Source organism: Pisolithus orientalis (genome assembly GCF_024613125.1).
Source record: "Pisolithus orientalis strain OTSU chromosome Unknown F5J12scaffold_74, whole genome shotgun sequence".
Classification (NCBI taxonomy): Eukaryota; Fungi; Basidiomycota; class Agaricomycetes; order Boletales; family Pisolithaceae; genus Pisolithus; species Pisolithus orientalis.
Window position 1 is genome coordinate 1 of NW_026260855.1, and position 72,089 is coordinate 72,089.

Genomic DNA, 72,089 nt, shown 5'->3' on the forward strand with positions numbered 1-72,089 from the left:
CGAAGATGAGGTATCGTTGGAGTCAGTGCCCACTCAGAGTAAAAATCCTACGTATACCCTTGAATATGCCCTAACAAACCTCGTCACAGCTTCGAGGTCGGAGTTTTCATCGAAGCATTTAGAATCCCGAACTAAAATGTCATTCAGTGTTTCACCATCTTATGGCAAGAATCCGATATTCAGGCTCTTCAACTACTGAACTCCGAGAAGCAATGGGTAATGGCACCACCGATCCCCAGAACGCTTGTTATCAAGTGCGTTGAGGATTGAATGACATCTGAATGATCTGACTGATTGCAACTAGTATCGGTGACCAGCTTGCACGATGGACGAGTGAGTGTCAATCCGGGGATACACTCTGATTCCTGTCTCATGTGCTCCCCTGGAAGACGACGTGTGTAGGTCGATCGTGCATAGAGCGATCAACAGGGAGTGGCGTTCGCCGATATTCCATTCCTTTGTTCTTCGGCACGGATTACCACGTCCAGATCAAGGTAAGTTAGCCTTGATTGTCGCTACGGCACCCAGATCAATGACCCCGCCCAGCCCATGCCGAGTTGTGTATCCCCTGAGAGGCCGCCCAAGTACGAACCCGTCGCTGCAGGGGACTACGTCCACCAGCGCCTGCAGGAGGAACCTGTCATGGTCGATAGGTCAAATTGAAATTGTATGTATGTTTTTTAATACACATGGTCGACGGCGGTGATAGAACGCATGGAGCAAAATTGGAGAAGTAAAGCGAGGCTGATGTTGCGATATGAGAGTACAGCCGCAGGACATCAAGACCCTATAAAATTGGAGAGTTTGAATTAGTAGCAACGTTGCAAGAGGTGTTGGGAAGGGCGACGAATCTGGCAGAAGGGTGGCGAATCTAAGGAGAGCGTCCGCCGGTTCTAGCAGAGTTGAAGCGTCCGAGCGAGAGGCAGATGCTAGGATGATGAGGAGCCACAATGCCATAGGGCCACGAAGGGCAGAATCTTGACAAGTGGATAGGTCATTATATAGTCCGCTAGCTCGTTCGACTTCCGGGCGGAATTGATATATGGATTGCAGTAATTGTTCAGGTTGGGTGAGGAGATGACATCAGGAGCGAGGCGGAGCCCGATAACCTTCATGTCAGCGGTATGGTCATCCCATATGACTACTGGGCATCCCTAAACCACCTCCATTGTTCATTGATGGCAGCAACCATTCGCTCACGGAGTTCAAACGTCCATCCTCCTTTCCAACGGCTCTGCAATCTTGTCTAGGGATCAGTCACTATCCTTGACTTGTGCACCCAGTCGGTGGGTGACAGCTGTCCCAGCTCAACCGCCCTCCCCCCCCCCGACATATCACGTGACATGCCGGCGTTTGCCCAAATTAGGAATGCTGGAATTGCAAGTGTGGACGAGGCAGTAAAAAAACTAGTAATACCGGTGATGCACTCCATTATGACGCTGCATCTGTAACATTCAACAAACAAAAATAAAACAGCTGAATGCGTGACTTTTGCAGCACTGCTCCTGTGCAACTTTTTATACTACCCCTGCATAATTTTTAACACAGCCACCTTGTACCACTTTGCACTAGCTAGGAGGGCAGATAAAATAGATAAATGTAGGCAGGATGTGAACACAGTTCGTTGGCACCCTCCCCAGTCATCCTGCCCAATCCACGAGGCCGTGATGCCCCACAGGGCCCACTGAACACTCGACCCCCTCCCCTGCCCCTCCCACCTGGTGGCAGGATTGCTCCTTCAGGAAATTCCCATGGCATGCCACCTGCAAATTCATGTGACTGCACTCCATGCCACAAGTCATCACTGGCCTAGTGAATTTGGGCCCATTTCTTGGCAAAATACCCATTATTACATGGGTTATGTACAGTAGCATGAAACGAGTCCCGAGGAACGGGCAAGGAGGAGTGTGTGTAGCCCTGACTCACTCTCCCCCATGCATGTGCCCTGCTTAGTCAGTAGCTGTGGGCACAGCCACCTGCAAATTCTCTGCACATTACTGCAAAAGTCACAATCAGCTGTTTTATTTTTGTTTGTTTAATGTTACAGATGCAGCGTCATACTCCATATGTGTGCCATAAATATAATAGATGTAAGGTGCCATGTCTCTGCTTTTTTGCAGGATGGTAGTATTACAGATATATCTATCTGAAACAATCTCAGTGTGTGCAAGTAGCAACAACATCTAATAGATTTACCTATAAAATAATCTCAGTTGCACACAAGTAGCAACAACATCTGAGGTGAAAGGTACAGTAAAGCTATATATCTCTAAGTGTAACAATGCTGAAATGCTTGGGTGTTGAACCTGGAGTTTTACATGACAAGGGTGGTCTTTGTGAGATGTGCTACATTCTTTGTAAGTAACGAGAAATGTGTACATAAGTGCAAGACACAATGAATCAATAAGCACAAGGGCATGAAAGTTAATTGCACAGTTAACAGTATGTAAAGTGTGAAAGCCTTAAAATGGAAAGTAATTCTCATGTCTTGGAGTGGATGCGTTCAGAAGGACTATGTACAACTTGCCAAATCTAACATAGTACTCAACGATAGCTTCCTGTTGATCATAGGATCTTCCTCATGTGTTAAGCAGTTCCAGAGTTATTTGCATTTTTATGGGAAGGTCCACCCTGAGGTCTCGTCATTGTATCTCACATGTTGCTGTGCTGTTTCTCTTGCTTCTTGGGTTGTTCATTTCCCTGCTTGTCCCTCCCCAGGGATGCCTCATTCATCCAATTGCAGGTGGTTGTTACAGCATCAGAGAAGTGGGGAATGACAGAATCACAGTCATGACCAGTCAGTGATGGGTTTAAACAGGTTTAAACCATTTTTTCACTTCCTGATGAGAGATATGTCTGTTTTTGTGTTTTGAGTGCTGTGTGATGCTTTTGTGCATACCTGTGACTGGGTGGTCAAGCCACTGCAGTTTCCTTTTCTCTGCATCATCTAGATGTTCCCAACCATCTCCAGTGTCTTGTGTTGATCTCCCCAACCATTGTCATTCAGGCAACTCTCCTCTCCCCACCTTTGAGGGCTTGAGATCATATCACATGTTTCTCTGCAGTCCTTTTGCTTTTTGGGCAGTTCGTCCTCCTCGCTTAACCCTTCCTGGGGATGCCTTGGTCATCCAGTTTTGTGCAGCAATTATCGAGATATGCCTGCTTTGTACCCAGAGGGTGGTGAGGCAACTTTGGGTATAGCTCTGGATTGGGTGTTCTAAATGGTGTGGTTCATTTTTCTCCATGTACGTATATGGTTCCCTACCATCTCCCATAGTTTGGTGTTGATCCCCCCAGCTGTTATTGTTCGAGGGTCTCCCCTCTCCCTCCCACAGGTGCATGCACAGTAGCTCACCCATTTTGCCATCCTACTTCTTGCTTTTTCAGAATATGGTACTATTCAATGAAACTCAGAAGACATCAAAAAGATGCTGCTGGTATATCATGTGACACATCAGGGGAGCAGTTGGAAGCTGGTGGGTGACCTTCATAAGGAACAGTACAGTCATCCACTGCCACTTGCACCAAACACTGGTAACACAACAACTCTGGCCTTGTCAGTCAAAAGAACTGTGTAGGAAGTAGCATACTGCATGTACACATCTGGTACCATATTTCTAAGCTGTTCCAGAAGGCATGATCAGTAGTATAACTGTATTATATCTTGGGAATTCTAGAGTCTGGCATCTCAAGGACTTGATTGACTGCATCTGAAACTGCTACTTAGCAGAAAACATATAGAAAGGTCCTGGCTTCATTTCTGTAGCTTACAAGAGTAAGATGAGATGTCCTGACTTTGCCAGGAATGCCAGTTGTGTATGTCCAGGATACTAATAATCTACAATCTACATGCAGAGATATACCAAAAGAAGGAAGGAGAGTGTTGTTATGTCATGCAAATTTGCCTGTGGAGGAGGGTCTGATTTCATTGTCTAAACTTGCCATAGTATGGCTGGCCATTCAAAGTCCAAGGCTCAGAGACAACAGGCAGGATAGTGATGGTGGGAGTGAGGAGTAAATATTATCAATGTCATCAGATAATCGAGATCCCATGATATACCTTTTTTGGTGCTGGTGCAAGTGCTGGTGCATACATGATAAGGTGCAAAAGTACTCCACAGCACATAACAGAAATCTGTGGATTATAATACAATATACATTGGTGTACTACATGGGTTGATTATAGTACTAACAGATCCTCACATTTGATCAAACAAAAAGGCCATTGTTATGATTTTGGCAGACAGTACAAATTCAGTGGTGCAAGTGGCAGTGGATGACTGTAGATTGCGAGAGAAGAAAGATATCATCAGCCATGTAACCTGCCCAAATATTTTCTGCATGTGTAGTCCAAGGTGGGATGGAAATGTCTCTGAGAATTGGCATACCATTACTGCAGTTTGGGAAAATGTTGTCAATACAGTACACTTGCTCATAATGTATGAGGTTTGGGCAGTTCCCATTGTGGTACACAGGGAATATACAGTTTTTTTCCCATATTGTATCAGTATGAGATAGATTTTTGGCCTGGATGAAACACAAGTTGTGGCAGTGATGACTGTAGAAATATCTGTAGGCTATGTCACATACATGACTCTCAGACTCAAGCCCAATCCAGTCTGGACCTAGTCTGACCTAGAAAACCCAACTCCAGCCCTGAATAATCCAACTCTGGCCTAGATAACTCAAGTCCAGTGTTTTACCCCTATCTCTGGTCCACTCTGGCCTCTTGGCCTCATGCTGCTCCACCCCAGTCCTCCCACATCCATGTCCAGGTCACTCAGACATAACTCTGGTCTGTTCTCTGATGTTTGTGCTATATTTAGTTTAGTCCTCTTGCCTGATCTCTGCTTACTGTACAAATCCTGTGTCCAACTCCAGTTATGCTGGTCACCCACACTTTGGCTATTAGTCTTGGCACAGCTTCTGTGGCTGTCCACCCCTTGCTAATCATCTTGCTAATAGCTTATTAACAAGTCTGGCTTCATGTTCATTACTCTGGACCAGCCTCATGTGTTTAACCCCTGCATACTTTGTAGCACCTCAGTCAGAATATCAACTAAGTATTGCCCTCAACTCTGTACTACCCTCTGAGTTGACTCAATTGCTAAGGCCAAGCCTTATTCTATCCCCAACCCCTGTCCCAGACCTCTCCCTGGCTTGCATAAGGGTACAGCACATAAGCTGAGACCAAGGGAGGTACAGTGGCTCAAAAAACTGTCTGCATGTTTGCATGTTTTACACTAGCTATGACTAAACATAATAACCTCTAACTCTAGCCCTAAACCATGAGTGTATGAATAAAGTACTTACTCTTGGCTTTCTATGAGTCCAAGAATTAAGTAATTTAAATAGGAATTGATAGAATACAACCATTTGAATATGACATGCCATGCAGACAGTTTTTTGACTTTATAAAAATCCAACTATCTAGTACTTGGTATGAGCTCCTTTGGCCTTGATAACTGCTTCAACCCTTCTAGGCATGCTTTATATCCATTTTTGACACTCTTCCACAGAAATCTTCCCCCACTCCACTACCACCCTTTCCCATAATTGATGAACTCCTGTAGGAGCACTCTCATAACCTGAGAGAGATCTTTTGAGGTGATCCCAAGTGTGTTCAAGGTTGAGGTCTGGAGATTGTGCAGGCCAGTCTAGAAGCTTGATATCCTGCTCTTCAACCATTTCTGGGCTCTTCTGGAGGTATGCTTGGGGTCATTATCTTGTTGAAAGATAATGTCATCTTCTGGAATTCCAGATTCCTTCATGCTGTCAAGTTGTGACATCTGGGTTGAGGCCAGACTGGAGACTGAAGTGGGTGCGAGGCCAAGAGGGGTTGGGGTCAGAGGTGTAGTGGAGATACAGAAGGGTGGACTGATTGGACTTAGTGACTGAGGTTACAGTGCTATTCCCTTGCATGGGTCTCAGTCTGAGTCCAAGCCAGGGTGGGATTATCAGAGTAACTTAGTTGATTTCAGACTGAGGGATACAGGCCAAGTATCTATGGGTTTATATACTAGAGAAACTATAGTATGGAGACTGGTAATGCCAGTCTCACAAGGATTGCTAAGACAATTGGTAAGAATAGCATTAGTAAGGTATGACAAAGATGACTGGAGACTGGGACAGAGACAGGGCAGGCCAGGGACAAGACAAGGCAGGCTCAACTGAGATGACACTTAGTAATAACACTGCAAAGCAGTGCTAACCATGCTAGGCCAACTGGGCATAGAGTTTGGAAAGGCAAGGCTGGACTGAATGAGTGTGAGGCCAAGTCCAGCTGGGGTTGAGGCATGGCTATGACACATGCTTTGAAGCAACCCTTCCTGCAAAATGGCCACATACTGTGCAGCATCCATCCATCCCTCAACCTCACTCAAGACCCCAACACCATTCCACCCTATACATCCCCAAACCATGTATGAACCTCCTCCAAACTTGGCTATACCTTTGACCTCTCTGGAAATAAGCCCTTCTCCCTCTTTTTCCACACATACTCTTGTCCATCTGACCCAATCCTTGATTTTGGTCTTATCTGACCATATAACTCTCTTCCAGTCCTCCACAGTCCAATGCTGATACTTAAGAGCAAAGGCTAACCTCTTCTTCTTGTGACCAGTAGAAAGCAATGGCTTATTCTTCTTCACCACAGCCTTCAATGAGGGTTCAATGAGGGTATTTCTCACTGTCTGAGAAGAAACAGGACTATCAACAATAGAGTGATGAAATGAGTGGCTTGAACAGCATTTTTGGCCTTGCCAGTAAGGATTTGCTGAACAATCACTTCAGTCACCCCCCCCCCAGGGGACCTATTAGGTTCATATATTCTTATAGATGTATCCACCTAATAGGTGTTGACCACCTGGGTATTCCCAGTGACTGCTGGAGATTCACCAGGCCCTGGAGATTCTCCAGAGCAAGGTGTCTGACATGGATTATACATCTATAACAGAGTGCCTGGGGCCCAAATGGGGCTTTCCCAGTGGGTTAATAGACCTATTTCCTGGGCATCCTGGGGGATTCTCCAGCCTACATGGACCTGTTCCAGTGCATCCTGGGGGATTCCCCAGCCTAAATGGACCTGTCTCTGAGCATCCTGGGATATTCCCCAGCCAAATGGACCTGTCCCTGGGCATCCTGGGGATTCCCCACCTAAATGGACCTGTTCTCTGGGCATCCTGGGAGATTCTCCAGCCTAAATGGACCTGTTCCCTGGACATCCTGGGGGATTCTCCAGCATAAATGAACCTGTTCCCAGTGGAAATGCTAAGGCAACATCAAACCCATCTGGGGGTGACTCAGGATATAGCAGAGCAGAATCAAGTGACTGAGGGGGTGACTGTGAAGTTGATGGGGGTGGAGTGAAGACTATGGGTGAAACATGATGAGGGGTACCAACTGCTACATCTCTCATGAGTTCATTGGCATCTTGCTGAGGATGGGCAGGCTCTACAGTTGCCATAAGTGTATCTGCAACAGACCCAAGCTGACCTTCAGTAACACACACCTCCAGGGGGCAATCTGAATCAGCTCCAAAGACAACATAAGTTCCAGACTCTCTTTCAACAATGCTAACTGAGTTTCCAAGAGCCCAAGGATGACCAAGGAGAAGATCAAAGCCTGCATTAGTGTCTGGGGCAATGAATAGATTGGTCCAAGTCTTGGCAGCACCACAGAAAAGAGGGACATCTTGTACCAGGCCTTTCAGTGTTGAGATACCTCCTTTTGCATCTGCATATTGATGGTCTGTGACATATCAATGGGCATATGAATGACTGACTGGGCTATGCCAGCACAAACAACATTGAGGGTGGATCCAGAGTTGATGACACCTGTTACATGTCAACCATTGCAAGTCAGATTGATGGTGATCAGGGGCTAGATGTCAATGCCAAGTAGGAAGCTACAGGTGGAGTTCCTTCAACAGCTGTAACAGACTTGACAGGCTGAGCCAGTGGCTGTCTCTTGAATCGCATAAGCTCCTGAAGGTGCTGGGAAACATCTCTAGATGAACCAATGACCTCCCCAACAGATACAGTCAAGGGGGTAGAAAGAATGCACTCTACAATGGCTTTGGAATTGGCAGACTGGGAAAGTGATGAAGACAGGGAAGTGGTAGGAGGGGGCTTGGACTTCTTAGTCTTGTCTGCAGAATCAGTGGCCTGTCCAGATGGCTTTGGGACAGAGGCATCTTCCATGATAGCATCATCTCTAGTTCCATCAAAGGCAGGGGGATGAACATCAACTGGCACAAAGGTGGGAGCAAGTGGTGCTTTCTGGGGAACAGGGACAGATGAGAATGAGGCTTTGGCTCTTGACTCTCTTTCTCCTTGCCATGTGAATGAGGTGGGATAAGGACACTGTCAAAGATGGCCTTTCTCTTCTCTTTGGTAATCTTGTTGGAATGATCCACAGTAGCTACAAGGGGTTCTTCTTCCAACTCATAGATCTTGGCACCAGAATCTTTCTTTGGCTTTTTCATGGATAACAAAGCAAACTGCATTGGCAGGCTGAGCAGCAGCTAGAGTGCTCATAGGCTTGAAGGATAGTCTCTTCTCCATTGCAGTAAATGCACTGCCCATTAGGGTAGATGACCCAATGGTTTTCATCATGTGCCAAGGAACCCTTCTGGATGAGATATTGATTGCTTGACAGCTCTCAACACCATGACCTTCAACACCACAGCCATAACAAGTGATGGTCCTACTAGCAGGACAAGTCTGGGATGATGAATTGGCAGGAGGGGCAGTAGATGCAGGAGCAGGACAAAGGGAAGGAGCACAAAGCACCTTTGCAGCATCAGGATCCATCATAATGGCTTGATAGTGGAGGAGGGAGTAGTCTGGGTCATTGAGAACATGTGAGAGAGGGACTTGATCAGGGTCTCAATTTCATCTTGCTTGCAAGCAGTAGGACCTTCTTTCTCCAAAGTTTCAAGATTTCTTCTAGCTTCATGGGAAGGGAGCAGAGGGTGAACACTGTCATCTCTTCCATCTGAGTGATGAGAAGTGCCAGGCTGGGCCTGAGGAGCAGGGGCAGTACAAGGGCCAAGGAAGTCAAGATCATCTGCATCAAAGCAATCATGGTGAAGGACCTCTTCAGCAGACTGGCATACATCATCATAGGGGAAGGGCTTGCTGATATCAAGGTTTGGATCTTTTGACCTGAGACAGCTTTCAACCAAGCCACAAAAGACTGGAGACAAACCAGCCCAAAAGTAGCAATTATATTGATTGACCAATATCCTTCCTGTGTTCTTCAGCCAACCTCCAATGCAAATGAAGCCATGGTTGTAAGCCCTAAGGTCTTGAAGTGTCATGATAGGCTGTAACCTAGACTCCAAAGCAAAGCTCTTGAGATGCCTTTCAAAGAACCTTTCATCTGATAGATCAGCATCAAAGTACTTGAGGAGATCAGCCTTCAAGTTAGCCCAGTTAGGAGTGTAGTAATGAGCCATTCCTTCAATAATCTCCCTGACATGAGCATTGCAGTACTGGAGGATTGACTTGACCATTTCCTGGTCAGAAGTGACATTGTGGTAGGCACAGAGGTGTTCATAGTGGTCCAAGAAGGAGTGAACATGAGTATGGTCTCCTTGGAAGAGTTCAGGAGCAGACTTCATGCCAAGCAAGGGCATAGTGAGGACAGAGTGAGCAGGGGGAGCAGCCATAGCTACTGGAGCTGCTGATGATGCAGGAGGATAGATGGTGGGAAGGGTGGATGACATAGTAGCAAGTTATCAGATGGACTTTAGACACAAGATTCAATGGGATGAGTGAGCAGGATTCTTCTTGATCCAGGAATAACCATCCCTCACAGTGGGCTCTAGATGTGAGTCAAAGTGTGGAAAGCTGGTGTAAACCAAACAAATCCAACACCAAAGACAAATAAGAGTGAGTGGTGGGTTACCTCCATGGAACCTGGAGGGCAGAAAAATCTAATGTGGGGGGGGAGTTTCAATGGCAGGTGCTCCTAGTGCAAGTCATTGATGAGTTATGCAGGAGAAGATGAAAGAGTAACGATTGTGAGGGGGATGCCAGCTAGAGTAAGGATCTTCAATGAGACATGCTCCTGGCACAAGTCAACATCAAGTTACACAGGAGTAGACAAGCAAAGAGGATTGGTAAGTATTGTCAACAAATGAGTCAAGGATGGTCAAAATATCACAGTATGAGTCAAAACCTGAGTAAGCACACTGGTATCACATAGGGGGTGGCAATGCATGTCAGATCTTGGCAGAGACATCACTAGATCCAAAGATGGGATGACAGATGGACAGTTTCCAGATAGGGAAGTATTAATTCCAGGAAAGGATGGCATGAGTCAGGTGTCAAAGGGCTAGGGCATTGGGGGTCTGTGGGGCAACAGGAGCATAGGCAATTGGGTCTCCCACCCATTTGTCCTCTCAGCAAAGTTAATAAAAGCTTCATGGATGGGGCTCTGATGGAGGAAAGGGAGAAGGGGGGATGTCTTCTGCTGGGTCTTGCAGTAAAAAGGCAAGATGCATGTCATACTCATCATGGATGTGAGCAGGGAGGCTGAGAACAGTAGATTATACTGCAGCTGTCACAATGTGGGGAGAGTGATGGACAAGATTGGAATAAAGACATTGCAGGGAGCAGGGAGGAAGGATCTGTATGCTTCATCAAGTGGGGAGACCAAAACAACCACATGAGACCTTTGTAACTGAGTGACAGACCTGAGGCAACTGAAGAACATCCTTATGGAGTCATACTGACAAGGAGAACATGCTGACCAAGCTGCATGGGATGGGACAGGGCTGATGACAATGGAATGAACCAGGGGGCTTCAGGATGGAAGCTGGTGGGAACACCTGGCAGATATACATAGCCACTGTCACTGGCAAAAGAGACAAGTGAGATGATTGATGAAGAGGCAGCCATATCTGATGGACTTACAAAATGAGTGTCTGATGGATGGAGTGCTGTAGAAATGCATAGGGTGCAAGGATCCTTTCCAAACTCAGAAGGCAGAATCACATGGCTGAGCACTTTAAGCAAGTGTGAGAATGGAGTTGATATCTTTGGAAATGGTTGCCATGGTCATGCATTCATCCTAAGTCCTCACTCACTCTGCACCCCTTTCTGCTGGTCATTCACTCACTCCACAACAACTCTGCCCAACTTCTGTTGGTTACAAGCCATCTCCACTCCAGCTGCTGTTGGACTTGTACTGCTCTCCTACCAGACCAAACAGACCATTCTCTGAGGAGTCATGTGACTACCTTTGGACTCCTCCCTGACAGCTCACAGTCAGGTACTCTGCAGCACACACACCACATGGTCCAGTGCCTGGACTGTTTCCTTTTCTGGATGTTCTATGTTACCCATTCGTATGTCCTGTGTCTACCCTTCATTTGTTGTCTAGGAAGTTTTACTTGAAAATTGCTGGGTCTCCATATGTCAGTTCTGATTCTGGTTACTGTACCTCCATGGTAGTATAAAAGCATGTATCATACTCTGTCATTCCTCAGTACGAACATTGACGTAGTTCCTACTCCCTCTGCCTCTGTCTTCTGCCTGTCAGAGTTACCTCCAACTGTCCATCTGTACTCCCCCTCTGAAATATGAGGGCTGAGATCATGCAAGGGGGTAGCACATGAGCTAAACCTGACACCCTTACCTTGGCAGATTTCGTTCCTACCAACACTCTGCCAGTCAGAGTTCTGCTCTTTCCCATTGGACTTGCTTCTGAACCTCTCCCTGGACCTCATCCAGCATCAGGGTTGGTCAGAGTAGGCCCAGACTTGACAATGGTGGAGATATGACAAAAACCAGAATGCCATACTTGAGCACTAAAAACCTTTGATGGGCACTTGAGTTGCTTCCTCTTTTCTCTTTAGCACTGATGACTCATTCTTGTGCAAAGGATGATTGCTCACATCCAGCAGTCTTTCTATGCATGAGGGCTTTAGTCTTCATCTGCATGGCATGGTGCACAACTTGTCAATGAGTTAGGCAGAGTCAGCTGTAACCATGTCCACAACACCTTTGGTGTGGGACACCAAGTGGAATTGGGATATGAGAGGAGACCACTCAGCAAAGTAATTGCCAAAGTGGTGGAATTCTTTACAGGGGTAGCTGTACATGGGCAGCAATACTTCATTGGCTTTTCTGCTGACCCGTTGAATCAGACATGGTGGCATTTCTCTACTACTTCTGATCAATTCCCACCATCATCCCACTGCAGAACAAGCTGCACTACATGCCATGTGCACTGAAGGCTCGAAGGATATCGATCAGGAGCTCTCATATCTCGTCCAAGCTAATCTTGCAGTCACAGGAGAGGATGACTATCATTGGAAGCCATAACCAGATTCAAGGCTTGCATTAGAGGTTGCATGAGTGGAGTCAGTGTCTAAGGTGTGGGAATGAGCATACACCATTTGTAGACCTGTATGCACCCTCTGTCATTGGTTTCATTTGGAACCAGTAATGGCATGAGATCAGTACCATTCAGGTAGCTAGTCTATTATACATGGCCCAATGCCAATCCTTTGACCACCTCTAGTAGGGGCCTGGGGTGGAAACATGGCATGGCAGATCTACTGCCCTTTCCCACAGGTGTCCATCCATTGCTGCCTCCAGTAACATAGGCTGGTCACTAATCAAGAGCTGAATGTTGCTGGTGGTGCTGGGAATTGTTAAGACCTCCATCCAGAATGAGTGAACATGGGCAACCATCTTCTGTACTGTATTCCTAAACCCACAATACAACAACATTCTCATTTGTGATCTAGCCAGTGTCACACACCAAAGGTGTTGTGGACATGGTTACAGCTGACTCTGCCTAACTTGTTGACAAGTTGCATGCCATGCCAAGCAGATGAAGACTAAAGCCCTCATGCATAAAAGGACTGCTGGATGTTAGCAGTCATCCTTTTCACAAGAATGAGTTGTCAGTGCTAGAGAGAAAAGAGGAAGTGAGTCAAGTGCCCATCAAAAGTTTTTAGCACTCATGTACAGCATTCCAGTTTTTCATCATATCTCCACCATTTCCAAAGATATTGACTCTGTTCTCATACTCCCTTAAAGTGCTCAGCCATGTGATTCTGCCTTCTGAGTTTGGAAAGGATCCCCACACCCTACACATTTCTACAGCACTCACACTGTCAGATGCTCATTTTCACTAAGTCCATCAGATATGGCTGCCACTTCATCAATCATCTCACTTGTCTCCTTTGCCAAAGACAGTGGCTATGTATATCTGCCAGGTGTTCCCACCAGCTTCCATCCTGAAGCCCCCTGGTGCATTCTATTGTCATCAGCCCCATCCCATCCCATGCAGCTTGGTCAGCAAGTTCTCCTTGTTAGTATGACCTCCAGAAGGACATTCTTTGGTTGCCTCAGGTCAGTCACTCAGTTACAAAGGTCTTATGTGGTTGTTTTGGTCTCCCCACTTGATGAAGCATATGGATCCTTCCTCCCTGCTCCCTGCAATGTCTTTATTCCAATCTTGTCCATCACTCTCCCCACATTGCAACAGCTGCAGTATAGTCTACTGTTCTCCAGCCTCCCTGATCACATCCATGACATGTATGACATGCATCTTGCCTTTTTACTGCAAGACCCAGCAGAAGATGTCCCCCCTTTTCCCTCTCCTCCATCAGAGCCCTGTTCATGAAGCTTTTATTAACTTTGCTGAGAGGATGAATGGGTGGGAGACCTGATCACCTATGCTCCTGTTTCCCCAAAGACCCCCAATGCCCTAGCCCTTTGACACCTGACTCATGCCATCCTTCTCTGGAATTAATACTTCCCTATCTGGAAACACTGTCCATCTGTCATCCCATCTTTGGATCTAGTGATGTCTCTGCTGAGATCTAACATGCATTGCCACCCCCTATGTGATACCAGTGTGCTTACTCATGTTTTGACTCATACTGTGATGTTTTGACTGTCCTTGACTCATTTGTTGACAATACTTACCAATCCTCTTTGCTTGCTTACTTTTCATTTCTTGCTTACTCATCATGATTACTCATTGCTTACAGTCCTTATTCATTACTTACCAAGCATTTGTGCCTCATTTGTCATAAGCTGCACTCCCCCCACAGTATATAAACCCCCTGTACTCAGTAATCAGTTCTGTTATGCCTGTGTCAGGGGTCTTTCCTTTTTTGACTTCTCATGGTCATGTGTGTCACATGCCTCATCATGTCCCTAATAACTGTTGTCATCTTGGGCATGTCTATGCTCAAAGGACAGCTTGGATCTCCAGTGGTCATGGTATTTCCAATACCCTTTAATGCTGCACACCTGTAGGTGATCCAGTGATCCACCTCCATCTCTGATGAATGGTCAATTTCATACTTTGCCTCTGACTCATATTTATTGCTCTGATCATTTGCTTCTTGCTCTGGTGTCAGGCCCCTCACTGCACCTTGATTGCACAGCTGGTATGGCCCTTTTTCCCTGTACTGCCCTTACCATATGACACCATATGACTCTTTCTTATTTCATTGTTTACTGCTGTGGATACTTACTGTCACCTTGGTGTGACTTGTACGGTACTCTTGTCCTGAGTTATTTATACAGCTGTACCATACTTTGTATCCTCAGTTTTTTGATAGCTTGCAACTCAGCTTCATCCCTCTGCTTTCATCCTTGTTCCCTTCCCCATCGTGATCTCAGAAGAACTCACCAGTGGAAGCAAACCTTTGTCAGACCTTCACAGTAACTGAGCCATAGGGATTATGACAAGTTTGGCCCATAGACTCCCCCTTGCACCATTTGTGAGTAGTCCATTTGACAAAGTCACTTGGCTCAGGCATAACAAGTTCAGTCCATCTCAGTCATAACTCATCATTGACAGTTGAGGCTCATTTGGAAGGGTCTATCTGTCATCATCTATATCCTTGGTAGTTGAGGCTCATTCAGAAGGGTCTATCTACCACCATTCATCTGAGGTGTCACCTGTGCTTAGTCAGCACATTTGATTAGTCATTGCTCCACTCTTGCATAACTCAACATCAACTTGCACCAGAACTCCTTTCAGCTGAATACCTTTGCTCTATCCAGCACCCCCTATCAAGTCCATATTCATTCATCTACTCCTGTGTAACTCAATGTTGACTTGTGCCAGGAGCATGTCTCATTGAGGATCCTTACTCTAGCCAGCATCCCCCTCACAATCATTACTCTTTCATCTTCTCCTGCATAACTTGTCGATGACTTGCACTAGGAGCACCTGCCATTGAAACTCCCCCCCACATTAGATTTTTCTGCCCTCCAGGTTCCATGGAGGTAAACCACCACTCACTCTTATTTGTCATTGGTGTTGGATTTGTTTGGTTTACACCAGCTTTCCACACTTTGACTCACACTGGCCCATCCTGCCCTGGCACTATTGGGATGTTGCTTAGTACTCATCCAGTGTGGGACACAACTTCTGGGAAGTGTGTGACTAGAGGAAAGCTGAAGGGAGAATTCCCTAGGATTGACCTGAGGGGTGCTGCATGGAAGGAGAAGTCAAGGATTACCCTAGAAGGGGTGGGGTAATACATGCAAGGGTTACAGAATTTAATCCTGGAGGGATGTGGGCATGAAAGGAACAGTGAGATGGGTTATGAAATTCCAAGAAGCCGATTTGCAATGAGAAGAGTGTATTCAAGGTGAGAGGGATACAGGGTAAGGAGTGCAGGATTGGGAGACACAAGAGACATGAAGACCACTGGAGACACTGTAGATGCTGTAGACTCAATATATGCACTTAGACTCTGAGAACTCTCAAACTTGTGGAACACACACAGATAGCAACTCTAAAGGTGGGTGGTTTATTTCCAACATTATGACAGAATTATATAGTACAAGGGAAGTAGGTATGAGTCAGAGTAAGGTGGGGCAGAAAAACTAAAAATCTGGAAAATACAGGAAAGGACAACAGATGTCAGCAAATTACAGATGCACATGAAATAGTCTGGCAAGTAGTAGATGAGAGAAAAAATGGGTCAACAGTAAGGGGTATCTTCCAACAGAACTAGGGTATGTGTACAAGTGAGAGGGGGAAGCACAGGAGGGCAGAGTGTACTGGCACAAGGTCCAGCTTGTGGAATTTAGGGAAATAGGGATAACCGGAGTTTTTTAGAGGCAACTGGCATGAATGAGTGGTGACATGGGTGGGCAGTGGTGCAGCTACTGAATTCCAGATGACTCTGGGTGAATGCAGAATTTCTGGATCAGCTTTATTGATAACTGGGCAACATGCTGAAGGTTGGGAGAAATTCTGAAGGCAACAGGGGTTGGGAGGAAACACAAGGTCACAAGTGGGAAAAATCCCAAAATGGGTTTGTCACAGAGGCTTGCAGAATTTAGTGACAGATTTGTGTTCCAGCCTCAGGGAGTATACAACTCCCTACACTGCCAGTCATTCCTGATAATGGTGCCAGAATGCCTGACCTTGCACCTACCACAATAGTTCAGGAGGTCGCCATCAATCCTGATATCCTCCACAATCTCCCAGGTGAGTTGCTTTCTCTGGCTGTTAACAGCCTGCTGGCCACCAGCCTTATTGCAGGACCATCTGTTGATGTCAGGGTGACTGGCCAGATGCCAATATATTTGTCTTTAGGGACAGCTGCCAATGATGCAAATGAGGATGATGCTGATGATGAAGGTGTTGCTACATGGATGGATGTTGATTAACATTTCCTTTTTGTCTATTATACCATACCCCTGTTTGGCTATCCCTGTACCTTTGAATGAGCATTCCTGCCTATCCTTCCTTTAAATAATGCCAGTCAATGTGAATCCAGTCCCCCAGAATGTGTTACGCCTCCATCAGGGGTCTTACCTTTTTTGACTTCTCACAGTCACATGCATCACATGCCTCGTCACATCCCTCATAACTGTTGCCATCCTAGGGGCTTGAATGCTCCAGGGATCATTTGGATCTCCTGCTGTCACAGTATTTCCAATACCTGTCAAAACTGCACCTTTGGGATGATCTGGTATTCCACCACCCTCTCTGATGGACAACATGTTTCTTTCTTGTTCTGCTCAACTCGTTCTGACTTGTTTATATTGCTTACTTGTTGTACTATAGCTCTGGTGTCAGGCTCCTTGCTGCACATTGATTGCACAGCTGGTACAGCCTTCATCTCCCTGCCTACCCCCATCATATGACACTGTATGACTCCCTTTGATTTATCTATTTGTCTGATTGTTCTGTTGATTACTGTGGATATGCATCACCTCACGACTGGTATGGTACTTGTACTTAGGGGTATATAAACCCACATACTTTACCTTGTATCCTCAGTTTTTTGATAGCTGGCAACTCAGCTAAGTTCCTTCTCTTTCATCCTTGTTCTCTCTCTGTGTGAACCACCCCAGAGGACTCGCCAGTAGACTGAACCTCTGTCGGACTTCAGAGATAACTGAGCCATAGGGGTCACAATATGTTTGGCCCATAGACTCCCCCTCGTGTGCTTCATGCCTATTCCATTTGAAGAAGTCAGCACACTTGGGCATAACAAAATCAAAAAACTCTATGCAGCTTTTGGGACCCATTGACCTCTTTGCAAAAGTCTACTTGTCCCTGGTTACTGAACTTCAACAAACCAACCCTTTCAAGCACAAGGCTTGTCACTCTCCCTATGCATAAAGACTGACTTGCCTTCGTCCCACTTCTTGGGCAAACAATATCGAGAAGCATCCCTCTACCCTCAATCAAATCCATTGCTCTACAGGCAGCCACTAGGCTTTAATAGATCGCCTCCCTAGAGTCAGTGCTCGTGTCTCCCTACATGTAAAGTCACCTGTGCACAACCCCTCTATGCTGACAGGTTTCTTTTGAGAAATAATTCCTCCCTCAGCCTTTGTTATCACTTTCTGTTAAAGTGTCTAACCTGCAGAAATCGAGACCTCCAGTCCCTCCTCAACCTAACCCCCTTGGACTTGGAAGGAATCCACCCTTACCTCCAATTCCTTTAGGACGACTCAGTCCCTTGGTCACTGCAACAAATCCCCAGTTATCTTATCTATCCCAGTTTAGGGATTTGGAAGTCATGCTTAGTTCAGAAGAAGATGATCAGAAGTCTGAGACTTCTTTTGGATCAGTCCTCAAAGAAGACCAAGAAGCTCGCAATCAAGATATGTCCATGACAATTGGTCATGGAGATTCAGTTCCTGAGATGCCCTCAAGGACCTTCTTGGAAGAGGAACTGAGAAACAGGTTGGAAGAACAAAGAGTTGCTATGGCAGAGGAGCTCTGCTGGGCTATGCATGCAAGTACTAGCGACCTGTTCCCAACAGGTATGCCTACAGACTCAGCACTGCAAGAATGGTATCATCAGAACTTCAGAAAGGTAATTCCCCCAGAGGGCCCCATTGGTGGGTCCAGTAAGGGTAAGGCCCCAGCCAATGACAATGACTTGTATGCAAGCTGCCCACCCAACAGAGGTTGGGAGTTTAATGTCAGGCATCCCAGTGAATATGATGGAAGCCACAATGGTCTCCAGACCTGGCTCACACAGGTCGAAGGATATTTGAACCTGAACAAGCATGTTTACAATTCAGAGTCACTCAAGATTTCATTCATGCTCACTTACATGACCAAAGGCGCAGCTGTGTCATTCGCCAAGAACTACCAAAATGAAAACAAGATGCTCAACAGGACAATCTACTTCACCAACACCTTTCAAAGGTTCATTGAAAGGCTGAAGGCAACCTTCAAGTCAGGTGATCAAACTGCCCTTGCCATCTTGCATCTCTCAGATATCCAACAAGGCAAATGAGAACTTGAGGCCCATATTGCTGAATTTATGGGGCTTGTTAACAAGGCTCAACTCAAAGAAGAATCACATGAAGCAGGGATTTTCTTTGGGAAAGGATTGCAAAAAGAATATCACGATTGGGTTCTCAATTCTGGATGTGCCCCTTCCATGGTCATAGAGTGGATACAGTGCGCAGGAGAAGCTCGAACTGTGATTGCCACAAAGCATATCCTAGAAGGGAAGGAATCTTGATATGAAAGAAAATTCATTCATTTCCACAGAGGTTCCCAAGATCCTGATGCGATGGATGTCAACAAATGCAAACAGAGTGTTAGACACTCTGGTTTGGAAATTAAGTGCTTCAATTGTGGAGCTGAACATCACTACAAATGTGACTGTAAACTCAAGGTGAAAACTCAACTGTCCAATGTCCGCATTGTCCTCTTGGAGGATGGCACGAAGACCACATATGTCAGAGATTGTGAAGCAAATGTGGAGGAGTGGAAGTTGTTGTGTTTTTAAAGGGGACTGATGAATCTCCTGCATCAGTCAGTCCCATTGCTATTTTGTCCACTAAATGTACTCCTATAGATGATGAATCAAATATGCAAATTCGTTCTCCTCTCGGACTCGTCATTTTACCAGACTAAAAAGCAGGAATATGGGCCTGTATCAACTCAGGCACAGAAGTCTCCCTCATCTCAGAATGAATGGTCCAGAAACTTGGGATCCCAACTTATCGGGTCAAGAGCAAGTTCAAGACCACCTCATTCACCAGAAAGGATGTGGAATGGGTCACCCACAAGGTAACCCTGAAAATGGAGATCAAGGAGCGCATTGTTTGGGTCAAGTGTTATGTGAGGCCTCTCATCAGAAAAGAACATGTCCTTCTCAGGATGCCATTCCTCAAAGAGTTCAAACCAAGAATGAACTGGGAAACTGGCAAAATAATATGCTGGGATGATGGGTATGTGTATCCTGAAGGATCTGACTATTTTGTAAAACAGGTGGTGTCTTCAGACACAGACAGTACGAAGGAATCTTCTGGCCTGTCCCCAGAAGTGGTAAAACAGGGTTCAGGTGAAACCCCCAAAGTAAAAATCAATAAAACTACTCTATCCACAGAACTCGAGGCTGCCTTGGCAAGTGGCAAAGAGGAAGTCAAACCTCCAGAAATATACAAGGAATTTGCCAAGGTGTTTGTGGAAGATGATATCCTGCTTCCTCAGCATAGGCCAGGATTAGATCACAAGATTTGACTCCATGAAGACTTCAAGCCAAAGAAAGTGATGGTATATCCGATGTCTCCTGACAAACTTAAAGTTTTAGATGAGTTCTTGGACAAGAACTTAAAATGCAAGAAGATTCGACTGTCAACTTTGCCACAGGCAGCACTGGTGTTCTTTGTAGCAAAGAAGGATGGAAAGAAGCAGTTAATTCAAGATTACCACTACCTCAATTCATTCACCATCCTGGATGTACACCTGCTGCCAAATGTGCAAGCTTTGTTCGATGAGCTTGTCAAATCCAAGTTCTAAGCCAAATTCAACATTTGTTGGGGTTTTACTAACCTCCAAGTTAAAGAAGGAGATGAGTGGAAAGGCGCCTTTATTACACCCAGAGGGCTGTTCAAGCCCACAGTAATGTTCTTTGGGCACTGCAACTCACCTCCCTCTTTTCAGAGGTATATGGACAGAACTTTTGAATCCCAATGAGGAAAACAAGTTGGATACATGGATGACATCACAATCCATGCCAAGACAAGAGAAGAACTTTGAACTTGGGTTCATGAGTTCTTGAAAATTTGTGAAAAAGAAAGTCTTTGCCTCAAGATCAGCAAATGTGTCTTCAAGGCTGAAGAAATTGAATTCCTTGGAATGATAATAGGAAAGGGGTGTATGGAAACTTTGCTGATGAAGACCAATGCCATTAGTACTTGGGAAGCCCCTGATAACCTTACTGGGCTTCGCAGGTTCCTCAGATTCTGCAACTTCTACTGCAAATTTATCCCATCCTTCTCAAGCATCACCTGACCCTTCCATGATCTAACCAAGAAAGGGGTATTGTACCAGTGGACTCTGGAACATGATGCCATGTTTGAAAAGTTAAAATCTTTGTTATGCTCCTCTCCAGTCCTCACTATCCCTGACTTCTCAAAGCCATTTTCTCTCTTCACTGATGCTTCAAAGCTCAGAACTGGGGCTGTTCTTGCCCAGAAAGGAGTTGACAATGAGTGGCATCTGTGTTCCTACCTCTCACAGTCACTGGTCAGTGCCAAACAACACTATCAGGTCTATGACCTCAAAATGTTTGTGGTTGTTTGTGCTCTCAAAGCCTTCCACTGTGAGTCAAAGTGTGGTTCAGTGGTGAAAACCAACCAAAACCAACACAAAAGACAAAAAGAATGAGTGGTGGTGTGCCTATGCAGTACCTAGATGGTAGAACCTGTTCTTTGGGAGGGTTTTTGCAAGCTACAGCACTCAAAGATGAGTGCTGAGGGTTGGGGGTGCTCCTGATGAAGAAGAAGCAGGAATGTGAGAGAATGTGATAGGGTAGACTGCTGTCAGCCTACAGAAGGATGGATGATGACTTAATTCAATGTCCTAAGCTGCGCTGAGCTCAGGGAGGGCTTGGAGCAAAGTATATTGATGATAGACAAGGATAAGCGAAGTAGACAATAGTTAGACCCTTAATAAAGTCTCAACTATCAAAGCTGCTGAATGAATTACTGAGTGATGATAAAATGCAAGCAAGAGGGGCTCTCTGATGTCTTCTTTTTTGCTATCTAAGTACAGTGATTTATATACAGTACAGGGGTGTTGCCCATGGAAAACAAGGTGCAAACACTTGGTAAGTGATTGGTAACTGATGAGTAAGGAATGTAAGTGATGGGTAATCATCCTGGAAAGCATTGGTAAGCATTGGTAAGGATTAGCAAGCCAAAAAGCAAAGAATCAGTAAGCAAAGTCAAAAGATTGGTAAGTATTGGCAATAGGTGAGTCAAAGACAGTCAGAATGTCAAAGTATGAGTCAAGTAGTGTCAGGAACTGGGAAAGCACACTGGAATTGCATTAGGGGGAGGCTGTGCATGTCACATCTCAAAGAGATCACTTCTAGGCCAAGGTGAGATGACAGAGAGGCAGCACTGATCTGATGCTGATATAGTACATCCAAAAGTGGACAGGGTGAGTCAGATGTCAACAGGGGTCAAGCTTTGGGGGTCTGTGGGGTGACAGGAGCATAGGGGATCCCAACTTTCCCCCCCCAAACCATCCTCTCAGTGAAGCAAATAAAAACTTCATGAATGAGGCTCTGTTGGAAGAGAGGATGAATGGGGAGTGTCTTCTGCTGTATCTTGCAACAAGGAGGCAAGATGTGCATCATACTTGTCATGGATGTGATCAGGGAGAGTGGAGAACAGTAGATTATACTGTAGCTGTTGCAATCTTGGAAGAATGATGGATGAGACCAGTGTGAAGACATTGCAGGGAGCAGGGAGGAAGGATCCATATGCTTCTTGGACCAGAGAGACTGAAATGACCACATAAGACCTTTCCAAGCAAATGACAGACCTGTGGCAACCAAAGAATGTCCTCCTAGAGGTCATACTGACAAAAAGAACATGCTGTCCAAGCTGGATGGGCTGAGAGGGCACAGATGAGGGTGGGATGTACCAGGATGCTTCAGGATGGAATCTGGTAGGAACTCCTGGTAGATATATGTAGCCATGGTCCCTAGCAAAGGGGACAAGCGAAATGATTGATGTAGAGGCAGCCATATCAGAAGAATTTAGTGAAATGAGTGTCTTTTGGAGGGAGTGCTGTAGAAATGTGTGGAGTGTGCAAATCCTTTCCAATTTTGGAAGGTAAGATCGTGTGGCTGAGCACTACAAGTGAGTGTGGGAATGGTCTCGGTATCTGCAGAAACAGCAGAGATATGTCAAAAACTGGAATGCCATACACAGGTGCTTAAGAATTTTAGCCAGCACTTAACTCGCTCCCTTTCTTTTTCTCTGGCACTGATGACCTGTTCTTGTGTGAGGGATGACTGCCAACATTCCTGGCTGTCCTTCTTTGCATGAGGGCTATGGTCTTCATCTCCATTCATCAGCTGTATCCATGTCCACCTCACCAAACACCTTTGGTGTGTGACACTGCCCCTATCTTCTCTCCCCAGTTGAACCCATGGTTATCTTTACAGATCACAAGAACTAGGAATATTACCACGAGCCTCAAATGCTCACACCTTGCCAAGCCCATTGGGCTGCTTTGGTCCAGTCTTACCCCATTTGGTTCTCCTGGCAGGCTGGTTGCCTACAGGTCCTGGCTGACACTCTTTCTCACAAAAGCACATTGGAGGAACCTGCCCCTGTTGCCATGGCCCTTCCCCTGGACCTTTGGCTTTTGGAGGGGGTGGATCCCCAAATTTGTCTTGTTTCACCCTCTTTTTCAGTCACAAAAATACAAAAACAACTAAAAATTAACCACCTCTGCTGCATAGGATGTCTGCCCGCTTGGATACAACATTCAAAATCTGCTCCCAAGCTGTATTCCCACCCATCTGAGGAAAAAGTCAAAGAGGATTGGCTGCCTGATGCTCGCCCTTTGAGGAAACTAGACAAAGGAGTATGGGGAGTATATGCAATATCCACACACTTGTACAAGCACATTAAAAACGACATGCCAAAGGACTCTACAGGTTTGGAGCCTAAGGACAATGTCACTGTCATGGAAGATGGAACAAAAAGGTTTGGGACTACTCAGTTGTACATTCCCCCAGAAGATTGCTGCCATTGTATGTGCTCGTACCACGATCACGAGTTGGCTGGCCATCCAGGACAGAAGGCAATGTTCGCAAAGATGTGAAAAGAAGTCTGGTGGGAAGGTATGAATAAGGATATACAAGCTTATGTGACAGGTTGCCCTACATGTCAGACCACCAAGGTCGTGACTCACCTGCCAACACTGCCCATCGTCCCTCATGACACACCAAAAACCACATTCCCTTTCCAACAAATCTCTATGGATCTCATTACTGATCTCCCAGTCTCGGGAGAACAAAAATACAACTCTATTCTCACGGTTGTCAATCAGGGGCTTACAAAGGCCATCCTGTTTGTTCCGTGCCATAAAACCATTGATTCCATCAGGATTGCCTGACTCTTCCATCAATTCATCTATTCCCAGTTTGGTGTCCCTGAATCAGTGATCTCGGACTGAGGACCACAGTTCACATCTTCCTTCACCAAGGAACTTTATAAAGCGATAGGGGTCACCCCTAAACTCTTGATGGGATATCACCCACAGACCAATGGAGAAAGCGAACAAGTGAATCAAGAAGTGGAAGGATACCTCTGACTGTACTGCGCAGAGGTGCCAAACTCTTGGGCTGCCAAACTCCCATCCACTGAGTTCATGCACAATTCCCAGGTCCACTCTGTACATCAAATGACCCTGTTCTCCCTTCTCCTAGGCTACAATCTGTCCCCCTATCCAGAAGTTCAGCTAACCACAGTCCCCTCGGTCAACAAAAGATTAGAAAGGCTGGCCTCAAACCGTGATGTTGCCATTCTTGCTCACAAGAAAGCACAGGACTTGATGTGTTCACACTCAAAAGGGTCTTATGTGCTGCCCACAGTAGGAGACAAGGTCCTCCTGGATACTGGGCATCTCTGCATCAAAAACCAGTGTGACAAGATTGTGCCCCAATGTCTTGGGCCCTTCGAGGTGACTCAGGTTGTGTCCTCTGTAGCCTTCTGACTGGCTCTCCCACCTACTTGGAAGGTTCATCCTGTGTTCCATGCCTCTTGAATCTACCCTTATCAGGAAAATGACATGTATGGAAAAGCTCTGCCAGCACCGCTACCGGAGCTTGTCAATGATGAAATTGAATGGGAGTTCAAGTCGATCATCAATCACAAGATGGATGGGCACAGAGGTAAATGAAAGTATTTGGTCAAGTGGAAAGGGTTCCCTCATTCATCAAATACTTGGGAACCCAAAGAACATATAAAAGACCACACTTCGGAGGCCCTCTCCCAGTACAAACTTGCCTGTCACCTTTGAAATTAATGGACTCCCCTCGATCTGTCAACACCAAGAATGACTATGCCGACCTCCCCCTTGCAGAATCCCTTTACAACCCCAACAGTGTCTTCATACCCCCCATCACTGTCTATGCCCCAGCCTCACCTCCAATGACCACCTCTGGGATTCCTGACTTGTACCCCTCATCCCCCATCTTGCAACCTCATTTGACATCACCCCCTGTCACCTGCTCTCTCCAACCATGCCCACTCCCAGGCTTCTCAGTCAAGATGGTCCCCATCCCCAAGGCCAGAGTCTCCCCAGGTGGGGACAGTAACCAACAGGGAAAGGGAAAGGGTAAAGTGAGAGTTGACAATGACCCCAGTAGTGGAACAGCCAGGATCAGTGGTGCCAATGCTACCAAATCTACTGACCTTCACACCGCCTTCACCACCTGCTCTGATGCAGGGCAATGCAGCACCCTTGACTTCCTTGCCTTGGCCACCCTTGCCTGGGATGATGAGCAGTGACTACCAATTGCAGCAAGTGACTACCTGGATGTTGTTAGGGCACTTGACCTCTTCCACAACAGGGACAACATTGACAGGTGCTCACCAGAACAAGTTAAATATTTTGGGTTGCTGTCTGAAATCTACAGAGCAACAGATGTGATCAATTCCACCGTCTCCAAAATCCACACCTGAAAACTGTCTGGGACTGCTCCCCTGTCCAAAGTGATCATGGTCAATATGCTGGAACAAAGTTCCTCAGGGCTTCTGGAAGCTGTAACAGGTGGTGCCTATCACCATCTTCTCCATCAACAGATCAGTGAGTTTCTTGCCCCTCCTGCTTCTCATCTTCTTGATCAGATTTTCCCAAAGCAAGAGGAACCATCAGCTTTTTGCAAAGGAAAGGAAGCCAAGAAAGTGGAACAGGAGAAGACAGATCAATGGAAAGCTCTGGAGCTGTCCTATGTTGACTCAGGCAATTTATTTAAAGAGGTTGGTGCTTGTCTTGGTACTGGGACTCACAACTCCACTTTGGAGGTGTTACTGCAGGATGCATCATGGGCTGGAATCCATAAACACTATCACAATGCAGTCCATTCCACTGACCCTCTCCCTGCAACTCCCTTTGTCCCCATCCCTGCCAATCAACTTTGTTTCTACCTTGGAGGGCAGTCTCCTGTCCCCCATGAGCATGTCCTTTATCAACATGTGTGCTACCAGTGTCATTACTTGGGACATTGGTCATGCCGCAACAGATGTGGCTCCCACTATACTCTGGCCCTCGAGGAGCTGACAACTCCATCACCTATGTTGCCCATTGCCAGTTGCATGTGTTCCCACATCTATACTACTTGCCGACCCCTTTCCTCCTGCCCACCAAATGTGTCTGGCTCATCCTCAAGGGTCTGAGGACCTTAGAGGGGGGGTGATGTTATGCCTCCATCAGGGGTCTTACCTTTTTGACTTCTCATGGTCACATGCATCACGTGCCTCGTCACATCCCTCATAACTGTCACCATCCTAGGGGCTTGAATGCTCCAGAGATCATTCAGATCTCCTGCTGTCACGGTATTTCCAATACCTGTCAAAACTGTGCCTTTGGGATGATCTGGTATTCCACCACCCTCTCTGATGGACAACATGTTTCTTTCTTGTTCTGCTTGACTTGTTCTGACTCATTTATATTGCTTACTTGTTGTACTATAGCTCCAGTGTCAGGCTCCTTGCTGCACATTGATTGTGCAGCTGGTATAGCCTTCGTCTCCCTGCCTACCCCCATCATATGACACCATATGACTCCCTTTGATTTATCTATTTGTCTGATTGTTCTGTTGATTACTGTGGATATGCGTTGCCTCGTGACTGGTACAGTACTCATACTTAGGGGTATATAAACCCACATACTTTACCTTGTATCCTCAGTTTTTCAATAGCTTGCAACTCAGCTAACTTCCTTCTCTTTCGTCCTTGTTCTCTCTCCATGTGAACCACCCCAGAGGACTTGCCAGTAGACAGAACCTCTGTCAGACTTCAGAGATAACTGAGCCATAGGGGTTATGATATGTTTGGCCCATAGACTCCCCCTCATGCACTTTGTGCCTATTCCATTTGAAGAAGTCACTGCACTCAGGCATAACAGAATGCCTGCACATGGGTAATGTCTAGTGACCTGAACAGATGCAAATCTACCCATATAATCCTGCCTGTATTGCTGACCCAGTGCAATCTGGACATATCCTTGCAGTATGGTGATACTAGTACATTTGTGGCACAGACAGTGACAACATGAGAATCCCATGGCATCAAATACCATTGTGTGACCCAATGCAGAGCCTGGCAAGATATGTTACCAAGGCATTATTGACAATGGTGAGCTTTATTCCATGCTTGAGAATGCTCTGGCATACTACCTCTAGACTGCCACATTCTGCCACACCTTCTGGAAGACCCTAGACTTGCACTGCTAAAATGAGGTGCTGCAGCATGAAGCACCTTCAAACACCCCTGTATACAGCAGTAGTTCTGCATGCTGAGCTCCACCATTCACCATACAATGCATGCCCCCATGGTCCCAAATGCTTCTTTGGTTCCTGCTTCCTCTTACCTACTGCTGTACACTTCTGCAGCATGGCTTAGTGTAACACCATAGTATATTGAGCTCTTTGGGCTCCCCTACAATCTTTTACCACATTCCAGTACTGCATGGCACTTCCCTCACTTGAACCACATAGTACCAAACCCTTGGCCACCCAATTCCCATTGGGTGCCACATGATGTTGGGCCACTCCACTGTATAACAGCCTTTCTTTCTCCTGTTGGAGTGAAACAACCCCTGTCCTTACTTGGACTTAGGCATGTGATCATGTCACTTACATAAGCTGTTAGAGCGCACACATACACTAGTAAAATTTACCTAGTCCCTCAGTAGCTTGACAGACTACTGAGGTTCCCTACAGATTCCTCTCTAGGTTTCCCTCTGCAACCCCACAGACTTCTTCATCTCCCCATACCAGTGGCTGCTGGGCAAAGGCCCCCAAATGCCATTCACTTCTACTCCAATTCAGAGATTGCCACTTCCTGCCAGTTACTTCACTCCAACGTAGCATTTGCCACTCCATGCTGGTGACTGCTCCCCTATGCCAACAACTGACTGTTACTTTACCAGCATACTTGCATTGCCTAAATCTGCCATTGTGGTGAGTCCTCCCAGGTATAGCCTGGTAGACTCTCCAATACCACAACAGCACACATATCCCTGGATCACTACTTGTCATCCTGTGCCATACACATGAATCCCAGTCATGGCAGTGCTCTGCAACAGTCATGGTTGCTGCTAGTAATAGGGCTTTCAGTATTCCAATAATCCTACCAGCATCCAGTGGAATGCAGCAGCCCATTATGCTGCTGTATGTATGACTGGACATACCATGTAGTCATGTTTGGCTGGACTATGCACAGGATGCCCATCTAACCTGTGCTATGCCATATATGTCCCTATCACATGGTGATATTCTATTTGAAGCCTCTCCATGTGACACCTAAACATGTAATTGCAGCTGATTCATCTGTCACCCATGACAATACAATTGTAGCCAATCCTGAATGACACATGCCCACATAATTACAGCTGATCCCTACATTATGGTGACAACTTGTAGGTTGGCTTGACCTCTGCTGGCCTGTGTCACATGGCCAATTGTCAGCCTCTGCTGGCTGTGTCACATGGCCTAACTAGGTACATGGGCTCAGCTTGCATTTGAAGCATGCACAGTGATTACATTTTAAGATACCCCCTGAAAGATGATGTGTTGAGGTCAACCATACATAGAATGATCAACAAGTCTGAGGTCTGCAGATATTCCATTGCCTTGTTTGTTGGTATCAATCCTCATGTTCAGGTCGAGGTATGTTGGTCTGGATTCTTGCTGCTGAACACAGATCAATCACTTCTTCTAGCCCATGCCGAGTTGTATATCCCCTGAGAGACCACCCAAGTACGCACCTACCTCTGCAGGGGACCACGTCCAGACGCGTCTGAACGAGACCTATCATCGAAACGCCTCCCTGAGCGACTAGGTATGATGAAAAATGAGTCGTTTTAGACACAGTTAACCCATATGCTCTCAATTTTATTCCTGAATGCTAAATACAGAAATGCTTTATAGGACGCTTCCACAACCTTAACTACGTAACGAACGTTCGACTTGGGGAGTTGCACCAGTACAGGTTACCTGATCACGCCCATGAACCTTCTGGGAATATTGGTCAGCGCTGAGAAGATTTCGTTGGCTGAGTGGCTCCATATCAGCGCGCATGCCCATAATGAAGTTTCATTTCGTTTCTTATCAGATGAGTGTTGCGTACTTATACCAAGGGTGAATCGTAAGGCTGCGCCCGTGAGCGAGCCTTAAGATGTCTCTGGCAGAAACTGCGGCCTCTGTGAGTGGCGCCTTCGATAGCATACCCATCATGTGCGTGGTTTCCTACGTTCTCCAGCACTACCTAAGCTCTCTTATCGGACAGCGATATAGGACATGCGTCGACACCTGAGGAACGGGCTGCGTTGGCTCGGCAGATCAGGGATGCTTGCATGAATGTTGGGTTCTTTTACAGTGAGCACAGACCCTCCTGTCTTAATATCTATGATTTCCCAACGAGCGACTCGCAGTTAGCAACCATGGTATACCCCAGGAGACCATTGGCAAGGTCTGTTCGGCCATGGAAGCTTACTTTTCTCTCCCACTGGAGACGAAGATGAAGGTAAGCCTACGTCCTCACATCACTTGATCTTTGGCTCATCTGGAGAAGCTTTACCACAGAGATAAGAATTTCAGGGGATACGAACCCGTGTTCAGCTCCAACGCCGACCCAGCCAACAGAGCCGACCTACATGAAGGCTTCATATTTGGTTGGGAAGAATTGGTGCCCAAGGAAAACGACGAAAAGCGAACGAATGATGGTGCCATGGCTGGTGCGAATGTATGGCCCTCGGAACCCTCTGGGTTCCGTGAAGCTTGCCTCAATTATTAGTACGCTCCATTCTAACATACCGTTCGAGTGTGCCTCATTCCGTTCCGTGGTGAAGCCATGCAGCAGTTGGTGTCGGAAGGGTCCTGTTCCACTTATTTGCCCTTGCATTGGATCTCCCTGCAACATACTTTGATGACAAGGCACGGTCGCGCCTACGTATCCAATTGTCTTAGCTGACGGTTTTCAGACCAAGAATTCTGCTGCATCCATGCGTTTGATCCATTACCCACCTCAAACTGGTCCCGAAGGCGATGGTATCGTTGGAATCGGTGCACACTCAGAGTGAGGCATCCCACCTATTCCCTTGAATCTGCCCTGACAAACCTCTTCATAGTTTCAGGGTTGGGGGTCTCATCAAAGCATATAGAATCTCGAACTGAAATGACATGCAGTGTTTCACCATCTTATGGCAAGAACCCGATATTCAGGCTCTTGAACTACTGAACTCCGAGAAGCAATGGGTAAAGGCACCACCGATCCCCGGAACGCTTGTTATCAAGTGCGTGGAAGCTTGAATGACATCTGAATGATCTGACTGCTTGCAACTAGCATTGGTGACCAACTTGCACGATGGACGAGTGAGTGTCAATCCAGGTATACATACTGATTCCTGTCTCTCACGCTCTCCTGGTAGACGACGTATTTAGGTCGACCGTGCATAGAGCGATCAACAGGAGCGGCGTTCGTCGATATTCCATTCCTCTGTTCTTCGGCACGGATTATCACGTCCAGATCGAAGTAAGTAGGCCTTGCTTGTCACTACGGCACCCAGATCAATCACCCCACCCAGCCCATGCCGAGTTGTGTATCCCCTGAGAGACCGCCCAAGTACGAACCCGTCGCTGCAGGGGACTACGTCCACCAGCGTCTGCAAGAGGTGTATTACCAAGACACCGCTACCTCTTGATGTGGCTGGGCAACTTGTCGAGGAGTCAATTTATAATTGAATGCACGCTTTTTACATAGCACGAGTGGTATTTGTTAGATAGGTTTCCAGCCTCGTCTCCCGCATCTTGTTAGCGGTTGCGTCCCGTTCTTCAGTCGTTAGTTCCAGTTGGGCAATTGCCAATATTGCTGACTAGCAGCGTATTTCTGTAAATTTCGGCCAATAATTCAATCATTGCGGGTGCTCGCAATGCTTATACACATTCTTCAATGGCGCACTTCTAATTGCTATTCGCTGAAGGTAAGCCTATCACACTCTTGGGTAGAGCCCGACTTGGTGATGCAGCATTACCTGTCCTACTGATGTATCAAACCTTACCACTGTAGCATACCTGTGATGCAAGATCACCTAGCTCTGTTAGGCCCAGTGTGATGCATCATTCTAGTGTAAGTTAAAGTGTGATGCATCATATTATGCCACTATCCTCTTTTGGCTGCTGTGCCACCCCATGCCACCATCAACAACCTGCAGCAAGCCACCCCCCCATGTAACATGCTTCTTTTGGCAGTCATCAGCAATTTGTCACCCTGACTGTGACAACTGCATGGACTGTTGACAAATCCAACAGACCAACAGACATCACAGTAAAGTGACTGTGAAAAGGCATGTCATTTATGTATGCAGTCCCATCACCTGTACACAGTTCACATTTGTGTAGGATGACAAGCTGAAGGATTGTCAAGTCTATAGAAAGGAATATACTCAGACTTCAAGTTGGTTGAAGCTTTAATAATTAACTACCTATAGAAAGGAATATACTGTAGGTAGGTAAGTAAGTGTTCCAATATAATGAATGGAATGAGTCTCACCTCAGACTTCAAGTTGGTTGAAGCTGAGGTGCAGTAAGAAAAATAAACTGCTAAGTGTCCGCTTTTGGATTATGTAATGCTGTGCTCAATGAACCACAACTAAAGTAAAAGTGATAAACTCCAACACACCCCTTCATCAAGTATAGTCAAGAAGGAATTAAAAGAAAATAATACCCATGGCTTCAGAGAAATGAACATACTTCTCCCTAGATAAGCCCTTAGTTAGTACATCAGCCACTTGGTCATTAGTAGACACATAGTCAACAACTACTTCTCCAGAATCCACTTTCTCTCATATGAAGTGGTGATGAATCACAATATGTTTTGTGCAGTCATGGAACATCACATTTCAAGCTAGTGAGATGGCAGATTGATTGTCAATGAAGAGGGGAGTGGGTTCATGTGATGACACAGTCTTGAGTTCAAGGACTAGGGTACAGATCCAGATAGCTTCCTTTGTGGCAGCACATGTGGCCATGTACTTGGCTTCTGTACTCAACAGAGCAACAGATGATTGCTTTTTCAATGACCAGCTAACAGCTCCACCTGAAAGGATAAAAGTATAGCCAGTAACAGAGCAGCAGTCATTGATATCAGCTGCCCAATCTGCATCTACATACCCAATCACATGTGTGTTTGAGTCTTGCTTATAGGTAAGGCAGACATTGGAGGTGTGCCACAGATAGCAAAAGATGCACTTTAGCACAGTAGTGTGTTCATGCCCAGGGCATGCAGCATGATGGCTTAACATGCCTACAGTAAAGGCAAGGTCAGGCTTCATTGCTAGCATTGCATACATAAGGGCTCCAAGAGCACCCTGGTATGACTTGATATTGGCCTCTGGAATTTCTAATTTTTTGAGCTTGAGGTTAGGCTCAATGGGGTTGTGGCAGCTTGCCCCTCACTCATCCCAAAGCACTTGAGAATACTCTCAACATATCTCTTCTGGGAGAGCTGTATGATACCTTTATCATGGTTGCAAAGTATCTCCATTCCTAAGATCCAATGTGCCTCACCCAAATCTTTCATCTCATACTCCTGCAAGAGCTGAGCCTTGACATGCTCAATAGTTGCATGACACTTTGAGAGTATTAACTTGTCATCTATGTAGATGGCAACAATAATTAGTATGCCATTCTTGACTTTAAAGAAGAGGCTATGGTCAGCCTGGCTTCAAGTGAAACCCAGGGATTCAAAAACAGTTTGAAGATGAGAGTATCATGACTTGGGGGCTTGTTTAAGGCCATAGAGAGCTTGTGGTTGGTGCCAGGGTTTGTTGCTGTCAGGAGGGAAGCCTGGAGGGGGACAAAGATATATTTCTTCATCTAATAGTCCATTTAGGAATGCAGATTTAACATCCATTTGATGAATTTCAAGATTATATTGAGCAGCAAGGGCCAGGAGTATGCAGATGGTTGCAAACTTGGTGACAGGCACAAACATCTCAGTGTAGTCAATCCCATGTACCTGTGTAAAACCCTTGGCTACCAGATGAGCCTTGTACCTCTCAATTTCACTGGTCAGCCCTCACTTGATCTTGTAGACCCATTTCAAGTCAATCAGCTTATGGCTGGGAGGCAGAGTGACCTCCTCATACAGTCCAATGGACTTAAAGGTCTGTAATTCATCAATCATTGCAGCATACCACTGATCTGCACCAGCACATCACATTACATAGTTGAATGAGTGAGGTTCATTGTCATGTGTTGTGGTCACTTTGTAAGCCACTTCCTCATTCATCTCAGCCACCTCAGCCTCACTATTGCCACACACACTCTCAAGTGACTTTGTCAATGGGGCTTCCACCCTCACTCTCTCCACCTGAACCCTCTGTTGCTTCAAGCCATTGACTAGGTAAGGTTGCCCTGTCATAGGAATTGATGAAAAATGATAATCATCATCTCTAGGTGGTGCTTTTCATGTTCTGGTGGACCTGCAGGTCTCTCAAGGCAGAATTGGAGTTGGATAGGGCTGTGGGGGTGTCATTTTATGCATTGTAGGTTTCGGAATTGTCCTAGCTCACTTTACTGATGGTTTTGAGGCCATTTCAAGCACTTTTTTTAGAACTTTGGCCATTTCCTGGCATGTTACCCTCCAAGCACTGTGGGGAATGATCTACCATTGATCCTGAGTGAACAGGTGCATCATTTGACTTGATTTTGACCTCATGGATGACATTTTCATTTTCTCCTTCACTAGACTTGAGATCTCCATCATCAGACTCCATGTGGGCACAGACTTCCATGCCCAAAGTCTTGATGGTATCCAGGTGTGACATATTGCCCTGTTGGGCATTCCCTCTTATGTCTGCTGGTTTACTAACCATGCTTGCAGGATCTTCTTCTATCCAGATGCAATCTAGGCCCACTGCTATGCTTCCCTCATCAAACACTACACCCTGGGATTCAAAGACACAACCTGTGGGCTGGTGTAAGCATAGGTATGCTTTCTTGTTCTCCACAAAGCCCAGATGAATGCATTCTAAAGACTTTGCATCCAGCTTCTTCCTTTTTTCCTTGGGTATATGTACATGTGTGGTGCAGCCAAAGGTTCAGATGTGGGCCAGTGATGGCTTAATCCCTGTAAAGGCTTTGTACAGCATGATATCCTCAGGGATAGCACAGGTCAGTGATTGGTTAATTAGGTAGGCCACATACTCAATAGCATCCCCCCAATATTTATTTGGCAGTCCAGCATCTTTTAGCATCACCCATGCACTTTCAACAAGTGTGTGGTTCATCTGCCCTGTGATGCCATTCTCCTGTGGGGTATAGGCATTCATCTTCTCATGGTGGACCCCTTTTGACTTGAGGTAGGCCTTGAACTCATCTGAGCCATACTCTCCACCTCCATCACTCTGAAAATAATTTGCTTTTCTACCAGTTTTGGCTTCAGCTTGAGTAAGATAGTCTTTCACTGAGGGGAAGACTTTGTCCTTGGTCTTTATTAGTTTAACCACAAGGTGGTGCAAGCGAGCATTGATGAAGGTCATGAAGTAGTGGTGTCCAGTTTGGGCTGTAGTCTCCATGGGACCACATACATCAGCTGGAAGGGCTGACTGCATATGCACACCATCAAGCATACCTACACTGCTTGCTCAAAGCTGTCACAACCATGCATTTATCCTGAGTCTCTACTCACTCTGCACCAACTCCACCTGGTGAGTCAAAGTGTGGAAAGCTAGTGTAAACCAAACAAATCCAACACCAATGACAAATGAGAGTGAGTGGTGGTTTACCTCCATGGAACCTGGAGGGCAGAAAAATCTAATGTGGGGGGGAGTTTCAATGGCAGGTGCTCCTAGCACAAGTCATTGTCATGTTATGCCAGAGAAGATGAAAGAGTAATGATTGTGAGGGGGATGTGGCTAGAGTAAGGATCTTCAATGAGACATGCTCCTGGCACAAGTCGAAGTCAAGTTACACAGGAGTAGATGAATGAATATGGACTTGATAAGGGGTGCTGGATAGAGTGAAGGTATTCAGCCAAAAGGAGTTCTGGTGCAAGTTGACATCAAGTTACACAAGAGTGGAGCAATGACTAATCAAATGTTCTGACTAAGCACAGATGACACCTCAGGTGAATGGTGGTAGATAGACCCTTCTGAATGAGCCTCAACTACCAAGGATATGGATGATGACAGATGGACTCTTCCAAATGAGCCTCAACTGTCAATGATGAGTTATGACTGAGATGAACTGACTGATTACTGAGTGACTTCTTCTCATTGCTTTTTGTAGCTAAGTACAGGGGGTTTATATACTGTGGGGGGGGGGGCACAGCTTATGACAAATGAGGCACAAATGCTTGGTAAGTAATGAATAAGGACTGTAGGCAATGAGTAATCATGATGAGTAAGCAAGAAATGAAAAGTGAGCAAGCAGAGAGGATTGGTAAGTACTGTCAACAAATGAGTCAAGGACAGTCAAAACATCACAGTATGAGCCAAAACATGAGTAAGCACACTGGTATCACATAGGGGGTGGCAATGCATGTTAGATCTCAGCAGAGACATCACTAGATCCAAAGATGGGATGGCAGATGGACAGTGTTTCCAGATAGGGAAGTATTAATTCCAGAAAAGGATGGCATGAGTCAGGTGTCACAGGGCTAGGGCATTGGGGGTCTGTGGGGCAATGGGAACATAGGCAATTGGGTCTCCCACCCATTCATCCTCTCAGCAAAGTTAATAAAAGCTTCATGAACAGGGCTCTGATGGAGGAGAGGGAGAAGGGGGGATGTCTTCTGCTGGGTCTTACAATAACAAGGCAAGATGCATGTCATACTCATCATGGATGTGATCAGGGAGGCTGGAGAACAGTAGATTATACTGCAGCTGTTGCAATGTGGGGAGAGTGATGGACAAGATTGGAATAAAGACATTGCAGGGAGCAGGGAGGAAGGATCCATATGCTTCATCAAGTGGGGAGACCAAAACAACCACATAAGACCTTTGTAACTGAGTGACTGACCTGAGGCAACCAAAGAACATCCTTCTGGGAGTCATACTGACAAGGAGAACATGCTGACCAAGCTGCATGGGATGGGACAGGGCTGATGACAATGGAATGAACCAGGGGGCTTCAGGATGGAAGCTGGTGGGAACACCTGGCAGATATACATAGCCACTGTCTCTGGCAAAAGAGACAAGTGAGATGATCAATGAAGAGGCAGCCATATCTGATGGACTTAGCAAAATGAGTGTCTGATGGATGGAGTGCTGTAGAAATGTGTAGGGTGCAAGGATCCTTTCCAAACTTGGAAGGCAGAATCACATGGCTGAGCACTTTAAGCAAGTGTGAGAATGGAGTTGATATCTTTGGAAATGGTGGAGATACAACAAAAACCAGAATGCTATACTCAAGTGCTCAAAACTTTTGATGGGCAGTTGGCTTGCTTCCTCTTTTCTCTTTAGCACTGATGACTCATTCTTGTGCAAAGGATGACTGCTCATGTCCAGCAGTCTTTCTATGCATGAGGGCCTTAGTCTTCATCTGCATGGCATGGCACACAACTTGTTGACAAGTTAGGCAGAGTCAGCTGTAACCATGTCCACAACACCTTTGGTGTGTGACACTGGCCTTTGTCATTCATGAGTCTTCTCCACCCTGACTACTGTCAGAGTTGGTACCCACCTTCTGTTGGACCATGCAGACTGCTTTCTGGTGGGTCATGTGACCCTTGCCAGTCCAGCCCTTGGACTTCTCCTTGACAGCATGCAGTCAGGTACTCTGCAGCATGTGCACCTCATGGTTCAGCACCTAGACTGTTTCCTTTTTTGTTTTTTCTATGTTACCTATCATATGTTCTCTGTCTCCCCTTCATTCATCATCCAGGAAGTTTTCACTTGAAAATTTACAAGTCTCTGTATGTCATTTCTGATTCCAATTACTGTACTTCCATAGTAGTATAAAAGCCTGTACTGTACTCCACTGTTCTTCAGTACCAATCTCACCTAAGTTCCTACTCTGTATCTCTCCATCTTCTGTCTATTGGAGTTATCTCTGATCTTCCATCTGGTCTCTTCCTCTGAAATATGAGGGCTGAGATCATGCAAGGGGGTAGCACATGAGCTAAACCCAACACCCTCACTCCACTCTGCTTCTGCCTTGGCAGACTTTGTTCCTGCAGATCCTCTGCCATTGGAGTTCTGTTTGACTGTGTCAGACTTGCTTCCACACCTCTCCCAGACCTTGTTTCATGTCAGAGTTGGTCAGAGTAGGCCTGGACTTGACCAAAGCTCATTTTCATTCCATGTGGTTGTCAACATTCACAATAGCCTAGCTAGTCATTCTACATCAATTTTGTGCTATCTTACATATGGTGATCAATAAGGATGAACATTTGTTGTTGAGCTATGTGACTACTAGACTAGTTAGGTAAAGACAGATATGACCATACAACAGTGTGGGGCAATATACAGCATGTGGGGAAATATGGCAGTGGCATCTGTGAGGGGGTTGATGGCACATCACTGATGGGACACAATTATGTATGGGCAGGCTATTAGTGGCAGCATCACCATTGGTGGGAACTGAACCTGCATCAGCAATTCATCACCCCAACTGTGACATCTGCATGGACTGTCAACTGACTGTCCACACTGTCAGACCTATCAGCCAGTGTGCACATTCTGTACAGACCACAGCAGACCACCACAGTTTCTTCAGTACACACAGGCTACCACAGACCACCATAAATTGTTCAGTGTCCACAGAATGTCATGACAGATATTGTATTCATTCAAATCAACAAATCATGTATGAGTGATGATATATATACCTGTTGACATAGTATGCATTCAATGCATTGAGAGATTGTGAGAAGTGAAATGTAACAGGTAAAAGATCTGCACCAAACACTCCAATCACTGTGGAAATGAGATTTTGTCTGGTACTGGATATGGTGTGGGCAGATGACTAAACCATAGGTAGCTTGTACTTCACCAATGTTGTGAAATGGTACATAAAACCTGAGCCTGGATACCCTGCCCTGCATCTGGACAGCTACTATGTCTGCCTTCAGGACAAGTGTTGCCTATATGTCCAGAGATATGTGCAGATGGTAGTTGAGATGTCCTCAGGTACATGCAGATGGTCATAGCAAGTGTCCCATGTCCATACAAAATATGAATAGATCATCTTTCTGTATGAACAATATATGGGTTCCTTCAGGAAAGCTACATGCAAATCCATCCAGGAACCACCCTGCTGGCAAAAAAGCACATATACCTCTCACTCCCCTGCATTGCCACCACCCTCCTGCACCCCACAACCTCCTGGCAGCGATGTCCCCAGCCTTGTCTGAACATGGGCCACCCAATTGACCCTATAACATGAGCAGGGACATGGATCAGGACCATCAAATGTCTGTGGGTTCAGGGGGTGGTTTGAATGCACCATCATTTTTTTCAGCTTCAGACAGTCGCTTTCTGATGCCCTTTGACCATAGGAACATTGACCATCATCCTAGCATAGGCACAAGCATGTCTTTTGGATGAACAACTGCAGGTTTAGGGGAGGGAACCCCAAGTACACATGATGACATGTTCAGCAGTGATTTCAACTTTAATCAGATGCTAAATGAACCCCTGGTATGCATATGATAAGAGCATGATGACCAGAGAACAGACACTCACCCTGCATTAATATTAATATTGATAGTCTCAGGGAATTGGAAGATGTGATGGTGCTGGTCAACAACAATCATTTGCAGACCTATGGCAACTAGAAGAAACCTTCGGGTAATCTCATATATACAATACACATCCCAGGACTTACTTATACACCTACACAGACATGACTGTGGCAGCCCTCCTCCAGCACTGAATACCATGCACAGTGGGACTGTAGCTTCATACAATGAATTGCCCTCAGGCTCGCAATATTCTGTAGGAGCATCAACATTGGGTTCACAATACTCTATGGGACTGTCAGCAAACAACTATTCACTAGGTCACATGACTCACCATTCTGACCAAGGTTCCCCTGCATTCCTCAATGGACATGGGCCTCATGATACATGATCTCATGTGAATCTTCAGCCCTCATCTGGCACAATCCTGCTGCCCTTTCTCATTGATGAAATCAAAAAGATAAACACAAATTTGTCAGAACTGCACATTGCAAACATAGACACATGACAAGAATTAGCTCACAAAATTGAAGCCACTGAAACTGCGATTGCTGAGCTCCAAGAGGAGCTTTCATTGCTCTCCAGCAAGCAAACAAAGTCACCAACAATAACCAAAAATATCTCCAATCAGCATCCTAAATTGAAGGTAAGTTCAAGGCTCATCATGTCACATCAAGATTGTTTGAATGTGATATTTCGGTCTCCAGACCATACTGCACAACAAGGTGTTAGAACTGTGCATGGTAGACAGATAAAGTACTGAGGAGCATCTGTCCATCATGGCCAAACATATAAAGGGACTTCCCAACAAGCACCAAATGGAGGAGATCGATGGTCAGGTCATCTTGGTCAGAGCAGGTTGACAGTACTGTCAACACAAGTTTTGTCCATGCTATTGTTGATGCCATTATGGCTGATGAAATGGTCAGTTCAGCCAGTAAGATATATTGCAGTGTAAACTTGCTGATTTTTGGTGTACAGGCAAGGTGTTTGCAGAGTAAAGGTGAGCTGGAAGATGAGGACCATGTCCCTTCCACTATCATGACTATGGCCAAACAGTATTGAAGGACTTTTGCAGCTGAAGTACATGCAGCTGCTGATCTTGTGAAGCAGATGAAGAGCCAGGATTGCAACAGAGAGAAGCATCATCATGCTAGGTGGGCACAGGTAGCAGGTCTGAATTACACACACAGAATGGAACTGACCTATGTTCAGATGGCAAACCATTGATGTGAAGTACAAGGGAGTTTGAGAAGAGATATGATGTTGACAGCATGGATGCCATGCTTGATACAGACTTTGGCTCAGATCATCTCACAATTGATGAAGATATGAGTGAGGACTCTCATAGATGATGAAAGAAGCAAGACATGCCAATGAATGGATGGATGTGGGTTGGATTAACTTGGTGGTCACTCAATGTAAGCCCCATCATCTATACCAAAAGATGTCAGATAATGAGGTCAATCATGCTCACAGTATATTGCATTTCTTCGCATTCTTGACACCCTGTGCAAGCAAATGTGTGATGTAAATCATGATGACACCTCTGGCAGGCCCATTGACTCAGAACACCTCCAATCTATGAGTGAGCCTACAATCAAATGTCATAAAACCACAAAAAGAAGAGACAACTTCACCAGAAGTTTTGACACAGCTCCATCCAAAATGGAAGACCAGCCTCCACACTCAGGAAAGGCTAAGCCTATGATCCCTTGCAGGACAATGATTAATGAAGCTTGGCTCACTGCATGTCTGACTCAGCAAGTTATGGATGGTATGCATTGGCTGAAGGGATTCTACTCATGTGCAAAAGAGGGAGAATTAAGCATGATTGATAGAGACTATCTTGATGAACTGGCTAAGCAACTTGGTGGCAATGAGGATATCTGACCTTGAAAGAGGTAACAAGCCTTCATTCCTCACAACAGACAATGGTTGATGTGTTGTTGTTAGTGCCTGTGCACCTCAGACTAATTTCCCAGGTTCCCCACCTTCCATATTAATGATGTGTTCACTTATTTTACTCAGTTGTTCTTTGTTTGTTCAGTGTTCGCATTTTTACTGTGCACAGAGTCTCTTGTTCTTTAGTTACTGACTCTGTGCACATAGGTGTGTAAAGCTACATAGACAACAATTTAGTTACTGACTCTGTGCACATAGAGTGCTGAGTATTGGGATATCTTAACATGATGGTAGTACATGTCTGTGCTATGTTCCTACTTCTAGCCTTGCAACTCAGACCTGTGAGGTACTTCATGTCCAAGTATGTATGCACCTTCACCAGATCAACCATTGCCCATGCTTTCTTGCAATTGATACCAATATACACTGACTTCAGAGTGACATGATTGAGGATCCAAGCCAGGTCGATAAGTGTAGGCAGGAGTGTATCTGAACTGGTGTATTCCTTGAGCTCCCACAACCACACACCCACCTCACTTCCACCTGAGAGATATGAGTTAAGTAGGATAAGATAGATGAGTACTCAAACTTACAATGCATCCCATATGTCATCTCTTCCACTGTCCCAGCATTTGAACCATTGCATGCAAACAAAGTACATTGATTGGCCTTGGTAATGGAAGTCCTGGTCAAAGCAGAATATCTCAAGAACTTCACCATAGCTATTGGTTGGAGGTTGTCCATTTTCACATGGGATTGCAACATGAACAAGAGAAGAGTTCCTTGACCCCAGGGTGCATGAGGCATGACACTGCCTGCCATCAACAATCACATAGTTGAAGAAAGTTGTGGTGTGGTCCAAGGGAATGCTGTGAGCAGCAACAGGCTGGTGATTCTGGCAATGCACTGGGGTATCTGGCACCTGCGAACAAATAGCATATGCCAGGGCCTTGTATGTTTTGTATGGCAAGTGTTTGAGGTGTCAGCATGGACTTAGACCATAGGTCGGACCTATTTTGGGTCGATGATGTCAAGGGAAATCACAGACAAGAAAGGATCTAATACCTTCACTGTGTGCCTCATTGAGGTCCTTTGAGAGGGTGGCTAGTGCTGCAACTGTTCCTCATTCCTCCATGGAAGCCTTCAGCATTATTTCTGATACCTTGCATCCCAATGGTTGATCAGCTGTTTTTCGATGGGAGTATACCTATGTAGAGTGTTAGTATGCTGAATATGTCAATAGCAACTTACCAATCTACTTGACTGGCACATCCTGTGAAATTTATTGAAGAAGCCCAGGATGCTGAGAAAAAGCAGGTGAGTGTGTGCTCTGTCACAGTTGTAAGACTGCTAACTCATTGAGTTTCGAGCTTGTGAGGTCCAAAGGAAGCTCAAGTCACATTGCCATTGCTGCAGACATTGTCACAAATGATGGTCCAGACCATGCTATGGGCGACATCGTTGCCACAGAAGAGGAGCCAGAGGGCAAATGCATTCTTCATTGTGACAATCCTGCCAATTTCCTCAAGTTATGTGCTGCCATTCACCTTCTTATCAAGAGCTCAATCAATGACCAAGAGATCATGTCTGCAGATACCCTTCTGTGAGACTATTGCTTGGGGCTTATTCATGTGCATTTTCCTCCCATGTACTGACTCTACTCATGACATTTGATGTACTAGTTATACAGTTCAGGATGCTTGACACCCAATCATCACTATGCAACCCACACAGCCCAATATGTTCGCAACTTCAGCCCCTTGAGTGGCTTCTGGACATTCCTATTTGAGCAGCTCAACAAGATTCTCAAGATGTTCAAGATGAACAATCATGCTGATGGAGAATCAGAGACAATGTTTCTTGGCCTTCTTCTCTGCAGCAAATCTGAGCTTCTCTGTCTTCTTGGCCTCTTCAGCAGTGGCTTTTGCTGCACTGATGCAAGCTTTCTTGGCAGCAAGAGCTTCTTTTCCTTGAGACCATGCCTCCTTGAGTGCCTGAGCTTCTTCCTTCTTCTTCTCTTCACTTGATGCCTTCTCCAACTCCTGTTTAGTGATCATCATTACACAGTCAGTGAGAGTGCTTTGTTGCTGAGCATCTGATATGCAAATGTTCCAGAGTTGTGGGATCTGAGAATAGTTTTCATTCACTCGCATGTGGAATAGGGCAGATAACTTACTGTGATTAGTCCATAGATGGTGGCAAGTAGCAACCATTGGTTGGCAGTCAATGAACCTCTGGCTGGTACACCTATGTCGGTTGGAAGCTTGCTGCATGAAGTTGGGATCTCAAACTTTACCATGTGTTAGTAAGAGTGATAACCATACTAGAAAATGCTACTTACACCAGCTAGAAGTTCATGGAATATGTGCAGTTCATGGTTTGGATGCAGGATCTTGCCCTGTACCCAGATATTGTAAAAATGGGTCTTGACAAGACCTGCAAGGAGTATAGAGTGAGATATCAGTCAGGTAGAAGAGTGGTGTGTGATGTGTACCAAGGAAAAGATTATGCATGGGGTCAAAAATGATCTGATTCACAAGATCAAAATATGGGAGGTGGGAGAGTTGGGTAAAGCAAGTTGTGAAATCCTTAATGAAGTTGCTGTGTGCAGTGGCTGTTGTTAACTGAGAGTACCATTGGCCAAGTTCATGCTGTTCTGTATTTGTACAAGCTCAAAAGGCTAAAAATCATTTAGTCAACATGAAGAAAAAGCTGCCAGTCAACATACTGTCCCAGACAAAGGCCTCTGCCTTGTCTTTGTTGGCCTTCAAGATCCAGCAGTCATGACAGAAGTAAGTATGGGAATGAGACCCAAATCTGCCAATTTTATGAGCTGCTGGTTTATTGCAAATGACTGCAATGAGGACAACATGGACAAGGCAACCTGTCATTGGTCAGCATGGTAAAATAATAACCACAATATGTAATTGATACCATTTGGAGATGAGGGTGTCAAGACTTGAATCCCATCTTTCCAAAGATGTAACAAGTCAGAGACAATTGGCCTAAGAACATGTTGGATCTCATCAGGGCTCTGCTCCTTGGGTCCAGGCAAGATGCTCATAAGTAGAAGGTTGGATGTGCAGTATCTGACATAGTGCAATTACAAACACCTTGCTATTAGGCAGATTAGACATACCTATATTCTGGTGGCAGATTACATATAGAAAAGGAGGTTGGACACAAGGAATGTGATGGGGTGATGTTGCTGTGAATATATGAGAACCTATCAGAAGCATATATATGATAAGATGGCAGACAGCAGCAGCACATAATTAATTTTACTCACCAGTCTATCCCTAGATTGACACTGATCTGAAGTTCTCCATTTGGTCCATGATGATCCTGGGGGCCATTAGCAAAAAAAAGAGTTCCATCTGGGGCCTTTAGCTTTGTTCAGCAGATTTCACTGTTGAAAATATCTGTGTAGTCCTCAGGTGAGCATGGGCATGCATGCCAATCATCCAGTGGATCCTTGACACCAGGGATACTTAAGAGCAACTGGATCTGTTCAGAGAGGGGGAGATAAGGATATTTGATGTGTGGAATTTTCTTTGAATGCAAGAGGCCATGTTTTGTCTGATCAGGTGAAAAAAGCGGTGTCTTGCATGGAATACATTCATCTTGGGTGTGGAGCAAACCTGCAGGCAGATATACTTCATGGCATGAGGGACAGCATGGAAGTTTGAGCATGCAGAGGTCAAGGCCCAGGACTTTCATAGCTGAAGGTAGTGTTATGAATGGGGGGATAAGAGAGGGGCATAGAGAAAGCATAAGACATGACAGAATGTTGAGAACAGTGTTGCAGGCTGTGTGAGGGAGGTGCCACTGGAGGTGAAGCCATGTCATCATCATGTAGATGACAACAAGGTATGATGGCTGGGTTGATAGATCTGTGAAGTGAGCACGACTTGAGTCATCATTCACCTGAAAGGGATCTGGATTATCTTCAGACTGTTCCTGGGGGTTAGCAGCATCTGGAAAGTCCACATTCTCCTCAACATCAAAATCAACATCTGGTATCTCATCATCTATGTCTGCAGACACATTGGGGTCCCACACCAGGTCATCTGCAAGCTCCTGTTGCACTCTCTGGATCTCTTTGAGGGCCTTGTCTGTGGCATGCTGGAGCACATGCTCCTCAGGGTCTGGGGGTAAGTGATGCACATGATATGCAGTCAGGGGCTGAGCACCTGCTATCATCACTGCATTATACATGCTGTAATAGTCAATGACATCAAGAAGGGCTTCTGGAGAATGGAAGTTTGGCCCTAGATTTGGCAGCTCACTACCAAATACTTGTATATTGATGTCCTCCTGTGTAAGTGTGCCATGGTCAATCATTTGTTGCTTGACCACTGAAGAGGAGCTTGCAGGGGGATCAGGAAAATTTGTTATGGGGGGTAAAATAAGGCCCCTGGTAGGATAAGGCAAGATGAGGGATGGTGGCTTGCTGGATAGATGGGGGATGATCAAACCATGATGGATGCCTTGTGAGGCAGATGTCCTCTGTCAGAGGTCTGTGCATTCATGTGTATGTCTCATCTCATAATTGACTAGTTTTCCCCAATAATTGTAGCTCTTGCAGTTGCATGGATACACCTTGGGCATGGCAGGCTGGGGATGTGTTAAAAGGGAGAGAGGCTGTAGTTGATCAATGCATATGTGCACTTTACAAATCAATTTAAATTCTTATTTTGGTGTATCTACAACAAACAGGAGTGCATGCATTTAGTTTTCTGCAACCTTGAGGTGTTTCTGTGTTAATGTAAGTGGAGTGGGAGAAAGCAGATGCTTGGAAGGGGTGTCAAGCTGGGTGAACTCAAGTGGTGGATCTCCACATAATGCTTGCATACACCTCACAAGGACAAATGTGCTGACCAATTCTTGAGAGAGTGACAAAGACTGCAAAGGCAGTTGGTTGTGGACCATGATGAGGCCATCACCCTGGGTCTTGTTGGTAGATGAACAGACACAAGAAGAAAAAGAATACCTGCCTTTGATAATGTGGTCTCAATCTGCTTGTCATTGCTCTCTGGCTCTGTGGCACTATCATCAATGTCTGGCAAAATGAAGGTTAGTATCAGGTTCCAATAGCCAGGGAGAGCATGTACAATTTGACTTACCAGCCCTGTCCTTTGATGGAGTTTTTGCTGGTGTATTGAAAAGTGATGGGGATAAAGATACCTTGCCAAGATTGGAAGTGGGTACTGGTTGTTTGTCACAACCCATAGACTTGCAGGGCTTGGGTGTTTCAATGGGATCAACTTGGACTTGTCCATCCCTGTATTGGACAGGAAGCACAGTCATTATCTCAAGAGTCTTGGAAAATAAAAATAAGTTTATATACTACAGAGCTGGATGAATTGCTTACCACAATGCCTGATGCTGGCAGTGTGAAGGAAATGTGATACATGCCAGGGTGTGTGATAGGGAGCTGGAATGATATCAAGTTGGTCATGATGCGAGTCAGGCTGAGGGACTTACAAATTTTTTCTGCAAAGCATCAATGAGCTGTCTGGAATGCAGGATGGTGCACTGGCAGGTGGGTACACATGTGTCCCAATGTTGAGAAAAAAACCCATTGGTCTGTCTGGAGGCAATCAGCATGCAGACAAGTGAGAACTTGGCAGGGTACAAACAGATGATATGTTGACCTGTTTGGCTTATGGATTTGGCATGGACACATGATTTGTGATGAAATCATATGTCTAGATATTTCTGCAGGTTCTCTAAGATTTCTCACAGTCTGGATTTAGTACAGGAAGGTTCTTCGATATTTCCAAAGCACAGATTTGATACAGGCATTGAGTTAGGTATGTATTTAGTACAGGTAGCTGGTCTGACACCATCTAAATCTTCCCTGGACAAAAACTCATTTCTGCAGTGAATCAGATGAATGCCCCACAGAATAGATTTGACAGAAATGACCACTTGAACATGGTGTCCAGCAGCATTTACCTCTGGCACTATGACCCATATTCCTGTCAAGGGGTCCAGTGCATCACCAAATGGTAAAAACCATTTGACCAGAACACAGGAGTGTGAATGGCCCTGAAACTTGAATGAGAAAAAAAGTAAACAATGAGTGATGAGCAGACCACAGAGTAGATCATTCTCTGAACTGCTGTAGGGAGCTGTATACTCCCTGAGGCTGAAACAGGGAACATCAGTAAATTCCACTGCCCCTGCAACAAGCCCCTATTGCTCTATGCCTTTGGAATTCTTCCCACTCATTGCCTCATGTTTTGTCCCACCCCCTTTAGGCTTCGGAGTTTTTCCTGACCTCCAATGTGTCCCCTGGACATCAATAAGCTGATCCAAAAAATTCCACATTCACCCAGAGACATCAATATACTGATCTGGAATTCCACATCTGAGCCACTGTCCAGCCACATCACCAGTAGTCAGTGTCATTCACCTCTAAAAAACTCCAGTTCCCCCTGTCACCCAAAATTCCTCAGATCATCCTTCATATGTGTAGGCTCCTCCCTTCTGCAGTTCTGCCCTTCCTGCCAACTCCACCTCTCACCTGTACATGTACCATTGTTCTGTTGGAAGATATCCCCCCTTGCCTTTGTCCCTTTTACTCTCATTTACTACTCATCAGACTATTTCACATGCATTCATACTTCACTGACATCTGTCATCCTTCCCTTTATTTTCCAGCCTTGTAGTTTTTCTGCCCCACTTTACTCTGACTCATATCTGCATCCCATGTACTATATAATTCCACTGTAGTGTTGGAAAAATAGCATGCACTATTGGAGTCACTATCCATGCATTTCATGAGTTCAAGAGTCCCTCAGAGTAATAAAGAGTCTATTGAGCCTACAGTGTCTACAGTGTCTTCAGTGTTTCTTGTACCTACCATGTCCCTTGGCCTGTCACACCTCATCTTGTATCCCCCTCATCTCAGATACTCTCTTCCCATCACATATCTGCCTCTTGGAATTCTGCATACCCAACTCACTGTGCTCATGTGCCAACAAACCATCAAAATTAAATTCCACAATCCTCACCTGCATACCCTATCCCTTCTAGTGTAATCTTTGGCTTCTCCTTCCACTCAGCACCCCTTGGGACAATCCTAGGGAATCTTCCCTTCAGCTTTCCTCTAGTCACATGCTTCCCAGAAGCAGTGTCCCACAATGTTTTGGAGCCCACCACAAGGGGTCTGTAGATCTGGAAAGGAGATCCTTACAACCCACTCATCAAAGAACTGAACTCAAAGAGCTCCTAGAGCCCTTCTGAAGACTATCTATTTCTTCATTGGAAATCCTAATCCTGGTAGCTGATCCCAGAGACATTTCAGAACCACACTCATCAGACTCAGAGCTCAGATTAGATGAGATCTTTTGGAGTCCTGAATCCCCAGTGTTTTACCCAGCATTTCCCAGAGGTTTCAACTTTGATGAACCCATCACACCTCCCACTGAGCATCAAGAACATTTGCCTCTATCAGAACTATCTTCCTCTTTGTTCATGTCACCCAGCAATTCAGAACTAGCTGCTGAATAGCTACTCCTTCCTTCCCACTCCTTAATCAAAAATTCTGTTATCACCCTTCCAACTCAAATACCTGCTCAGAAACCTGCTCAGAATTCCACTCCCTTGCCTCTTTTGAATTGTGGGCCTCCTATTCTCCAAATTCCGGACCAGAATTCTACACCTCTCTGCATAATGTCTAGAGCTAAAGATATGCTGCTCAGGGGTTTGAACAAGGCCCTGAAGTTTTCCAGATGCACTGAAGATATCACTTGTTACCTTGAAGACATTGAACAACTCTGCCTTGATGCCAGTCTTGTTTCCAGAAAAGATAAGATTCACTGGGTCATTTGCTACACAGACCACAACAAGGCAGGATTTTGGTCCACCTTAGATGCTGCAACAGACAGCTTCAATGACTGGGATGCATTCTCCAAAGAACTCCTGAACTACTACCCAGGAGCCTCAGTGAAACATCATCACTATACCAAAGCTGACCTTGATACTCTACTCTACCACCAGGTTCAGAAGCCAATGGAGTTGCTGGAAGATCTCAGGAAATACATTCAGGAATTCAGGTGCATCCTTGGCCTCATTCAGAAAAAGACAAAACTCCCTGAGGACTATGTCAACAAGAAATTCCTAGAGAGGTTTCCCCTGAGGTTCCAGAATTCCTTGCTCACACAATCGCAACTTTCTGACCTAGATTATGATATTGATGAACCATGGGAATTTGATAGTCTACAAACATGCCAACTATCTCCTCAGTGGAGCCAAATGGAACCTCCCTCAGCCAGACTCATTGGCACTGTTTCCCCAGAATTCTGCACCAACTTCCTCATCATTGGTTCCCACTATCTTGAAACAAGAGTATGTTCAGGTCACTCAGCAACCAGTCTCTGCCTCACTTCCTCAACAAGGTCAAGAAGGCCAATTCTGCTGTTCTTTTGATCCATGGTGTTTCTTCTGTGGGGGAACCAATGGCCACCATACTGTGGAGTGCACACTGTGCCATGAATACATACAAGCTGGAAAATGCTCCCTGATTGGGGGAAGAGTTTTCATGCCAGACAGCTCTGATATTCCTAGGACAGCTGTAGGTCAGAATTTTAAAGAAAAAATTGACAACTTCCTCAGCATGTGTGACTTGATCATTGCCTCAGCAAACCTTAGCAGCCCAGTCAGCAGTCAACCTTGCCTTGTGGATGCAATACCCCTCCCCACCTTGTCAGCACAATGTTCTTCAGCAATGAGGAAGTCTTGGAATACCAAGCAGACTTACATCCCTCCTCCTATCTAGTCAATGAAGATCTAGAGGAGAGTGCCAATGAAGAGGACCACTGCACCTTAGCAAGAGCTTATGTGCAGGTAGAAGAATTGAAGAATGCTATCAAGAGAAAGAAGACAGCTCATTTCAACAGCACAGAAATCCCAGCTCATTGTCAAAAACCTCTAGCAGCAGTCCCTGTGCCATCCTATGCAATCATATCATGCTGACCCACCCTGCCACCATGGTATACAGCATATGACATCGCAGTGCATTCTGCCATGTCCTGAATGATTGCTTGGTGCATAGCAGGTGGCTGATGCAGAGTTAAACACCTCGATGTCACCATCAAAGGATGGACATTGACAAAGACTGACATGGGCTCCAGACATCTCTGCATTGGGGTTGAGTTGGTCATATAGATAGCACTGGGTGCACTCAATGAGTTCTGGATAACCATAGTGTGCAGCCACAAGCTTGCTCACATGAGGTATATTCTGTAGTAAAAGAAATCACAGACAGTTAACTAGCACAACACAGACATCACAAGTCATACTCACCTGGCTTTCATGCTAACTGGACATCATAATCTGATTTGTCTCCCTCAACCACCTGAAACTCATCTTCCTCCTTTCCATCCTTGCCATCCACTGTGGCAATATCCTCTCTTCTCACTGCTGGAACCAAAGTGCTGTCCAACACACATAGTGTAGTCACATTTAGTCACAACACATGGGCAGCCTGTGCGCCAAAACACCAACACTCATATAGACCCCAAGACAGGCCCACCTAAATAGATTAGCCAGTACACATGGACAGGCCTGAGGGACTAAAGGGAGAGCAACACATGTACAGGCCTGTAAGTGCATTACCACAACATATGGGAGGGCCCACAGTGGGTAAGGATGTTGAAACATTTAGACAGGCCCATGACCAATTAAGTATACTGAGTTGCTGTAAGACATGGACGGGCCCATCCTGGTAGGTTACCCCCCTGTTGCAACATCAAGGTGGTGTCACACACCAAAGGTGTTTGGTGAAGTGGACATGGATACAGCTGATGAATGGAGATGAAGACCATAGCCCTCATGTGAAGAAGGACAGCCAGGAATGTCGGCAGTCATCCCTTGCACAAGAACAAGTCATCAGTGCCAGAGAAAAAGAAAGGGAGCAAGTTAAGCACTGGCTAAAATTCTTAAGCACCCATGTACAGCATTCTGGTTTTCAACATATCTCTGCCATTTCTGCAGATACCGAGACCATTCCCACACTCACTTGTAGTGCTCAGCCACATGATCTTACCTTCCAAAATTGGAAAGGATTTGCACACTCCACATGTTTCTACAGCACTCCCTCCAAAAGACACTCATTTCACTAAATTCTTCTGATATGGCTGCCTCTACATCAATCATTTCGCTTGTCCCCTTTGCTAGGGACCATGGCTACATATATCTACCAGGAGTTCCTACCAGCTTCTGTCCTGAAGCATCCTGGTATATCCCACCCTCATCTGTGCCCTCTCAGCCCATCCAGCTTGGACAGCATGTTCTTTTTTTCAGTATGACCTCTAGGAGGATGTTCTTTGGTCACCTCAGGTCTGTCATTCACTTGGAAAGGTCTTATGTGGTCATTTCAGTCTCTCTGGTCCAAGAAGCATATGGATCCTTCCTCCCTGCTCCCTGCAATGTCTTCATACCGGTCTCATCCATCATTCTTCCAAGATTGCAACAGCTACAGTATAATCTACTGTTCTCCACTCTCCCTGATTGCATCCATGACAAGTATGATGCACATCTTGCCTCCTTGTTGCAAGATACAGCAGAAGACTCTCCCCCTTCATCCTCTCTTCCAGCAGAGCCTCATTCATGAAGTTTTTATTTGCTTCACTGAGAGGATGGTTTGGGGGGGAAGGTTGTGATCCCCTATGCTCCTGTCACCCAACAGACCCCCAAAGCTTGACCCCTGTTGACATCTGACTCACCCTGTCCACTTTTGGATGTACTATATCAGCATCAAATCAGTGCTGCCTCTCTGTCATCCCACCTTGGCCTAGAAGCAATCTCTTCAAGATGTGACATGCACAGCCTCCCCCTAATGCAATTCCAGTGCACTTTCCCAGTTCCTGACATTACTTGACTCATACTTTGACATTCTGACTGTCTTTGACTCACCTATTGCCAATACTTACCAATCTTTTGACTTTGCTTACTGATTCTTCGCTTTTTGGTTTGCTAATCCTTACCAATGCTTACCAATGCTTTCCAAGATGATTACCCATCACTTACATTCCTTACTCATCAGTTACCAATCACTTACCAAGTGTTTGCACCTTGTTTTCCATGGGCAACACCCCTGTACTGTATATAAATCACTGTACTTAGATAGCAAAAAAGAAGACATCAGAGAGCCCCTCTTGCTTGCATTTTATCATCACTCAGTAATTCATTCAGCAGCTTTGATAGTTGAGACTTTATTAAGGGTCTAACTATTGTCTACTTTGCTTATCCTTGTCTGTCATCAATATACTTCACTCCAAGCCCTCCCTGAGCTCAGTGCAGCTTAGGACATTGAATTAAGTCATCATCCATCCTTCTGTAGGCTGACAGCAGTCTACCCTATTGCATTCTCTCACATTCCTGCTTCTTCTTCATCAGGAGCACCCCCAACCCTCAGCACTTGTCTTTGAGTGTTGTAGCTTGCAAAAACCCTCCCAAAGAACAGGTTCTACAATCTAGGTACTGCATAGGCACACCACCACTCGTTCTTTTTGTCTTTTGTGTTGGTTTTGGTTGGTTTTCACCACTGAACCACACTTTGACTCACAGTGGGCCCACCTATCATAACATGGAGAGGGTCACAACATAAGGACAGGCCTGTCTATGATTAGAATACAAAGTTGGCAACATATGGATGGGCCCAGGAGTAATATCATTCATGGTGTCACAACATCTAGACAGGCCTGTTCATAATAAGCTGTACCCCTGTTGCAACATAAAGATGGGCCTGTCAGTAATGTCATTTCATAATGTCACAACATATAGATGGGCCTGTCAACAGTAAGATGTACCACTGTTGAAACATAAAGATGGGCCTGTCACTAGTATCATGCAACATATGGATGGGCCCATCCACAGTAAGATGTACCTCTGATGAGCCATAAAGACAGGCCCATCAGTAATCTCATGTATAGCATCACAACATATGGACAGGCCCTTCAGTAGTATTATTTATATTGTCACAACATATGGGTGGGCCTGGCCCCTGTAAGATGTACCCTGTCAAAACATAAAGATGGGCCCATCAGTAATGCTGTTTAATAGTGTCACAACATAAGGATGGGCCCTTCAGTAGTATTGTTTCTATTGTCGCAACATATGGATGGGCCCATCAGTAATATCATCTAATAGCATCACAACATAAGGACAGGCCCTTCAGTAGTATCATGTATATCATCACAACAAATGGATGGGCCCATCTAGCAAGATGCACCCCTATCGCAACATAAGGACAAGTTTGTGTATGGTATTCTTAGGCAGCAGAAAGGGAGATCCAAGCTATCTACATAAGGACAATCCATGTAAGGCATTCTCAGGCAGCAGAAAGGGGGATCAAAGGGATCTACATAAGGATGGGCCCATCCATGGTATTCTCAGGCAGCAGATAAGGGAAAACAAAAACCAGTGTTGCAACATAAGACAGGCTGATCTGTCCATCACAGGATTACAAACCCTTGGCACTGCATAAGACAGGCCAATCCATCATATCATAGATAGCTCACCACAAATGGACAGGCCTATCCATAATTGGGTTATCCCCCTGTCACAATATAAGATGGGCCCAGGAAGACAAGAGATGAAGAAAGTGGAACCTCTTGCACTATAGAGTATCTGAATTTCCCACTATAAATTGTGTTTCACATTGGATGATTTGCCTATTTAGTTGGAATCTCAGGTGCTGGTCTATGTAGCTGTGAGCCAGGCTCCACCCTTGGAGCAGACAGGAAACATGCAAAACAAATAGCAATGCTATTCCAGAACAACACATCATATTTTTATCTGAGCCTCTGCTTCATATATGCATTCAGGATTATTGACTTGTACCAGTATTGCTGTCATGCCATGGGAATCATTCATAGGTGGGATAAAAAATGTGACATCCATGTATCTCATCATCCGTCTTTAACCTCTGACTCTTCCACTCTCCAATCACCATCACCACTCTCACTATCAAACTACTCCATTGTCTCATCATCAGAAACATGTTGTCATTGTCATCTCACAAGCTCTTCAAGAAATTGCCTGAGCTCAATGCTGCGGCCAACTGCATCCTTCAAATTTACTTCAAGGATATCATGGAAAGCAGAAAGCTGGGAAAGGTGGACAAGATTGTGAAGTGGAGAGGTGCCATCAAGGCGATAAATGATGAACTAGTGCATCATAGCATCATCACATTTTTTTCACTAACTGATGCATTCAGGACACTGTATGCAACCTCATCACTAGGACAGATGAGATTCCAATGACCCTCATTGGCATTGACACATTCTTAAAGTGGCATGAAGACCTTGGCTCGATCGAGCACCTGTGGCCTGAGTGGAAGACCACCCTATCCCCTTCCAAAACCGATGTTGCCAACCACAAGTGGCTCAACATTGTTGAGCATCAATATGACTACCACCAGTTGGGCCTCCCTATGCCACATGTTGTGCCAACACCAACACCACCCACTCAAGAGACTGAAATGCCTATGAGCAACAAAGGAAAATGGAAAGCGACTGAGGCAGAGGTGGAGCAAATGATAGCAGATAGCTCGCACAGGATAGAGGTGGATGATGAGGGTGAAGATGAGGTGCCAGAGAAGGAGGATGACAAGGAAGAACCAGTGCAAGGCAGGCAGAAGTGCAAAGCTGCCACAAAAACAACATCCCATCAATCCAGATGTCAATCCCACTCTAGGAAGGCAACAGCAGAAACCGACGATGATGAAGACATTCCTGCTCAAGGCCAATCGAAACACAAGCCTCGTCCACCATTGGATGGACTATATGGTTGTGCTGCCATAGCTGCCAGAAGGACACCTTCCCCCAACCCCCATTCCTGCGACTTGTGCCACAGACACAAGGTCCGATGCTACAAGAACCCTGGGAAGTCCTGCTTCCTGTGTGACAGTCACAAAATTCGATGTAGCCATGCCAAAGGTGGAATTGCTGCTCCAACTCAATGGAATCCATCACGAGCCAGGGGAAAAAAGCAAGCTCGAAGTCTGTCCCTGACAATGGAGGCCCAAGAATCCCAAAGTCCAAAGGAATGTCCCCCAAAGTGACACATTTCGATGGCTTCCAAAGCCATCAATGCTGGGGTTGAGCCCTCCAACCAGGGAGAGACAATCCCTGAGGGATCTTCACTCAGTATGTTCACAATTTCATGTATTTACACTGACTCAAATTTTATTTAGAGATTCATATTCCTGCATTCAAATGCAGGGATTCCCACCCAATCCCAGCTGCTGTATGAGTGGATTCGATTGTCGAGGCTGGCCCATCTGTTGCGCAGGAGGTAGAGGGATCTACAGCAGCAGATATGTTTAATCAATCTACATTTATGCTAATTATCATGGTTAACCCTTGTATTCAAAGCAGACACCTGCCCATCAACAACAGCAGCACCCATCCAACTCGCAACTGCTGCAACTCCCAGCACACTGTCACCCATCTGTGCCCCAATTGCCAAGGTGTCACAAATGTCCAACACAATTGAAGAGTGAATCGAAGATTTGGAATGTCAACTCCATGATGCTGAGGCCCACCACCAATACTACAAGGATTAAATGTATGATTTCCAAATACAACAGGATGAAACCATGCAGACACTGGACAGGATGGCTCACAAGCTAGAGGCTCTGCATATTCGGGTATATGGATGAGCATTGGGTGACGATCTCATTGATCTCTTAGGGCCTCTGGCAGATGAGACAAGGGCAGATAGGACAGCAGGGTGAACAAGGCCATCTATCATTTTACTCCTCCACAGTACATACAATGTCATTTTGTATTTCCATTTTAATTGACCACTCATGCCACATTGCATATTCAACCTTTATTTAAGAGTGAGAAAAAGACAATAATGGCTAGACAGCCAACAGAATTGCAAAGGATAATCTCATTCTACTAAAACAACTGTTAATGTATCCCAATAGGTGGAAGCTTAGTGAATGCATGGCTTTTTGACATAGAATAGTTAACTTGAAACTCAAAAAATGAGATAGTGGGATGGTCTCAGTCTGCTAATACAGCCACTGATGAATCTGAATAGACAGACAGACACCTGGCAAATGAGCAGGCTATGCTATTTACAGCATTCACTTGAGAGTTACAAAACAAGATAATGGCTAATAATAGGATAATGATGCAAAGAAAGATGTCAGCCTGCAAAAACAGCATTCTGTGGATCCTGATAGACAGAACCCTTCCAAATGAGTGGCCTGTGCAATATGCAAGGTTGATATGGACTGTCTCAACCTGCTAACACGGCATTCAATGGGTCCTGATAGATGGAACCCTTCAAAATGAGTGGACTGTGCGAGATACAAGGCTGAGAGCAATCAGTCATTGGATGCAAATGCAAAGCAATATTCTCATTGTGCTAACATAGGATCCAAGGTATGCCCACAGGTGGGACATGTGCAAATTAGTGGATTGTGAGATTCACAAGGTTCAATTCAGGGAAAATGTTGCATTCAGCTATTGCAGGAGCCAATGTATTTCAATAGGTGGAAGCTTGGCAAATGAGCAGATAAATATTTCTCTACAGATGGAAATACAACCAAGGGCATTCAGCCAGTCACTAGTGACCAATTCACCCTCTGTAGTGAGAAATGAGTATTCTGTTTCCCAACAATGGTTTGTTGCCATTCATCTCAGCCCACAGATGCATAAGCCTTTCAAGACAAATGACATACATACTCATGTCATACCAGACATATCCACAATGGAAATAAAACATGCAAAAGGTGAATGATTGGGCTAGCTTGCCACTGGATGTCTCCTACAAAGTACCCACTGACCTGCCCATCAGCTACAGGGTGGAATGCAAGGGTGGGGAATGGAAACTGCAGGTTCATGTTAGGCTAACATTTAACTACAAATCTTTCTCCAGACCAAACTGAGTATCAGTCACATTCATGGCCTGCCATTTGCGTTCGGCATGCTCAGCCAACCTCAAATACATCATCCTCTGCCTCACTGCATAACACTGCACCCCAGGAGCTCCAATAGTGCTGCTTCCTATCTGTATCTTATGCCATTCTTTTGCTCGAAATCTGAAGAAACTTATAGCCCATTGAAATTCTGATATTATGAGCTCTTCCTCTTCTTCCCAATGATCTTTGATGGATTTTGCTCACAGCCAATGAATGTGATAAACTAATTGAAGAAAGTTCATCAACCTTAAAGCACTGTTGAACAGTAAGGTCAACATACATTCAGACATCCAACTCTTTGATTCTGTGTCCCACAGGACATCGATTGACCAAAACCATGGAAGATGGGTTCTGTGGTGCTCCTGTGCATTTTGGGAGAAGGCTGCTGTCTGCACAGCCAGGTCTTCTTTATGAAGCTCTTGATAACGTCCTAAGATATCTGCACCCATGCCAAGTGCAACCATGGCATCTCTGCATTGATTATAAATTGTGGCCTGTTGTTTTACTGAGACATTGATAGTGTGGATTATATCCCAGGCCTGAGTTTTCGCAGAATAGCTCTTAGCTGTGTGCACCACCCCCCAAAAGACAGCTGCCTTGTCTGCCAACGTAAGACAGAGGCCATGTAGCACATCATTAGCTTGACCTGTGCGAAGCTTCAGCTCCATTTCTGCAAGATGTTGAAGCCCTCAAGCTCGACATGCATCAATGCCAAGAGCAGATGGAAGTGGCAATTTGTCCTGCAGTCCTGCCAGGGTTCCATCTGAAGCAGGCAACTCATCCCCCATATTGTCCAGCCAACCATCATCTGAAGCATAATCCTGCTCTGAATTTGCATCAAGAAACACAGTCTGCTGTACAGATTCACTGGTGGAAGTGTCAGAGCCCACTTCAAGGTGCAGCTTCAAGTAAATCACAGCATCTGCAATAAAACCCAATTGTTCAGATGCAATGTGATCAGCATGGCATGCCATAGCCAATTTTTTCAATTCTGATGCCCGTTCCCTGACATCCTTTCTGTCCATGTGAAGTGAGGTTATGGCCTCTTCTAAGCATAAACCATGTGCTAGCCAGCTAGCTGCTCCATGTAGGCTTCCGCTGGGTCTTGGTTCCTCCAATAACACTAGTTTGATGGCATGCACTGTTGGTGCTTCTTGTGATATGTCAGTATTTTGCATTTATCAAAAAAGGCAGATGCCATACCTGCCCTTAATTGAACTTCAAAGATGTCCATGACAGATGGGTCATTGATGCAATCATGCAGTGCATGAATCTCTTGCATTCGCCAGCTGTTTTGCTGCTCTGCAATCAAGGCTTCATCTAGCTTTATATATGCCTGCCTTGCCAATGGTGCTGCTGCTCAAGCTGCTTTGAGCTTCCATGATAGGCTATCTGCTTAATCTTGGATGTCAGAGAGTGCACTGCAAGTGGATCCTCAGACTAACCAATCCAAATCATCTTCATCAAGTTGGAATCATTCATCTGGAAATCCAGCAGTTCTTGGCCATGTGGTGAGGTCATCCCACATGCAGATGCAGATGCCACGTTAAGGATGGACCACAATGTTTCAATGATTTCTCCATCTACCCATCTGGCCCCCTTGATGAACAGCAGGGCATACCATGCATAACATTCCTTCTTGTGCCCATGCACATGCCATATGCCAATTCCAGGGATAATCTGAAGTGATGACAGGATATCGATCATCTCACTTTGACCCACACACTTCCACAGATTCATCATGTAGGAGCAGTTGATGTTGTAGAAGCAAACCACTTGTTTGATCCCTTCCATATTGTATCCCAATGCATTTGCCAAAGAGTAGTCCATGTTCAACTGTCTGCAGCACCATCAGCAGGTGTCAAAATTGATGATTCAACCTCATACCTTTCTCCTTTTTGGAAGTCAACAACACAATGTGGATAAAAGCATCTGTGCTGTGCGCATGCAGTTGCCCCAATTCTGGTTGCATGAAGCTTTCCCCAGGCTGCATTTGCCTGACTGATAGCTCTGTGGTTGTTGCAGGTGGATTTCTGTGCCTGAGCTCAGATCATGTTTTGCACAGGTTGAATGAATTCATACCTCCCCAATATGTGGAGTGGCTTTCAAATAGTCTGCATAGTGCAGATTGGTCACCATATAACCTAGTCCATCCATCAACCACACCTGATCTTCAGATTTCCACTCATGCATGTGTTCTGCTTTAATGTTTCTGTCCATTACTACTGTGCAGGTGAACCACCAGCTGGAGAAGGTCAGCATATGAGGATTCCACTTACTGGTCCAAATCCTCATTAGTATCAACATTTATTCCAGGCTGGGGGCATGCTGCACAAAATAATGCCAGTCCACCTTTCTCTGCTGACCTGGTTGTCCTGCAGAATCCATTCCATTTACAGCTGTTTGCAAAACAATGTGGAAAATCTGTTTGACAATTAGTCTGTTCGGATATAGCTGGGATAGGGCCCCAAAACCACCTCTATGGTAACATTGTGTAGTGTAAGCACGTACTTAGACTTCGTCCCTATGGCAGACTTGTTTTTCAACATGTCATTGCCATTGCGATCCCCCACTCCCATCACAGAAAAATTACATTCTTTCACAATTTCGCTTTCTGTCTATGGACCCAAGAAAAAGGAGAAGGGAAAGACTGTGCCAAAAGTGACCATGAAGACAAAAGAGCTTACTTTTGCTGTCAACAATACTAACTACCTTGATTTTCTACAGCATGTACTGGACAAGCATGGTCAAGGACAATATAGGGTCTCAAGCAGTAAACATTTTCCCTTCAAGTTTGTACCACCCAAAGTGCGGAGGTAAGTCATTTCTCACTCTGCAAATCTGTGCTAATCATGCTTTACCTTAGCCAAGCCATCAGTAATGTGATTGATGTCAATAACGAAGTTGACTACAAGGATATGGTCAAGAGGATTTGTAGCATTCACCCTGGCCCAATGAAGATCTACATTGATATGAAACATGTGGAGAAACTTCCGACTATCAATGGCTCTGGAGACGAGAGCAACTTGTCTGGTGAGGATAGTGGAAAGCAGAAACATTCAGACCTTGATATGTGCCTTGCCCGGTGGCACATGAAACTCCTGAGCTGGTACAAGAATGAGAATGATGAGGGAATGACTTACATCAGGCCAGCAGGGCCAATCCCCCTTTCACCTGCGATGGTACTGGACTGGTGCTGTGCATTGGTAAATCTTTCACTACTCATGAACATTCTATCCCTAAACTATCTGTAGGATGAAGGGCAAGCTATGTTGTCGGTTCCCCCAAACCTTGAGTCTTTCAATTGGAGCAACAAAGTGCCGTTTTTGCATCCAGCCCACAAAGTGCAAGCCCAGGCATCGCAAAATATTGATATCAACTCTATTACTGGTGTTCTCCTTCTTCAGACACTTGCAAATTCTGGCCTCTTGTCACCCAGTGTATCTAGTGCCTGCACTTCTCCAGTTCTGCCTCCTGTGACACCCACACACGTGCCACAGGATCCTCCCATTTCACCACCTGTCCCATCTCCATCTCATCTCTCCCACTTTCTTCGCTATGCTGAATCAAACCTCGGTGTTCACAACACCACCCTCTATGAATGGGAACTCAAACTGCAGTTGATCGGGCCTGACATCCTCATGGATATCAATGACCAGACACTTGCTAGGGCTGGTATCACCACTGGTGACATCATTCATCTCAAGAAGGGAAGTTTACTTTGGTGGAATGGTCCTGATGTGAAGAGGAAGTGTAGCGACACTGGGGCATCGTCAGGCAACAAGTGAGTGGGCCAAGCCTCATCCCCACCCACCAGGCCATTGAAGAAGATTGCGTATGAGAAGCGATTCAAGGACAGTGGTGGGTGTCGTTTCACAGCATCTCCAATGACGATCGACAAAGATGACGATGGTAGCAAGCCAGCCCTGCTCGACTATGACCTTTATTATCACTGCGAGAGTCAAGATCAGTGGTTACCTGTGCCCCGGGGTTTTGTTGTCGATGAGACTGGGGAGGAATCAGAGGATGACATTTTTTCTACATAATGCCTACATACCTTGCTTCATGTAACACCTATGTCACATACATAGGTATTGTATCAATTGCAATGTTGGCCTAGAGGCCATTTTTCACATTCATACTACATTGAACCTGCACGCAAAATTGACTGGTAATTGAAGGGGGAATCTACTTAGACACAGTGATACAGTCACTACACTATGTACCCAGACGTGCAGAAATAACCCTCAGCCTTTTCAGGCATAATACTTTGACATGTGTGAACAATCACCATCATTGATAAGTCGTCCAAGTGGCGATGCAAGTATGCCTTGATTGTAGAAAGTGCTTGCTCGATGGGGTTGTAGTCTGGTGAGTATGGCAGGAGATAGATCAACTTGCAGACTGTGAGATGTCAGCAAAAGAAATATCAATTGATGGATAGTCATGTACAATGCATATCTTCAACTAACTTGTGAATTTCCTCACCATGGTGAATGCAGCAGTTGTCCATAATAATAATGCTGCAGGGGCCAGGATATGGGTTGGTAAAAGGCATCTGTTGGATAGATTAGCATGTACCGGCTTGAAGATGATTCACTTACGACGTGCTCCTTCAGAAATCACAGAAATTGCTCTCCATCAACAGCGCCCTCAATGATATCATATGTGATGATGCCATCAAGTGTGATGGCAGGGAGAATAGAGTAGCGCATTCCACATATGAAGTACCTCCTGACTTGGCAATGTAGACCTCTGACTGTTCACCCATGCAGGTGAGTGGAGGTACACTTGTCCTTGGAAGCTTTGTCAATGAAGACGAGCATATTCAGGTCTGGCACTTCTGCTGCAATGCAATTCATGTAGAGCACATGCGACTCCTCGTTCCTCTCAGAGGCAGATGCGGAGATGACCTTCTGAGTGATGTGGAGGCCCTGAAGAGTTCAAGAAAGTGTAGATGGAGTGATACGAACTTGACACTTGAGCCAGAGCTTGAAGCTCGTCTAGGTAGATTGTGCTGCAATGTTGAACGATGGCAAGGATAAACACAATGTCTTCAAGGCTGAGAATGCAATGATGACTGATGGTATGGGAATAAGTGTTTGGGTTGTACATGACACTGTACTTGGTGTGAAGTCTGAGAGTTTTGTAAATGAGTGTTTTCTTGATGCCTAGAATACTACAGATTTGCTTGATGCTATAGCCATTTTGGTGAAGGACAGGAATACGAGACTTGAGGTCGATGGATACCATGCGAGAGGACATGTGGGCAGTATGTTCGATTCTTAGTGTACTACGGTAACAGACAGTAGCTACCCACTAAGGTACTTCTGGGGTCCTATCCCGGCTATATCCAAACAGTCTGATTGTTGAACAGATTTTCTGCATTGTTTTGCAAACAGCTGTAAGTAGCTTGAGGTATCGCCATTTCCACACAACCTGTAGAAGCTCACAGTATCTATCCTGATTGACCCTTCAGACATTCCAACACTTGGAACCAAAATACCAAATCTTACTGGAACGAGGTGTGGAAACACACTGGATGTGATCTGATGCAACTTGCTGTAATAGTTCATACTGGATGTTCCACATTCCAGGTTGTCCCTCAGGAAGTCATCCAGAACTGCAAATGTGAATGTGGTGCTTGGCTTCTTGAACATTGAGGGAAATAGTTTGGCTCTGAGTAACTGTATGTATCAGGTTTCTGCAGTCTCGCATTCACACCAATTCACTACATTGAAATGAACACCTGTGACATCCACAATGGTGAGATATCTTGACCCTGCTGGAGGACAGAGGTGCTTTGGGTTTTCTTTGATATCTTCCACATCTTCCCATTCTTGATCATCCATGGGCAGAGGTTCACCTGCTGCTTGCTGGGCTTGTGCGATTGCATGGGGACAGGGTGCTCTGCCATGTCCTAGGTGCATCTGAACGCCAGTCTGCAGGTCTTGATGTGAATGTAATTCTGGGCAACCAACTGATCTCTCACCATGTGGAGGGCAGATTCCTCATAGGAGTCCCCTGTCCACTGTTGGATCCTGTGGAAAGGCAGGCTCTCATGACTCTTCCAGCAACATTCTGTGCAGAATAGGGGCTGATTCAAGCAATCCAGACATCTGTATACCCAGTCATTGCCACACCAGGTGCAGTTCCTTGGCTCTGGGGAGGCTTCCAGCTCCAGGAATATCTTCAAGAACTCCCCCTTCTGTGGAACCCATTCATGGATGTAATCATTCTGCATCTGACACACCATGTGAAGTCCACTTTCAGGTTGGCAAACTGCTGCATACCTTTTTCTGCGGTAACATCAGTTGAGGGACCAGTGGGCTCATGTGTTCATGTCCATTGAAGGCTGAATCTGCCCATGCATCGAAGTACTTGTGGGAGCAAGACCTTGAATGCTTGGATGGTGAGGATGAGGGAGAATGGACAGGGGTTGTTGGATCTGGCTGTTTGATTGCAACTTCTACCAATCACGATCTATATCTACCTCCAGTTCTCTGAGTTTTGACTTCCAGCTGCTTCACCCGATGGCCCGGGGTAGGACCAATCATTCTCATACCCTTTTGAGTGCTTCCCTTGGCCATCTGGAGATTGCTGATTTCACAGTATGAGGTCAGTTGTTAGAAATGCTACTGCTAGTGCAAGTTGCTTTATCATTTAGCTCTATCGATGTCAGTACCTTAACACATGTCAGGGCATAAATACAAAGGCAACTACACTGGCCTTACACAATGCATGGTGCTGCCTTCTTATTACTGCTCAATCCCTGCCCACACATTCCCTTCCTGCTGCAACATTACCTGGGTGCTTTGCCTGGATTATGATGGTGAATTTGGATGCTATATTAGCTGATGAAGGTGAAACAAGATGTTTGGTATCAATATAAGTATGGATATGATTGGGCAAGCCAACTGACAGCCCAGATGCAAACTGGGAGCTAATTTGCCTTTGGGTGGGATCCTGTCAAAGAGATCAGCCTGATTGGACATTGCAGTCACTTCACAGAGGTCCAAACAAATTCCTTGGCATGACCACACTAGTACTGAAATGCATTGAGACCAAACAAGGGTGTGAAAAAACTTAGTAGCCAACCATCTATTATACACCATTACACATCATACCACATCATACTCCATGGAGTCCCAGTATGAATCAGACACCTGGGATCAGATGGAAAGAGATGATGCTGATGGTGAGTGAGACATAGAACCATCAGATATGGGGGAAAGGGAGGAAGAAAGCTTTGAAGTGGAAGAGTTGGAGATCCTTGGGCACTGATGCCAGGAATGGAGGCAAGCAGGGAAGAAGAAGAAGCCTGCAGTTCTGCTATCCATATGGAAGGAGATGCAGCAACTGGACAGGAACAAGGAGTTGAGAGGGAGCAAAGTCCAGACCAAGTGCAAGGTATGCTCTAAAAGTTCTGATTCAGATGCTCACAATTCAAAGCACCCTTGTAGCTAATACAAGATTGGTTGAAAAAGCCCCTCCAGTCAAAGAAGCCCTGCATTACCCTTAGATCCAGTTACAAATACTCTGTGTGGGCAGTGGTCTGCAAATTGTACCAAGAGCAAATACAGGAGAAGCTTGCAAAAATGAAAGTAGAAGAAGGTGATACCCATGGAAGCAAGCAGATCCAACAGTATCAGAATGCATTGACAGCTTTTATTCAGGATGACCTGACAGAGGAACAATTGGCTGCAGCTGAAGATATAGCGGAAAGGTGGAATGGGCAGGAAGGCCCCACACCAGAGACAAAAGCAAGGTGTGATTGTATGAGGTCAACTTCCCAGTCTTCAATTTATCCTGGTTCCCAGGAATGCAGCCAAGTATGGGTACAAGTATGTCTGAAACTTTGTGATGGAGATGTGGAGGTATTGTGGAATGCACATAGTGTGTATGGCTGGGTGGAAAAATGAGGAGGGAACTATACAGGCATGCACATGAGTCCACCATATTCTCCTCTAGGCCTAGGTAAGACTCATGCGATGACAGTATGGACTTCAATAATGAAATTGCAGATGGAATCCCCTTCAATGATGTCCACACACTGGAAGGAAGCTGGCAAGAGTACCTTGGGGAAACATTTGAGGAACCAGGAACACTGCCTGAGCATGATGGTGAGTCAAGTCCTGAACATGCTCAGAAAAAGACAGTGGCCAAAGCAATGAGGACCAGCAAGGTTGACTCTGTGAAATTGGTGAAAAATGCCAATGGAGAGATTTGGATAGGAGAAATCGTGGGCCTTAGCTGGGACCAACTACAAAAAATGGTTCACAGATTTGTGACTGCTCACTACCATGAGTGGCCAGAGTATTTAGTGTTCTCAATCTCTGATGAGTGCTATCAGGATTAGCATGTGGAAATCCCTCATCAGCAGTGCTGTTCAAGAATTTTGGTCATCATCAAGCAGAAATGATAGCAGCCTGCCATCTTCCTGAAGGATTTACCTTTGACCATGACCCAAGTCACATGTGGATGACAACAGCTACCCAGCTGCTGTCCTTTTGGTGCAAGTGACAGGAATCCCATCCAAATGATGTGTTTGGATTTCAGAAATGGATTGATTGATCTGGCAAGCTGCAGCCACTGGTGGATAGAACTTTGGTACCCCTCCAGGTTGTGAGGCAGTGGAAATACCGAAAGACACCTGCCCCCAAATGCAAAAAGAATCCCAGAAGGAAAAATGTCAAGGGCAAGGGTAAACTGCAGGAAGAGGGGGTGGCAGATGATAGTGTGGATGATAGTGCAGATGACAGCACAGATGACAGTTTGGATGTTCACAGCAAGGCTGAGGTGAGCAATGTTGGAACAGATGGTCCCTCTGTTGGAAATACTGGTTAACAGTGTTTCTCATTACTGGTTCTAGACTTGCTTATTAGATGAGTCTTACTCATATGATGTCATGCTTTCTAAGTGACTCCACTATGATGTCACTTTACTCCACTTATTCTATCAAGTTCCATGACATTCATTACTATACATAGTAGGTAGTAACTTTACTTACTAAATGTGTCACCTGGTCTGTGCACATACCTGCATGTATATAAACCAAGGGGTTTCTGTTGTATCCCCTCAGTACAGTCAATCGACTTTACTTCACTGTCTACAAGCCTCAACAGCTCTACTTCAAAACCATTTACTTTCAATGCTCTATCCACTCATAAAGGCAAGTGCTCATCTTTAGCTCTCACCCTTTTCCCCTTTGTCCTTGTTCCTCTGCCAATAGGTTATGAGCCCCGACATCTAACTGTCGGTGTGCTATTGTCTTATGAGCATTTACTGATCTCTGGCAATGGCCATATCAGCATGCCATTTGATGGCCTAGATGCGCTAGGATGGAGCATTTTTGCTTACATTGTGTCACTTCTTATGGCTTTTTATACTACCATTTTCTATTTGTCTCTTGGAGGATATGGACCTTTTAGGGAGATGTTTGCATGTTCAGTCACATTCTGGACTGCAGCCTTAGCTGGTCCTTTATGGTGCAACATTTATCTCTACTGGGTACGTGCTCACATAGCTGCTGCTGTGGGAGCTGATCTATGCCTTATTTGCAATGGACTCCATCCTCCTATGGTTGAGGCTCTGCCTCCCAATTATCTTCTCCATGCTATCCCTGATTGTGACGACAATGCCGACCTCGATCCTGTTCCACCCTACACAGTTGAAGGAAGTGCTGATCCACTTCCCCCTCACCATGAACTGACTCCTCCTCCAGAGCTCGTAGTGGCATTAGGTGATGCACTCGCTCAGGCTAACCACCTGATCGCTGAGGTTGATCTCGCTGTCGGTAACGACATCGCCAAGTTCGATTTGCTTTTTTTAGCTGCATCCCAATTTATTTATGAACAGAATCTTATGCCTTCATTTAGCATGTCTCTTGTCATTGCTAAGTGTACCGAAATCTCTGTTGCCCACTCTTGTGACAACATGTATGCTGGAAATAAGTGGAGAGAGGAGTACATGAAGAAAGTTGTGGAGTATATGGAGGCGTTGTATGTTAGAGATTGTTCCCACTGGTGCTATGCCATCCCTAGTAGTTGTTCTTTCTTCGTGTGCCCACAGCCCCTGCTCGCCCATGTCCCTCTCTCGCAGATTGAGGTGACCTGGGATGGCATCCTGACATATCCAGGCCTCGACATGCTGTTCGAACTCCCTGGTATCCATACCGCTTTCCATGGTTACCTTACTGACTTCACCCCTAAAATTTCCTTCTTATCCTCACCACACGCTATCGCTAACTTCAATGGTTGTGACTTACCCAGTCTAACCTATGAAGATCCTGCCCTCTGGACTGTTCTGGCCTCCACCATCATGCATGACACATTCGTGTACGTCTATTACAACTGCCATCCCCTCTACATCTCAGGAAACCCTTTCTGCGAGCTCATCCCTCCTCTCAGGGTTTGGCACAAGTATTTGGAAGGCCATTACAGAGGACTTTGGCAAGAAGGAATTACCAACATTGACTGTGTCCCCCTCTATTTCAGAGAGCGATGACCTGGGGGACATCACTTTGACCTCCAGTTATTGGAGTTTGTCGACGGATTTAAGGTGAGTGGAGATATGGACAAAACCCAAACCGGTTACGACAAAACTCAAGCTACTCTTTGGTACCTTGACAGTACCAGTTACCACTGCTTTGTTTACTGGCCAGGAACAGACTTGGTTCTGGCTGACCTCAAATGTGTGATGGCCTGTGATACTGGGTCATCTTTCGTCCAACCCAGATGTTGTGGATTATATGCCAGTGCTCTTGCAAGGTCTCACATGGCTGCCAAAGTTAAGCACAAACTATCCTCTCCCCGGTACCATGGACATACCATATGCATCTGCAGGCCAATTCCTTGAGCATCCTGATGGATCTCTCAAACCCTGCCTAGATAGCTCTTATAATGCTTTTGAAATCATAGCTTCTAGGGAGTATGGTAATCGGATATATGGCTGGTTTCCTTTTCCTTATTCTTGTGCCTCAGAATGGTTAGGCTTTTTGAACCCCCACAGACTTCATGAAATGGGGTGGTCATTCTTGTCCTACCATTATTTCCCTGACTTATGCTTCAATTTCCTCGAGTATAATGTTCAGTGGAGTTCTTGCATCACTGATTGGCATTACGCTGAGAAAGGCATGGAACCAGAGCCAAAAATAAAAAACCAATCACCAAGGACTTGGAATCAACCTGGACAAAAATCCCATGCCTGCAAGCATTGTAAATGCCTGCACACAATCCTCCAAGGACAAGGACAATTTAATCCTGGATTCACCGATCCATGAAAAACTTTCCTATATGACCATCTAATCCTTGACATCTATTAGAATGTCTTCTGAAGGAGGTCTTGGAAAGAACATCCTGAAACTCAATGGGATGAATTACACTGTTTGGCAAGTTATGATGAAGGCATATTTTCAAACTCTCGGAGTATGGGGAATTGTATCAGGAACAGAGGCTTTACCTGCAGACGCCAATGAAGCTCAAGTTTGGCAGATCTTGGATTCTTGTGCTCAGGGGTGTATCACCCTTTACTGTGATCTGATGATTGCACTTTCCATCAATGCTCATGCCACCTCCAAGTTAAAATGGGATGATCTCGAGGCTAAATATGGCAAACCTTCTGCCATGATGACATTTATGGAGTTTCAGCAACTCCTCAAAATTCAAATTAAGCCCAAGGATGATCTCATGGCCAAAATTGCCGAGATCAATATGCTCTTTAAAACCATATCTGGTCAGGGCATTACCTTGGACAATAAAATGAAGTCACTACTCCTTGTCAACACTATGACTGCCTCCTGGGACCAAGCTCCCACAAATATCTTATCATCCATTGATCCCCAACATCTCAAACCTGATTCCATAATCCCTCGTATGAAAGAATTATGGTCACACCAGTCTGGACAATCTCTTTTACCAAGACAAATTGGAGAGTCTTTGGGCTCCACTACAGTTAAAAAGGAGTCTAACTCCTTATTATCTCGCATGCATAAACTGCCCCTCTGCAATATTTGCAAGGGCTCGCATAATACTCAAGACCATCGGGGTGGAGGATCTTCTCGTGGCTGAGGAGGACATGGTGGTTCTCATGGAAATCGTGAAAGAGGGGGAGGCTCTTACCAGCCTTACCCTCAACAAAATAATCAACAGGGTGGTTTGTCCAACTGTGGACAAAACCAGAATCATCACCATGGTAAGGGCAAGGCAAAAGCCCAAACCAACAAGCTTGACATCCCTGGACAAGGTGCTGAGGAGTTTAACCTCGCATCAATTGAAGAAGTCCCGGAGGATTATCCCTCTGATGATTTTGATATTAATGCAATCAATTTCTGCCATACTTCTCCAGAATATTCTCCAGATCAATCTAACAAAAATACCACTCATCCTGAAATGGAAACCACTCTCAGTTCCCACACTATTCTTGCTTCTCAGGTTCCCTCACCCAAGTTAACTGCTGAGGATATTGAAATGGCTATGGAACATGTCGGCCATGTTCCAACTCTACCTATCCAACCCAACAGTACTCTCTCAGAATGGTATCAGGAGGAGATACAGAACTCCTTCATTACTGAAGTTGAGTCAGTGACTCCTCATGTCAACATACCAAGATCTAATTCTCCCTGTCTTTGCACCATTTGCATGTGTGCATATCACTCAGACTCAACAGGTTTCAGAATGGGTTTATCCCTTCAGGAATCCTTACAATGGGAGAACCTGGATCCTCTATTGAGGAGGATTCCATTTCCCTCTATTGAGTCAAGAACCAGGGCTGTACATAGCTTGCCCATCCAACCTGAGAATGGAATGGGAGCTACCAGCCTGGCTAATATACATGTGGCAGGAGAGAGGAATTCTGCAGATGATGTGTCACAGATTGTTCAAGGAAACAGACATTCTTCCAAGTCTTCCCAAAAATCTAGCAGACCACTTAAACATCATTAGCAGAATTTCATGTGAGTGTACCAAATCTGAGGACTTATATTTGTCCTTGTCCTTTTATTTGTCTTGATGTACCAGACTTTGATTATGACCCGGAGAATTCTGTCAGTGGTTATCACCCTGGTGAATTTGACTGCAATGCATATGATGCTTTTGACTGTTACCCATGTGACATGTCAGCCAACATCATACTTCCCAAAGGCAAGTCCATTTGGATGCTTGACTCTGGAGCTTCACATCATGTGACTCCATACTACTCTGACTTCTTGTCTTTCAAGAAATATCAGACCCCACAGTTGGCTAATACTGCTGGAAAACAAAGAGTCAATATTATCAGTGAAGAAACTGTAGTGTTGCAGCTAGAAAATGGCTCCACTCTTTCCTTGGAAAATGTGGTATACAGCCCTCAATTTTTGAAGAGACTTTGCTCTCGAAATATGCTTCTAGAAAGGGGATATAGAAGCGAAGTGACTTCATACAATGAAGAAATCCAAACACCTGACGGCTGGATTTTAGTTGAAGCACGATTAGCTTCACCTAATTCACCATTACATTGGTTTGTGGGCATTCTGCTTCCACCCTCCAATGCTTTTTCAGTCCTTTGCCTAATGGTTAAAATGGATGCTGAATCTCTTTGGCACAATCGGCTGGCACATCCTGCCAACAATATCATGCACCATTTATGCTGATTAGGTCTTCCTGAAATCCCCTTACATGGGATTCAGTCCTGCAAGGGCTGTGCACAAGGCAAAATGGCTTCCAAGTCATTTAAACCATCATGGAAATGTGCTACTTGCCCATTGGAACTTGTTCATGCCAACCTTTTGGAACTTCCCATCGAATCATACTTTCGGTCCAAGTATGTTCTCACACTACTTGATGACTACTCTTCCTTCAGTTTCTGCATCTATATGCAGAATAAATCTGATACCTACAAACACTTTACTGACTGGCTACTTGCTATGCAACGCCAGCTCAATCTTGAACTGGGTACTCTCCGTTCAGATTGAGGGGGAGAATTTATGGGAAACACTTTCAAAGTGCTCCTCACTTCAAGAGGAATTGGCCATCAGCTATCTATAGCTGATCAACCACAACAAAATGGCTGTGCAGAACAATTTAATAGAACTATCCTGGAAAAATCCAGAGCTATTCATCATTATGCTTGTGTTCTGAAGAAATATTGGAACTTTGCATTTGACTGTGCACTACATGTGTACAATAGAACACTGCTCAAAAGGATTCAATTCAAGACACCAGCTGAACTTTTCACTGGCAAGATTCCAGATATTTCTTATTTCCACACATTCAGTTGCAAAGCCTATGTTTGGGTACCAAAGGAACAAAGAAAAGACAAATTGGACCCACATGCAATCAAAATGATATTTCTAGGATATGAACCAAAAACAAAAGGCTATCAATTTCTTTATGGCCATAAGGTCATTCTATCTCATACTGCCAAGTTTGTAGAAGACTCCTTTCCATTCTGTTTGGATAGTATTCAAAGAAAATCTGATACCTCAAGTGACCCTGATTCCGATAATGACCAATCTTCTGGTTCTAGTGATGCTGGTGGAAACCTACCAGATTTTGGGATTGATCCTCCCAACCTTGGACCTCATCCAGTCCAACCACAGAATCCACAACAACCTCCTTGTAATCCAAACCCACAGCAGGGTGGTCAACAAAACAGACCAGTACAACCACCTCCTAGACCACACAGAGCACCTGCTGTTCCTCCCAATCTTGTTCAACACCCTCACCAACCATATCCTGTTCCCGGTGATAATAGAAATCTTCAAAGGGCACACCTGGAACAAGCTGAACAAAGGGAACCTCATCCTAAATGCAGAATTATTCCTACTTCTCAACCTGACAATGTCTATGAAGCTTGTCCTCCTGTACAGATTGAAAGGGATATTCGTGAAAATAGGGACACAGCTCAGGAGTGGATTAGAAATGCTGAGAAGCATGCTCGCAATACTAGGGAGCAGCAAAGAGTTATACAGGAAGAAAGGAGACCTCCATCGCCTGTTAGGCCACAGGCTCCTTCTGTCCCTAGGGAATGGATTTCTCATCCTCCCATGTCTCCCTTGACTCCTCTATCTGAGTCAACTACTCCACCTGAAGCAGGTCCTTCTTGAACTGCACACATTGAGGAAGAAGAAAAAGATCAAAAAGGGTATTTTGCTAATACCTTTGAATTCCTTCTTGCTGCACATGTCAAGGAATCTCCAGAACATTATAAAGATGTCCTTAAACTTAATCCAGAACTCCAAAAGAAGTGGTTCGATGCTATGAAGGATGAGATTAAGTCAATCGAGGAAAGAAATGTTTGGACTCTCATGGATCCAAAACCAGATCACAAACCAGTTAAATGCAGATGGGTTTTTGCTATTAAAAGCGATGGTCACTATAAAGCTCATCTTGTGGCCAAAGGTTTCACACAAGAATTCAGAACAGACTTTGAAGATACCTTCTCACCAGTCACTTGTTTTGAGACAGTGTGAATTCTACTGTCATTTGCTGCTCAACGAAACTGGGAAATGAGTGCCCTGGACATCAAGACTACCTTTCTTTATGGCAATCTGGATGAAGAAA

General features: G+C 45.2%; 4 protein-coding genes across 4 annotated transcripts; 3 read left to right on the plus strand and 1 right to left on the minus strand.

Moving 5' to 3' along the window:
- Positions 1-147: 147 nt before the first annotated feature.
- F5J12DRAFT_786906 (uncharacterized protein) lies at positions 148-663 on the plus strand (the record flags this gene model as incomplete). The annotated part of the gene is made up of 4 exons (XM_051743548.1): positions 148-254; positions 305-333; positions 403-494; positions 529-663. Coding segments are annotated over 4 exons (363 nt in total), but the record flags the coding sequence as incomplete, so codon positions are not given.
- Positions 664-16,412: 15,749 nt separating this feature from the next.
- F5J12DRAFT_898265 (uncharacterized protein) lies at positions 16,413-16,667 on the plus strand (the record flags this gene model as incomplete). Its single annotated transcript, XM_051748101.1, has 2 exons — positions 16,413-16,485; positions 16,540-16,667. The coding sequence occupies 2 exons, from the start codon at positions 16,413-16,415 to the stop codon at positions 16,665-16,667; spliced, it is 201 nt and encodes a 66-aa protein (XP_051594775.1).
- Positions 16,668-29,040: 12,373 nt separating this feature from the next.
- Positions 29,041-30,954, plus strand: F5J12DRAFT_530257 (uncharacterized protein). Its single transcript, XM_051739903.1, has 12 exons — positions 29,041-29,058; positions 29,124-29,245; positions 29,298-29,386; positions 29,443-29,534; positions 29,583-29,803; positions 29,860-29,944; positions 29,992-30,086; positions 30,139-30,145; positions 30,197-30,303; positions 30,354-30,382; positions 30,439-30,542; positions 30,595-30,954. The coding sequence occupies exons 2-12, from the start codon at positions 29,187-29,189 to the stop codon at positions 30,709-30,711; spliced, it is 1,005 nt and encodes a 334-aa protein (XP_051594776.1). The 5' UTR covers positions 29,041-29,058; positions 29,124-29,186; the 3' UTR covers positions 30,712-30,954.
- Positions 30,955-49,574: 18,620 nt separating this feature from the next.
- F5J12DRAFT_728210 (uncharacterized protein) lies at positions 49,575-49,805 on the minus strand (the record flags this gene model as incomplete). The annotated part of the gene is made up of 1 exon (XM_051741867.1): positions 49,575-49,805. A coding segment is annotated over one exon (231 nt), but the record flags the coding sequence as incomplete, so codon positions are not given.
- Between the last annotated feature and the right edge of the window lie 22,284 nt (positions 49,806-72,089).

Coding starts and splice junctions, on each gene's coding strand:
- F5J12DRAFT_530257 (XM_051739903.1), top strand. CDS start 29,187: ATGTCTCTGGCAGAAACTGCGGCCTCTGTGAGTGGCGCCTTCGATAGC. Junction 29,246..29,297: donor TTCGATAGCATACCCATCAT/GTGCGTGGTTTC, acceptor CTTATCGGACAG/CGATATAGGACATGCGTCGA. Junction 29,945..29,991: donor CAACATACTTTGATGACAAG/GCACGGTCGCGC, acceptor GACGGTTTTCAG/ACCAAGAATTCTGCTGCATC.